Source organism: Brachyhypopomus gauderio, chromosome 8, assembly GCF_052324685.1.
Source record: "Brachyhypopomus gauderio isolate BG-103 chromosome 8, BGAUD_0.2, whole genome shotgun sequence".
Lineage (NCBI taxonomy): Eukaryota > Metazoa > Chordata > Actinopteri > Gymnotiformes > Hypopomidae > Brachyhypopomus > Brachyhypopomus gauderio.
The window spans coordinates 10,097,936-10,149,015 of record NC_135218.1 but is presented as its reverse complement, the minus strand read 5'-3'; the positions used below and the strand labels follow the sequence as shown (position 1 = coordinate 10,149,015).

At 44.4% G+C, this 51,080-nt stretch overlaps 2 protein-coding genes and 1 long non-coding RNA gene across 3 annotated transcripts; 2 read left to right on the top strand and 1 right to left on the bottom strand.

Moving 5' to 3' along the window:
• Positions 1-19,394: 19,394 nt before the first annotated feature.
• Positions 19,395-21,808, top strand: nxph4 (neurexophilin 4). Its single transcript, XM_077014305.1, has one exon. It carries the CDS (start codon positions 19,457-19,459, stop codon positions 20,210-20,212), a length of 756 nt encoding a protein of 251 aa, XP_076870420.1. The 5' UTR covers positions 19,395-19,456; the 3' UTR covers positions 20,213-21,808.
• A 2,217-nt stretch (positions 21,809-24,025) lies between these two features.
• shmt2 (serine hydroxymethyltransferase 2 (mitochondrial)) lies at positions 24,026-46,643 on the top strand. Its single transcript, XM_077014304.1, has 12 exons — positions 24,026-24,182; positions 31,229-31,420; positions 35,129-35,208; positions 35,429-35,629; positions 36,741-36,822; positions 37,976-38,098; positions 40,126-40,265; positions 40,642-40,804; positions 41,750-41,849; positions 42,142-42,297; positions 42,402-42,509; positions 45,161-46,643. Exons 1-12 carry the CDS (start codon positions 24,147-24,149, stop codon positions 45,286-45,288), a joined length of 1,509 nt encoding a protein of 502 aa, XP_076870419.1. The 5' UTR covers positions 24,026-24,146; the 3' UTR covers positions 45,289-46,643.
• On the bottom strand, positions 24,949-28,019 carry LOC143521439 (uncharacterized). Its single transcript, XR_013132751.1, has 2 exons — positions 26,266-28,019; positions 24,949-25,261 (listed from the first exon to the last, which is right to left on the bottom strand). It is a non-coding gene; the product is annotated as an uncharacterized LOC143521439 (long non-coding RNA).
• Positions 46,644-51,080: the final 4,437 nt, after the last annotated feature.

Below are 51,080 nucleotides of genomic sequence, written 5' to 3'. Positions count from 1 at the left end.
AGAGAGAGTCAGTGAGTGTGGCGTGTGGTTTGTCTTGTGTTGTCTCCAGTAGGGAGGGAGAGAGTGGTGGTCAGCAGTATGCCAGATGGTGTGTGCGTTCTTTACTCAGTGAGGGGTCCGCAGGCTTCGTCCTTGAAGACGCTTCACATCCACAATTCAGCAACTTAAGTTACTGCTGGAATCAAGGAGTAAGGAATGTTCTAGAAAACAAAACTCCATCATGAGTATTCTATGAGTGTTAAAGTAGCTGGAAAAAGTGTGACATATTTGATTAATGGTTTTCAAAAGTGTATTGATTTTGGGCTAAAAAGAAACTGTTTTTCCTGCATTTTTTTACCCATGTGAGCGATGGGAGGAGTTTGGAGCGATGGGAGGAGTTTGGATTTTGTTGGACGTTGCAACTCTTGGCCATTGTTTTGCCCTTAATGCAGTCAATCCCCCGCTATCCAAACACACAGACACACATGCCGCGCACACACACACACACACACACACACACACACACACACACATGCACCGATAGTCTTTTATGAGTACAACTTGTCACTCGGGCAATTAGTTTAGCATAATATTGGTATAGTGTGGTGGTTAACAGTGTTCCCCTGGGGAACCATGATATACCAGTATGAATCCTCAGTGCTCCTAACACTACACTCACCTACATCTGTACATGATTGCAAACACTAAATGTAAGTGTCTAAATGTAGTCCAGCATATTACATGAGTTAAACACACATCAGTATTTAAACTTTGTAATGATTTCAAAGTTTTACCATCAATAGTCCAGACTACATCAAACCACACCATGCAACAAACAAAACCAAAAACATTGAGCCAGAATTCAGAAAACAGTAAAAAAAAGAAAGAAACATGACAATAAAGGATAAAAGAAAAAAGAAAGCTGTGATGGTAGAGGGTGTGTGTGTGTGTGTGTGTGTGGGGGGGGGGGGGGGGGGGGGGGGGGGGTGTTGAAACATTGAAGGCAGCATAGGAGAAAGCAGTAGACAGAGACTGTGGGAGGAGCCTGGGCTGCATGGCTGTGTGTCCCAGTCCATCACTCCACACCTTCACCCACAGATGAGCCACGGCCCTCCCTCTGGCCTCCACACCCAGGCACTGTCACATCCTACACACGTGACCCACGCTGCCTCCACACCCAGGCACTGTCACACCCTACACACGTGACCCACGCTGCCTCCACACCCAGGCACTGTCACACCCTACACACGTGACCCTCGCTGCCTCCACACCCTGGCACTGTCACACTCTACACACGTGACCCACGCTGCCTCCACACCCAGGCACTGTCACACCCTACACACGTGACCCACGCTGCCTCCACACCCAGGCACTGTCACACCCTACACACGTGACCCACGCTGCCTCCACAACCCTGGCACTGTCACACTCTACACACGTGACCCACGCTGCCTCCACACCCAGGCACTGTCACACCCTACACACGTGACCCACGCTGCCTCCACACCCTGGCACTGTCACACCCTACACACGTGACCCACGCTGCCTCCACACCCAGGCACTGTCACACCCTACACACGTGACCCACGCTGCCTCCACACCAGGCACTGTCACACCCTACACACACGTGACCCACGCTGCCTCCACACCCCAGGCACTGTCACACCCTACACACGTGACCCACGCTGCCTCCACACCCAGGCACTGTCACACCCTACACACGTGACCCACGCTGCCTCCACACCCAGGCACTGTCACACCCTACACACGTGACCCACGCTGCCTCCACACCCTGGCACTGTCACACCCTACACACGTGACCCACGCTGCCTCACACCCTGGCACTGTCACACCCTACACACGTGACCCACGCTGCCTCCACACCCAGGCACTGTCACACCCTACACACGTGACCCACGCTGCCTCCACACCCAGGCACTGTCACACCCTACACACGTGACCCACGCTGCCTCCACACCCAGGCACTGTCACACCCTACACACGTGACCCACGCTGCCTCCACACCCTGGCACTGTCACACTCTACACACGTGACCCACGCTGCCTCCACACCCAGGCACTGTCACACCCTACACACGTGACCCACGCTGCCTCCACACCCAGGCACTGTCACACACACACGTGACCCACGCTGCCTCCACACCCTGGCACTGTCACACCCCTACACACGTGACCCACGCTGCCTCCACACCCAGGCACTGTCACACCCTACACACGTGACCCACGCTGCCTCCACACCCAGGCACTGTCACACCCTACACACGTGACCCACGCTGCCTCCACACCCAGGCACTATCACACCCTACACACGTGACCCACGCTGCCTCCACACCCAGGCACTGTCACACCCTACACACGTGACCCACGCTGCCCTCCACACCCAGGCACTGTCACACACCTACACACGTGACCCTCGCTGCCTCCACACCCAGGCACTGTCACACCCTACACACGTGACCCACGCTGCCTCCACACCCAGGCACTGTCACACCCTACACACGTGACCCACGCTGCCTCCACACCCAGGCACTGTCACACCCTACACACGTGACCCACGCTGCCTCCACACCCAGGCACTGTCACACCCTACACACGTGACCCACACTGCCTTCACACCCACGCAGCCCTCACTGTCACCCCCTACACACGTGACCCACGCCGCCCCACACGTGACCCCTCTCACTCCTTCCCCCCACCCCTGTGGCCCTCTCTGTTCCTTATTGTCATTCCTCCGTCCCCCTGATCCTTTGCCACTCCTGCTTCCTACCTCACATGTTCTGACACTCCTCTAGACATTTGTCTTTCTTTTCTTCACTTAGCCAGGCCTTTATCACTCTCTCTGTCTTGTTACAGTCTTCCTGTCTGCCATCTCTCTCTGCCTCTCTCTCACCACCTTATCTTCAGTTGTTCTTTATTGTTCCCTTGGTAATATTTGCCCCTCCCTCTTTTACCATGTATTTTCATTATATAAATGGGTCTCTCTCTCTCTTTCTCTGCATCCCCATCCTGTTCTCCCATCTCTGTTTACTTTATTCTTTATTTATTGCTGGTATTTTTCTGTTGATTTCTCTCAGCAAGGGAGTGAACAGGGCATCAATCACTGTCACTTAGTGTCACTCATCCTAAAGCTGTGTGTTCCATCCCCTCTACATCCTCTTTCCCTCTACATCCCTCTCTCCCCCCTTCCTCGCTTTGCAACTTGAGCACTCTGCATTTTAAACTCTCTCAATACATAAATCTGCAAAGAGATCTTTGCTCACTGCGTCTTCAATCTGACTCAAATATATGTTTACAAGTTTCCAAATGAGACTAGCGCTGGAATGCCGTCACTCCTTATTCCTGCTGGCGGGGCGCTGTGCTGGGCCCAGGCTGGTTCGGGCTGGCCCCAGTCACACGAATGCAACTCTTATTTAGATGAATGATTAAAGTTAAGGCCCAGCCACGCGTCCCAGCCCTGCACTCTTGTTTAAAGAAGAATGGGGAACCTGTCATCTTTTGATGCATTGCCTGCCATCCCGCATGCAAAGAGGACACACACACACACACACAAACACACACACACACCCTGCCACCCACCCAACTGCTACAAACAGCCTTTTCTCTTCCTCTTTCTCCCTTTGCTATCTTCTCTCTGTCTCCCTCTCCCTCTCTCTTTATCACTCCTCCTCTCTCTCTTTATCACTCCTCCTCTCTCTCTCAATCACTCCCCCTCTCTCTCTCTCTCTAAATGATTGATCTGTATGGGTTGTATTAGTGGATGATGAGTTGCACCCCCTCTTGTCGTAAGGCCCTTGAGAGATCAGAGTGGGAGCGGGTGATCTATGGCCATCGGAGTTAAGTCCAAAGTCCTGGCGGTCGAGTGTATCCTCTGGGGGGGGGGGGGGGGCCAAAACGTGCCACAACTGCTCAATGCTCCGAGAGCCCCTGGTCTCTGAGCCAGCACTGTACGAACTACAAAAAAACAGTTGTTGAAATCCATGGGTTAAAATACAGAGTTCTGAGTTTGAGAACTGAGAATGAGATCAAGTTGAGAGTAACTTGATTAAATCTGAGCGAGATGCTTTGTCTGTCTGCACTGCTATCGGGCTGATCTAGAAGCTTGCTTGTGTCTTAATACACTCCCATTAGGAATCCGTGTACTTTGGCATTTTCTGGCTTTGGCATTTTCTCGTAATGGTTTCAGAACACTCAAGTACTATTTCTCTTGCCTTACTAAGACATTGCTCTTGATAAGAAGGGGAAATAATGGAATCATACTGTAACAGATCTCTTTATGGACACATGATCACTTCATGCACAGGAAATGAAGATGATCCTGGATTACTTTAATCCAGAATCGATTATCTTACTCTACCACTTTACTGATTAGATTTAAGCACCTGTTCAGTGATCTAATTGCAGTTTAGCTGGGAAATCTTGACTGTAAAGGTGTTTCTGGATCTGGACGTGAAATATGTGCGTGCGTGTGTGCGTGTGTGTGTGTGTGTGTGTGGCGTGTGTGTGTGTGTGTGTCAGAGAGAGGGAGAGAGCTCAATTCTAGAATTAGAATAATTTTAATAAAAAAAATTGTGCTAAGTTGTAGAAAATGTAACACAATTACACTATATGGCACAATGTTACCAAAGAAAACACCAGTTACTGCTAACATGTTTTAGTAGAGTATGTTTGCAAATAATATATGTGTAAAATAATAAAATTACAACCCATGAAATAGAGATCTCTATATGTTATATTCATTCATAACATTTTAGCTTTCATTCCGATGCACATCCTGGACACAAAACCATCTTCCTTCACACCCTCTAATGATTTCTTCTCTTCCATGACCTCTTGGTGATGTGTGTGTCATGTTTCAGTGTTTAGCATTTGGACAGTCTCTCTTGATTACTGGGGAGGTCGAGGATCGCTCTGCTCTTCCTAAAACCTTTACCGTTATTGGCTGCCAGTCGATGTGCTTTGATATTTCCATCCTACACCACAGTACTGTGCCTTAATGAGGAGCTGTTGGATTTCCACTATGTATACCCCCCCCCCCCCCCACCCCACCCCTCCCAAAAAAAAGAAAATCCTTGCTATTCAGAATATTGATAGAGTTTTCAATAACGCATCAGACTGTAGGAAGAGAACTGCGGTTTTTTCTGGTTAAGTACTGCCCGTGAAGGGTTTTATGGTAAACAACTGACACATCTGCCGATGCACAAATATGAATTCTACTACCAGAAAACTCACTTTATTATTAATTATTATTTAACTGATATCTAATGCTATGAGAAATTTAAGACAATGCTTGATCACATTAGCAAAGCCCAAGAGGACAATACTGTGATTTTAGTTTGACTTTTGTGAAAATTAGAAATGTATACAGTTGGATAGGTTTTTATGAGGCCAATTTACCAGAGGAGATATTCCTTATAAGAACCAGGAAACAAAACTGGAGATGCATTTTACCGCAAATTAGTGACTTAATAATTACATGGACCTTAATGCCTAAAATCTCTCCAACCTTGATAAAGTTCATGAGGAACATTTTATGCAATTACTTTAATAGAACCAACATCTTCAGCCCTAACCCTCATCATAACTACTATCTGATCCAACACTACAATATGTAGTCTACAAAAAAGTATGTATTTCTAAGTAATATCATATCCCAATATCCCTTGCCTGGTCATCAGCATTCTTACTTGTTTTTGTATCTCTGTTGGATACCTGAGTCAGGCATTCAACTTTCTTTGTTTGCCATCACATGTATCTGGGAAGATTATAATGATATATATTATATTTATTTATAATGCACCTTTCATTTAAGTGAAAATCTCAAGGTGTTACAAAGATAAATTCAACATTATATAAGAGAAAAAGGCAAACAATTAAGGTGTCACGCATGGCCCCAACCTCCACCTGTCAGTCATGTCTTTGTTTTCGTGTTCCATGTGCTTGTGATGTCATTTCAGTTGTCACACCTGTTCATCCATATCTCGGCCCGTCGTTAGTGATGTCACGCGTGTCTGGTTTAGTCCCCTCGTTATCTTGTGTATTTATACCTTGTGTTTCGTCTTTCGTTGCAGTTCGTTGAACCTAATGTAGAGTCATATTTTTGGTAGTTTTCATTTTCGTATTTGTCCATGTATGTCCTTGTTGTTTTGCCATGTCCGCTCGGTTTTACGTGTTGGTTGTGTCTCTGTTTTTGATTACTCTGGTAAACTGACCCTGGGTTGACCATTTTAATGACTCTGCTAATGGATTTGCCTATAATAAATCTTGCTCTTCTCAGCGAATGCATCCACTTCCTGATCACTCCATGTTACAGAACAAATAACCTAACCAGGACACAGTGAGAGAGTGAGACTCTGGTGAGTTCTTTGCTAGGACGAAACTCGGGTTGCTTCAGTGCTGTTTCAGCCTTCGGTGTCTCAGTGATTCCAAACCAGAGACAGCAAATCCCCTGGTGCTGCAGGTACGAGGGAGTCTCGTTGTTCGTGGAGTATAGCGCAGTTACTTTCAGTTTTGGCTGGTTTTTGCAATGAGACGCCAGCTAAGCACCACGAGTCTGCCTGTCTTGATCAGTGCTGCAGGGAGGAGCGACCTGTAGCACAAGACATGGTAAGAAGGAACGAACAAACAGTTAACCGATGACTGAACACTCTGTGTTCTCAAGTGCCAGTGCGACCTCATCATACCTCGTGTGAGGGGGGGCAGGTGTGGTGGGAGCCAGAGAGAGGGTATTGTGTCTGTTTGTTCCTCCAGGGTCTCCCAGACTCCCGTTGAGGTGACTCTCCCGCCAGCCACTCTGTCTGCTCCTGTTCCCGGTGTGGGAGAAGCCACGTCTCTGGCTCCTGTTCCCCCACACGGGAGACACCACCCCATCTGCTTTCAGTCTTTGCGGCAGTGGTGTTGCCGAGACATGAGCAGCCGTGATGGCATCGATCTGGGCTCTGCGTCTGCAGATAACTGCCCCATCACCTCTGAAGCCCCTGGACCCACCGCTGCTGGTCACCACCGCTGCACCTCCGGTCTTCCTGGACACGCTTCCGCCGGACGCTACGGAGCCTCTGGGAGACTCGTTGCCGCCTCTAATGCCTCTAATGCCCCCCACACCCTGGACCCTCTCGTCCTTCTTTGTTCCTGCCCTTGTTTCTTCTTTGGTTCGCTCTTCACTGCATGGTGTTCCTCATGGGTCTTCTGTGCCCGTTCCTGTGTGTGTGCCTGTTGTTGTGCCTGTGCCATTCTCTGTTCTTGGTTTTTGTGTTCCTCGTCCTCCTGCTGTGTCTGCCTGTGGACCTCAATGTCTTTTGTTACTGCTCCTCGATCCTCCAGTCGTCCCGTTCGTCATCCTCTGTCTTGTGTTTGGTGTCAGGTTCTGTTGGCTACGTTCCCCCGTCCATGTCCGCGTCAGTGTCTGCCACTGTGTCTTCGGTTCGTGATTCCATTTCTTCTGTTATTCTTGGTCTCGTATCTTCTGTGTCTTCCCCCTTTGCCCTGTTTCTGTATTTCCTGGTTATGTTTCTTTGTCTGCTCCAGTGTCTCCTGCTGGTCCATCACCTCTGGTTTCTCTGGTCTTTGCCCCTCGTGTTCTGGCTCCTGGTTCTGTTTCTCCTGTCTGTGTTTAGGTTGGTTTCTGGTTTGTTTTGGATTTGTTTGTATTTTTGTTTTTTTTTTTGTTTTGTCTTAGGGGGAAGGGGGGTATTATCATGCCTGTCACGCTATTACATTATATTCTAAATAAAAGCGTCTTTAAGCCAGTTTCAAAGAAGTCACTGACCCTCAGGCAATCAGGAGGGGGATTCCAAAGGGGCAAATGCACAAAATGCACATCCCCTATCACATGAAGTTTAGTGCTGGGAAGTCAAGGAAAATGATTAGTATTAGACCTGAGGTTGTGACAGGGTACAATAAGTTCCTTAAGATAATGCTTTGCATTTCCATGAACACATTAAAACATTAGGAGGAGAAATTTATAGTAAATTCTGTAGGAATCAGGAACTCGATGTAAAGGATGTAGTATTGGTGTAATGTGTTCATATGTACATACTTTCATGAGTATCTTGGTTGCACAATTTTGAATATATCAGAGCGTCTGGATACATTTGGCTGATACTCCAGTCAAAAGTACATTACAGGAATCAAGCCTCAATGAAACAATGACATGAACAAGCCTCCCAACATCAGATGTTAGATTCAAAGTTGGAAATAAATTTCAGATGATAAAATTTCACTTTGAGTGTTTCTCACAGTAAAACCCTTAATGTTCTCACCAGTCAGATAAATTATAATGCAAACCACATTATTTTTCTTTTACTGTACATCACTTCTCGCCCTGTACCTGAAATGCTCTGATAGAGTGCATGTGTCTTTAAGCTCCACCTCCTGATGAACCCAGTCTACTCTGATTGGTTACCTTGCCCAGTCAGTTCAGTTTCACACTTATACATTCCCCTTGCCTCGCAGTCTGCAGACTTAGGCTCGAAAAACTTTGTTCGATTTAACAGTGATAATTATTTGAAGTTTAAGATTAAAGAATGTTTAGACTGAAAATTGGAATGATTGTCTCATGTACGAATGTGTTTATTTTTACGTGCAATTTATTTTCAAGCTATATTTTGCCTTAGAACTTAGGGTTGCAGTGGTAACCGGTTTCATGGTATACCACGGTATTAAAATGCACGGTTATGATACCGTGTGCATTTGCTTATTACCGGTAAGAGGCAAGCCAGCGGAGAAACTGACCAGTGTATGCGCGACACACCGCTCCAGTTCAGCTACTCAGCACACAGCGGTGAGAATGGCAGAAAGTGCATCAGACTTAACACATTTTTTAACCAAAGAAAAGGCTAAACTAAAATCAGCGGCAAAAATGGCGTAATCGCAGTGGCTCCGCCCGTGCGTGAGGGCCTCGTGTGCTGTCGATTCGCGAGGTCGTGCACCTCTCGAATTTTGTAACTTAGCGTGCGCCGCGCCACAGCGCAATGAACAAAGTCGTGTTTGCAGGGTTCATACACCTTACAAGGTGGAATTAAAGCACTTGTACATCACTTTCAAGGTCCATTTCAATATTTCCCAGCACGATAAACTTAATTAAGTTAAATATTTATACATATACTCAATGATTCGAAATAATTAGCTTTTTTTATCACATTATTTAATGGTTTATTTTCAAAACGCCCAATCTTAACGTCTTCACGTTCTCTCATTTTTCGTCCTGGAATTACAAGAGGCTCGTATTTGTTAACGTAATACAAGAGAACTGTGCGGAGTCACTCGCGAAAGTATAAACCTAGCTTTTTAAGGTTCTTGCTTTCACTGGATGTGAAAGACGCCATTAATTTACATGCGTTCATTTTCAAATTCTAACGTGCCCCTTTTTTCATATGTTAAAACCAGACTCGATGTGAAAGCCTTAAAATAGAAATCTCTATTGTGAGGATCATATCAGAAATAAATCCTCTCTTTCTGCAGTATCTGGTTATATTCCAACTTGGCAGTACAACGGACGTTTACAACAGTTGTTGATCAGACACTGACCCAGGCTCAGTTTATCAGATATTAAATAATTTAAACTTAAATAATTGTACTGAAATCCATGATTTAGGTTTCTCTAATTTTGCAGTATTTATATAAACACGTGTACATCTTATTTTTTTAAAGGAGACATTTTGTATACAATAGTTCCAGGTTTCTACAATAAATAGTTCATTGAACAAAAAAAAACTTTTGTTGTAATTTCTTTAAGGGTCATTATATATTTTAATAATATACAAACTAACTGTGATACCGTGATAACCGTGATACCGCGGTATTTTCTGAGACGGGTATCATACCGTGAAAATCTCATACCATTGCAACCCTACTTAGAACTCATTACAAAGAACTCTGTGGTTTCCAAGATGTTCCTGGTCCCGCAACAGTGGAATGAATCAGTAATGTTAAAGCTTGTAATCATTAATAAAACTTCCACACTTGAACATTATTCGACATCTAGTGATCTAAAAAAATAAATAAACCCAAAAACATTGCCAGATTGCCACACACTTTTAGGTAAAAGTGTCTCTGCAGCTGATTAGCAAAACCAAAATAACACTTTAAAATTAGTTGTCTAGTCAGCCTCGTTAGCCGAGAAGCCTACAGCTGAGCACTGAGTCTAAACTAGAGCTGACAGCTCCACAGTTGCACACCGTTAGCAGTTACCTCGTTTGCTTTAGACATCACATACTAACACATTGTTACAGATTGTGAGCCTGAAACTTCTGTTGGGCCATGCAAAGTTTAGAACTGCACTGTCCTTCAGGAGTAAGAAAAGCAAAAGTCCAGCATCAAGCTGTGCATCGTTTCTGAAGCAATCCTCCACGAAGTGCCAGGTGCTCAGTAAGATAATTGGAACAGTGAGAAAAATGAATTTCAACCGCTGATGTCTTTGTGATTCTTCCTTTGGCAAAGTGTACAAATGATATTTCCCCTCAAAATGCAGAACACAGCATCTTCTACACATTCTTACAAAACTGAGCAAACTCTTCCCAGCCCCTAGTACCCGCTATGCATGCTGGGAGGTGGGCGATATTCAAAGTGTTATGAGATTGCATTATCTTCAACAAACAAAATGTTTGAAATTCCTATGAGGTTTTTCAGGGAGTTAAGAACAGTAGTTCTTTTACATGCACAACAACCAGTAAAACACACCTAAACAAACCAGTTAAGCAGTGTAGGTCCCATTGACATGTTCCAATTCATCTGATTAGACAAAAATTTGGTAAATAACTGGATATTTGAGGAGACATATGACCCTATGCATATCATGCCAGTTTGGGGTTAGTAAACTGAACATATTGCAGTAACTATACTTAATACTAATTCTAATAATAATACTAAGTCTAGTGATCATCATATAAAATGTCCAATGATGTCCTATGTCCATATGTTTGTCTTGAATAATCAAGGGTTTTCCTTGTACTCCAAAATAGTCACTCCAAACAGCACAATGAAAGCTTGCTAATGGTTACACCAGGTTACAACTCAACAGCTGTAACACAAAAGGCTTTACAGTACATTAAATGCCATCACATCATTGGAGTTTTATGGTAGCACCACGTTAGCCACCCAGGATCTCTGTGCTTGGCCGTGTCTGTAAGTAGTGGACCTTGGCCAGAGAGGTGAAAGTCACAGCATGTAGAGATGCCAAACTCTCTGGCCACCTGCAATGCATTCTTTCTCTCTCTCTCTCTCTCTCTCTCTCTCTCTCTCTCTCTCTCTCTCTCTCTCTCTCTCTCTCTCTCTCTCTCTCACACACACACACACACACAGACCGTGATCTCTGGCATCGTGTCTGCTGTGATGGAGTGAGCAGGGTCAGATGTGGACAGGTGGAACAGGTGTAGGTCAGATAGGGTGGAGAGAGGATTGGTGGTCGTACGGCAAAGACTTTTCTCCGTGTATGCCACACTCCCAACATAGGCCACCAGGCTATTCCATACAATAAATTCCATACAATAATTATAATTATATACAATATATATTATATAATTTCAAATCAACCAGAAACCTTGTAGGCTTGTGTCTGTATGTGATAGGTTGAGTATACTCTTGTGTCATTACCAATTTCACCAACGTCAAAGAGAATTAGTGTATTTAATATTATTAAGGACCAGTGATCTACTGTACTGTAATGACTGTAAGTTGACTTTCTTTAATTATTAGATGGTGATGTGCTCTAGAACTGCTGAGCATCACTATACAGAAATTATTTGAACAATTACATTGTGTGGTGGGACTTGCAGAACTTTGTGTAAAAGGTTGTTAAAGGATCCGGAAACATTTAAATGAACTCATTCCGCACGTATAAAGCAGCACTGAAGAAATGTGGATTTAGTTCTGAACGTGGTGAGCGGGCCTCTGCTTGACTGCTGGCGTCATTAGAGCGTTTGGGCCTGTTTGCCTCTTTAGCCTTGTGTTATGACAAGAGCCACAACAACGGGCTTATTTTAATGAGACTCTTTCCTTTCAGAACCAATCATGAAAAATGGCAGCGCACATTTTTTTATCCCTTCAGTGCGACCCTCATTTACCGAATGCTCTTTGCCTCTCTCTTTTGTACTGGAAAAAAAAGCCGGCACGACAGCAACAATGAAGGAACTGGGCTTCTCCTGGTGCCATGCTCAAGACGCTCCTTCACTCTGCATATTATTTATTTATTCATTTATTTACATTTTTTTGGTTCTATAGTCCCCCCCCCCTTTTTTTTGTGTCGCATATATGCATCTATCCTATAGGTCTCGCTCTTTACCTCCTTCTCTCTCTCTCTCTTTCTCTCCCCCATTCTGTCCCTTGCTCTCTCCCTTTCTCTCCCTCTCTCTCCCACTTTCTATCCCTCTCTCTTCTCTCCCTCCTCTCCCTCTCCTCTCCCCCCTCTCCCCCCCCCTCTCTCTCCTCTCCCTCCTCTATCTCTCTTCTCACTACTCTCTCCCTCTTTCTCTCCCTCTCCCTCCGCTCTCTCTCTTCCTCCTCCTCTCTCTCTCCTCTCCATACTCTCTCCCTCTTTCTCTCCCTCCCTCTCTCTCTCCCTCCGCTCTCTCTCTTCCTCCTCTCTCTCTCTCTCCATACTCCCTCCCTCCCTCTCTTTCTCCCTAGTCTTTCTTTCACAGTGTTATCAGCCTCAGCTCCATTTCTCTGTTCTCTGATACTTCCTGACTTTGTCGCTTCCATTTTCATGATAATCCAGCAACACCACTGGACTGCAAAACCATCACTTTCTCTCTCTCTTCTCTCTCTCCATCTCTCTCTCCTCTCTATCCCTCTCTATCTCTCTTTCCCTCTTCTCTTTCTCTACCCCAGTGCTTTATCTCTTTTCCTTTGGGCTGTATTTTGCTTCTCATAATTAAATGTCAGTTCCAGACACTTGGTTTCATTTGAAAGAAAAGAAAAAAGTTTCAGCATTTTGTTCTCAATCCTGCTGCCTGCATTTTGTTCTCAATCCCAAATTAATATGAATTAATTTCACCTCTCTCTCTCCCTCTCTCTACTCTTGTCGTTTCATTCTCCATAGTAATCCTGACAACCAATATTAGGTCAGTTGAAGGCATTTTGGTCTGAACTGGTCTGTCGCTGTAGAAAGTCAGAGCTCCTGTCAGGGTAGACTGCAGTCGTGTAAAAGCCCAGTGTTGGTTCCTGTGTTCAGTCCCATTGTGTTCAGACCTGCATTCTAAAGCCAGCAAAAGGATGACAAGAAGTAAGAAACCGTATATCCCAAGATGAGATTATTGGAAAACTATGCCCATTCAAAGACAAACATATTTAAGTGCATGTTCAGTCGTACAGGTTGTAGAGGTTCCACTGTTTCGACTGCAGTTTCAGACGTGTGCTGCCCCTGCTGCTGTATCCATACTGTGGCGTCTGGTCTCAGTGGTGGGCGGTGTGTACATTCACAAGCGCCCTGTGTGGGGTGTCACTGACGGAGGATCAATGTGTCTGAGGCCCAGTTGAAATGAATTGATTGTAGAAAATAAATCTCCAATTAGAGGAAAGAACAGGCAGTCAGTGAGAGAGAGAGATAGAGAGAAAGAGAGATAGAGGGAAAGAGAGAGAGGTACTTATGTTCTCATCAGTCCTTTGGGAAGAGCAACATGTCAGTGTAGGCACATTGGAAACTCACAATTGGAGTTTGAGCGTGGAAGGAAAGATAGAGACAGAAACAGAGACGGGGAAAGAGTGTATGTGAGAAATAAGAAAACACATTTTTCTCATTCTGTGCACCTGCATTTACCAAATGCCCTGTTAAATCCAAATTTTTATTGCACCGAAAAATAGACGGCGGCATGATGGCACTAATTAAAGAGCTTCACTTCTCCTCAAACTCGTGTCATTTCTTTCCGTTTCTCTTCCGCTCTCGTGCTCTCCTTCCTCACAGTCAGCCGCTGTCTTTTCTGTGCTTTGTGAAAGCGAGTGCAACAAAATAACCGGATCAACCTAACGTGGTGGCCATCGGTCCTGAGCGTTCTGACAGAGCGGTGGTGCCGTAATGGCGTCTGCGTTCCGCAGCGGCGGTGAACACTCGGGGGTCTCAGTCTAATCCGTGGGGCTGTCGTCACGCTTCGCTGCCTCGGCCGACGTCCCCGCTACACATATTTTATGCTTCCTCTCTTGCTAAGATGCTTTTTTGCTCATATGACACTCAGATGAAGTTTGCGATTATTAATGGCCCTCATGCTCAGGAACAGGCACCCTCTCTACTCTCTCCTCCTCTCTCATCCCCAATAATGGCATTTTCCTCCTACAAACCCTCTCAAACGCACTGTAATCAAATCGTCTTTATATTAAATTCCTCGGGACCTACATATGTACACACAGCCCGGCTTCACGGGTTACTCCATCTTGTGCTCGAATCACTAGGTTATTATCCCTGCATAGAGAGGGATAGAAAGAGAGAGGTGATGATGATGATGATGATGATGTATAAGACGGAAGGACACTATCGTAAATCAGGGTGCTTTTTATATTGCTGTTGTAAAAGATACTAGATTTCCATTTAATACTTAATATTGCTTTCTTCTGAGCTGTAAATACATGTAGGGGCAGTGCAGCTAACGACCAGGCTGAACTTGGTTCAACCTCGCTCACAGATTTATTGCTGTGGTCTCATCCTTAGAGAGGCTACTCACCTGAATAATCTTGCAAAGCAGTATTTGCAATACTCCAAAAACACTCAGAAAAACACTCAAAGACATTCAGAAAGTCTTTGACAGTGTACTTGTGCTCAGCGCTCATTGCTTTTGTTAACCTCTCTTCACTGATGTTAGATGTGCGTTTGCTGCGTATCGGGTGAGTGCAGGATAGTCCATGTCTGCAAAAATCATGTCTCTCTCTTCCTGAAGAACTTTTTATTGTCTGCTCCAGTCCTGAGTCAACACTCTGAGGTAGTTTCCAAATGCTTTGTTAGCATGGGGCAATGTTAGCCAGCAACACTGCTGACTAGAGAGGGGAGACCGTCGTCCTCTCTTACTGAAACGGCTCCTCCTCACCTCCTCACCTCCTCTCCTCCTCTCCTCCTCCTTCAAACCAGTGCAGAGCAGAGGAGACCTCAAACTGGGTTGGCAGGCGTGACCTCAAACACTTCATAATGGCATGACGGCACTCAGGCAGAAAGAGGAACAGATGTGCAGCGTTTGTTCTGTGTGTGTGTGTGTGTGTGTGTGTGTGTGTGTGTGTGTGTGTGTGTGTGTGTGTGTGTCTGTGTGTGTGTTTCTCCCAGGGAGGGTGAACCATGCTGAATAGGCATGAAGGCCTGGATCACCCTCAATATTACTGTGTTGCTCTCCTTTGTTTGTAGAGAGAGAGAATGAGAACAATGTAATTTTGTAGAATGAGAACTCTAAATGAAGGGAAAACAGTAATTATATGATTAATTGTTACCATGACTTACGTACTCTATCTTTACCCTTCTACAATTACATTAGATCACTAAAGAGTTTTAGGTTACTCCTGTTTCCCACCCAGTACATGAGGTATCACAACATTTGACCAGAATGTTAAATGTTATATGGTGTTTATTCAGGTTGTATAGCTCTCCTTTGCCTGACCTGTAAATGCTTAAATAAAACTCCATAATTAATCTTGCGCATCATGAGTTGCTTTTTGTCGGACACTGGCCAAATTGATATGTGGTGTTGTGCAATCATAACTGATCCACAGGTAGTGGAATGTTAGCCTGTTAACTGCCATTTACAAAGGTAAGTGCTGAGACAGTGATGAGTGAGTTATTGCACAGCAGTGAAGGCTGTGTGTGTGTGTGTGTGTGTGTGTGTGTGTGTGTGTGTGTGTGTGTGTGTGTGTGTGTGTGTGTGTGTGTGTGTGAGATCGTTTGGTTTTTTGTCTGTCAGTGGGGGTTAAAGGTGAGGGGTCAGAGGGCATGATAGGTGCCTGTTGTCATGGTGATCTGGAGCTGAGCTGGGCAGGGGTTGATATAACAGATGGCACATCAGAAGATGGCTCTTTTCGGCTGTGCTGATTTGGCAGGGTGTCGGGTCAAGAAGACGCCGAGGTGCCTGAGCAATGCCTGTGTTGCTTTATAGTCCGAAATGATGTGTGAAATCATCTTTTATATGAGAACACACAGCAGTTCTAAAGTTAAAGTAAAGCATATTGCTTGCGTGCCTACACCATTTTTATAAACCCAATCTCCCCTTGAGACTTGATCGTAACTTAATATCTATTTTATGACATACTTGTTTAATGTTACATTATTTTTTACATTAATTAATATGTACCATTTTATGCATATTCAATTTGACTCGTGTCTGAGTCACGGCTGAATGGTTAGTATCAAGTTCTCTTCTTTCTGTGTTCAGTGGCAACCGGCAGTTTAAAATCCACTTGGAGTCATTATCCAGTCAATAGTCATTCATCACCATCTCTTTTTTTAATCTATGGGGCCAGTGATCGATAATCCTCCACTTATTCCACTCTGATCAATTCCCCTGATGTGGGCAGACTGAAGGACGGGTAGGGGAAGAGGCCGTGAGTTAAATTAATTGAATGGTCATGGGCATCACCAGCAGCATTGACGAATGTTGCTACAAATGGCGACATGAATTTGGTGTCAGCTTACATTGACTGATGAGCGTGCACACGGTGGTGTGTGTCTCAAAATGGCAGAGCTTTATTAGAGTAAGATGGGGTCTGGCTCTGGTGGTGAACTCCGAGAGGAAGGACACGGAGGCTTCATGGCATGGCCTGGTCGGTTTGTTTATCCGTTAGTGGAGTTGTTCAGTGATAGGCTGTGGTCAGCCCCAGTGGCAGGGCTGTGGGTGCTACTCTGACCCTAAATGAGGGCTTTTCCTCTGAATTGGCACCTTTCACTATATTCCGGACACTGTCAGAAAGTCTGAAGGGTCAGTTTGAGAGAAAAAATGCTGTTTATGTTTGTTCCTTTCCTGTGTGTGTGTGTCTGAGTGTGTGTGTGTGTGTGTGGGGGGGGGGGGGGGGGGGTGGCTGTGGGAGAGGACTAAACAACACAGGCACATTCTTCACTTTCATATTATTTTGTGGACCTTGTCTTCATTTGCATAATTATTCTATTTTTACATTACTGTTTATTTTATAATGCAGGTTTGCTAATTGCTCTTATTTTATTTGCTCTTAAGTTTTTCCGTTTTCAAACTATGCTGACAACGCACTCTATTGCAGAGTCACTCACATATATTTTTGTGGGCTTTGTCTTCGTTTGCATAATTATTCAATTTCAATATCTCAATGTTTATTTTTTTCATTATGTTTACTAAATATTAATTTTGTTTATTTGCTTTTAAGTTTAGTTTTAGTGCTTCTTTACATTTAAATTTCTGTGTAAAATCTATGTCTGTCTGTCTATTCATCCATCTGACTGTCTCTCTGTTTGTCTATCTATTCATCCATCTGACTATCTGTATGTGTGTCTGTCTGTCCATCTAATCACTCAGCTCAGGAGCCATTAATGCACTCACTGGATTTACTAACCAGTGACTGAACAAAAGGTGGCTGCCCTTCTATGTGCGTGTAAGCACAACTATGACAGCAGTATTATATGCATGGTAAGAGTAGAAACACAACGAGGAGGACTGGATCAGTGTGTGTGGTCTAAGCCATCAGGTGCACTCCCTGTGAAATGAGATGTTGTAGCAGTAGCTGTTGTAGTGGAGCTTGCACAGACGTAGCAGAACTAGAGACTTTAACCCTTTGATGCGCAACATGGGTCAAAAGTGACCCGGCTGAGTTTTTATTTTCTATATCTTTGCAATAAATTAATTTAATCATTCAGCCTTCAAGGTATTCCTCAATTAACTTGTTTTTGATCATCATATATCCTTAATTTATTTTTTCATTTCTTACTTTTTGAATAAAAACCCTTTTTGTATCACTACCCCTCTAATGCACAACATGGGTCTAAAATGACCCGCATTCATTTTCTATGAATATACTTTTTTCATACTCCTCACCTTATCTCTAAGGGAGACCCGAACACCCAGCAGAGGAAACTCATTTCAGCCGCTTGTAGTCGCAGTCTCATTCTTTGTCTCATTGTATTCATGATCTCATACTAGCCAAAGCTTACAGTATGACCATAGGTGAGACTTGGAATGTAGACCAGTAAAAACCCTTCACCACAACGGTCCGTTACAGCATTCACTACACTGCAGAGGCTGCACCGATCTGCCTGTCACCCACCTGTTTTCTGCTCACTGTCCTCACCTGAGCGTCTTTTCACCTGTCCCTCGTCCCCTTGACTGTGTTTGTATTCAAGTCCAGTTTTCTGTTCAGCCTTTTTTGCATCATTAGTCTTCCACACTAAGTGTTGCAGTATTTATCTTATAGTCATCATAGTCAGAGTCATAATCTTAAGGTCTTGTTGTCCTGTCCTGCTTTCCCTATTTGTCTTGTTCCTCCATGTTCTGTTTTTGGATCTTGCCTATACCCTTTATTGGTTATTTTGAAGATGCTTCATTTAAATTTCCTCTTCCTTTGATGTCTGCATTTGGGTGGTCACTTTGAAAACCTGACATTGTGTGTGTGTGATAAAATGAAAAATATGTGGCAAAAATCAAATGAATGTTTGACCCCACTCACTACTAAAGTAACAACTTAAAACTAGTTATTATTGGATTATGTTAGATTATGGATTATGTTAGATTCAAAAGACAGGAACACAGAAAAACCCCACCAGCATTATATGACACTGGATATGAATGCGGGTCATTTTTGACCCATGTTGTGCATTAGAGGGGGTATGCATATGTTGCGCATCAAAGGGTTAAAAAACTCTAGAGTTCTCGGCTCGTAGGAACTCTTTTGGTGTTGAGATTTGGGGAAGATTAAATGGCTTGATCTTGATTTTCTACACTGGATATGTGAAACTCATCTGAGCACTAAATCTGGACCATCTAAACTGTACAATATGACTACAGTATGAAGCACTGTGCTTTCTGTGCACAAACACTCTTCATTGATTTTCCACTGATTGGAATTACAGCATCTACTCAAAGGCTTGCAGTGGTAAATGTACCTTGTATTGTGTTTTCTCAAAACACATGTAGATTGGAAATCATTCCCCCTCTCTGCCAAGCTGTATGGAAAGTGCTTGTTCACTGTGTTCTGCGTTTGAATAGGATAATACACATTCAGCAAGCAACAGGGCGTCTTAAATGAATTATTCAATATCGCTCTTTTCAGTAATACATGTGAATTATTAAAAGATAAATGAAGGTGAATTGAGGCATATGTGAATTACAAACCCATTCTTTTATTATTTCAATTTTTTTTTTTTTTTTGCATTGTGTGAAAGTTTTTATCCCACACTTTTTTTTGGTCACTTGTAGTAAATAAACTCGTTTTGAGTGATGGTTAATCTTTACTCTCTGTGTGTCTTCTCTTAGGTGCATGGCCTAGAAAAACAGGTTGGCAAATCTTTGGATTACCTGGAACTAGGCGCAGCAGGCACTATGCTGAAAACCATTCCATATGGTGTAGGTGGTGGAGGGGGCATTGGTGCACCAGGAGGGGTTAAACCCCCCTTACAAAACACCAGGATATTCTCCCCTATGGACCACACCCCCATGAAGTCCAAACCTCCCACCTTCAGCTACCAGAACCCTTATGACTGGGCCAAGAACCAGTCCATGCTCTTGGATCAGACAGGCTACCGGTCCAAACGCAAGCCTCCCCTCAAAACTGCCATGAAGACCAAAAAGATCTTTGGCTGGGGAGACTTCTTCTTCAATGTCAAGACCCTCAAGTTCAACCTCTTGGTGACGGGGAAAATTGTGGATCACGTCAACGGCACCTTCACCGTGTACTTCCGTCACAATTCCTCCAGCCTCGGCAACGTGTCCGTCAGCATCGTCCCTCCCTCGAAGGTGGTAGAGTTTGAGGTGCTTCAGCAGCAGGGTACCATTCACCACCCCGAGATCCAGTTCCACCAGCCGCACCAGTCCACCATTGACCCCAAGGACATCAAAACCTTTAACTGTCGGGTGGAGTATGAGAAAACCAACCGTTCTAAGAAGTCCAAGCCCTGCCTATACGACCCATCTCAGACCTGCTTCACCGAGCACACCCAGTCCCACGCCGCCTGGCTCTGTGCCAAGCCCTTCAAAGTCATCTGTATTTTTATCTCCTTCTTCAGCATTGATTACAAGCTGGTGCAGAAGGTCTGTCCAGACTACAATTTTCAGAGCGAACAACCTTATTTTGGATGAGTAGTGGAAAACTGAATGAAGGAGAGTTTGACCGATGAATAGGATACGTTATCTGTCTCTTCTACATTCTTAAGGTTAAAAGAATGTGGATCACATAAAATTGTTCGACATGATGGACACTAAGCTTTTACATATGGGAGAGGATTTTGTTTGGATTTTTCTCTGTATATACTGTAAACAAAACCAACTAACTCAGTTAAACTATTAATATTTATTTATTGTTTTTTTGTTAACCTTTGTCTGTTTGACTGTTAGAAATAATTTTTGAAGAACGAATGGGAATATGTGACTTTTGTATTGTTCCTTTATATGACCCTGCACAATTTGAAATGTCTTACTGTGAGTGAAAGTGATCATGGCACTGATTGTAACGGCATCAGAACTGAAACTGCATCTGTTCTAGCAGATTGTTGTGGTTCATAGTCAAACTTGTGCAGCATATGCATCAAGTAAAGTATAAATAGAGTAGCTCACTGCATATGGGCCCATCACATTAGCATACAAGCCACAGATTGAGTTTTCCCACTATATCACTTTTGCCAAATAAAATATCTCGCAGGTGCCGCGTATCGTTCCACTCCTGAACAACTATACACGTGATGAGAAACAGAAGAAACTTGGGTCTGATTGCACTAAATGCTGCTCGTTTTCACAAATGCTTGTGCATCATATTCTAGCAAGCTCATCTTACCATGTAGAGAAGACTGTGGGCATTTAACCCCTTAAAAACGAACATATTCGGTCATCATTAGTACGCTTAGCAAATATTCAGGTTTCTGCTATATCTTTATATAACTATTACTATAACTATAACTAAATTGAGAATTCACTACGAATACCCCTAAAATTAAAAGCTGCTTCCCAAATGTGATTGAAGGATTCTAGCAGATCTGGGGAGGAGATGGCATTTTTCATCCCCATTGCTTTAACAAGATGACGCAGTGCAGAGCTGCAGGTAGAAGGTTTAAAAAATCACTTCTTATATTGGATCTATTCTATTATCTAAATAGTTCAGCATGCTCTTGGATTACATCCCTTGGCTTGAATGATATCTTAGATGCTTCAGAAGCTTGCATCTATGAAAAGAAGGAATCAGACTAATTAAAGCTGCTAAACTAAATATTTGGAGACAAATATGCATTACAACTGGCTTTGTGCTCATAGGCTAACAGTGAATGAGTGAATGTGCCAGTGTATGAGTGATGTGTGTAATGAAAGAAACTACCTTTAACATGAATTACCTCTATGTATTATTTTGTGAAGGAACCAGTTAAATTCAATTTAAACATTAAAGTAAATATTGCCTAGTTAATGTACTCTGGCTTAAGCTTAAAAGGATGCAAAAATATATCGATGTCAGTGAGTGGCTGATGCAAGGAGAGAGAGATATAGTCACATCTCACCTTATTCCTGTTCATTTTATTCAGTTTTGTTTGCGAGGTAAAGCACCAAAAATGGAACTCTTCATTTCTGGACAACCGATTAGTCTGTGAAACAAAGAGGCTATCTGAAGAACTGGAATGGCAGGTCTGTATTGCTTGATAATGTGTATATTTGACATTGACAAAAACTATTGTGTGTAAATAATGTATCACAAATAAAATATTAAATCTGGTATGGCTGGTCTCATGAAATTTGTGGATGTTCATGGCGAAATTAATAATGAACTGAAATACATTACCATCAGCTGTTTCTGGATGCTACACTTGTTCTACATGAAGACATTTCATATGTTCAAATGCTGACAGTGCTGACAATGCTATTATACAATACCTGATAGATAACCTAGTAGCTCCAATATTGGTAGCATGGATGGCTGGCTGTGTAATTAAATGACACCCATGCGCTTTTATTAAATGACTCCCACTCTGTGTAAAGACCTCAGCCCATTTGAAACGTCCATGGCTACCATGTTATTTTGATTTGGATATAGAACATGATAAAGCCCCTTTCAGCCCTCATTATCATGGCCTAAGAACCACTGAACCAATCCCCAATGTCTCCAATGCAAAACCAATAACAATGGATAACTTAAAATGCTTAATAGTCTAATTTTCCGATGACACTGTCCTTTTTCTCGTTGGTTCTTTCATTCTATTTCTGGTGTATTAAGGTTCTTAAAATATAGTGAGATATAAGGCTGTCAGCTGGAATGCATGTGTCCTCATTGCTGGATAACAGCACCTCAGGAACTTTATCTTTAGACAGTCCTATCAAGGGAATTGTTTCATGTATTATCAAGTTATGACACTTTTAAAGAGTTATCTCTGTGCTCTGATATGATAACAAATTATTTTTGGGTCACAAAATTCATTGGCTGAATTCTATGAGCTGGCAGTAAACTCTCCAGGCTAGACAATTTCACTTTAATTCAATGTTATATTGCATTTTAAAATAGGCATTTTACAAAGGGGTCTAGATGTTTGCACTTCTTCTCTAACTTATATCACCATTTGCAACATGTTCAGAAGTTATACCCCTTGATCTTTGTTTAGGAAATAGGAACAGGCAATGCAATTGATATTTGGAATAATTTCCTGGATTGGTCTCACAAAAATCATTGCTTGTTTGTAAACACTACCCTGTAATGGTAATGGTTTTCACCTGTTCTTTTTTCAGCTTTATGTAAATACAGCTTTATGTTGAAGATCATTTGTTTGCTTGCAGAAGTAATTAGTTTCACAAATCTTTATTTGAAATAACCATATCATTTACCGATCATTTTTGTGTTACTAAATTCACTTCAGACTAACTATTGAATACATTTTGCTTTTCCATTTCTTCATATGAAGTACATGTGTGATGGGAGAGGGAGTGTGAAAAAAGAAGGAAGGGATCATGCCAGTCTCAGAGAAAATGGAAGATTTAATGAATAAAGTGCAACAATGCAAAACCCGTGATATAATCCAGTCGAAGGATACAATAACCAGCAGTCAACTGGTACAAACACAAGACATATAGACAGACAAACAACCCTCAGGTGGTGGGTTCCCTAATCAGACACGCCCACACAACGTCACAACAACAAGACAACAGGTTACTGCCACTGCTGACCGTGGCAACCGTCAGGGGGCCTCTGTTCTGTGACATGTTTAAGGAGGATGTTCTCATATGTTTGTTTAAAATGGAGAGTAAATGTATATAGAGAGGAACAAACATCCTAATACCAAAAAATTGCAGTATTTCTGGCAAAGAAAAAAAAGAATAAAGTTAACCTGTTTGTTAAACACTCTTACAGTATATTATTATTATTATTATTAGTAGTAATAGTGATAGTTCTAGCAATGTAGCACTGTAAAAAAAATAGAAACAAAAGCTTTATTTACAAAAATAAAATGTTTCCAAAATGTTTCCTGAATGAAACACATGCAAACAAGGATGTTTGTTCTTGTAATATTACCATATTCAATATCAAATACAGTAAAATACTAAATATAAAAATATACATAAGCAGGAACACAGGCTACAATATATTACTGTAAAGCAGGGTTGCATCTTAAAACAGAGGGAGAGTATTGATGTACTATTGCAAAAAGTGTACACTCTACATGCTATGATGTCTAAGGTCTTGTTTCTAGTGATCAATTTTAAGTCCTATTCATCATCAGAATCAACAAAAAGACCATCACCTCTTTTTTTCAACTCCTATAATGGAGTTTTAAGGTTGCTGTGAGGTTCTTCCACTTTTGATCAGTGACAAAAATAGTGTCCTTTCCAATATAAGTGTATATAGGCCATGTGTTATGCAATCGTGATCATGTTCCAGGCGACGATGTTCGTTAAGGCCGTCAAATAGAAGAAACTACAATTCCCATGAATATAAAACTACAACTCCCATGAACACGACGCGCAGGTCGTTCTCGACTACTGCTGGCTTTCGGGACCAATGTGTGCAAAAGAGGCTTAGTGCTTTGCGCTTTCACGCCACGTTACCATGATGTTGACACTGACATTAAGGCATTTTTTCAGGGTGAGTACAAAATGATGTTTATTTAAACGCTATTAAACAGGCACACACGCATCTCTCTCTCAATAGGTATGAAGTGTTACTGCTTTAGTATCATTATCTAAGCTCGCGAGGTTGTGGTGTGGCGCGTGCACGCTTGACTCTGCAGTAGCTATTGCTGTCTTCCTGGAACGGTGCGCTGAATAAGAGCCGTTGCTATGATACGGTAGCTGCTAGCTAGCTAGCTAACGATATTAAACACACAGGCGGGATTATATAAACATAAGCAAATGTGTCGTTGTGCATGAAAAACAACAACGTTACAAACCCCACCTGCGTTTATTAGCTCTGGGGGTGAAGTAAGCTAGCAAGAGAGCTAGAAGCTTAAGTCTCTAAATTGAAAAACGAATTTTGAGTCTCGTTTTAAGAGTTTACAAATGTAAATGTTCCTAAATGAATATGTTGTGAGTTCAGCTCCATGGGGACTAACTCACTGTAGTCCTGTGGAAATGAAGCAGCGTGGTGCTTTAATCTACGTGGTTTGTGAAACATAATGGTTGTTCTAGTAGTTTACTGTGTTACACCCAACTCGTGGTTAGGCCATTGATCCATGATGCAACAGTCTAGGCCCCCTTTCATCATAACGGGACTAACTTAACTAACACCAAAACAACTAACTAATTCACACAAACAACTAACTAATTCACACAAACAACTAACTAATTCACACAAACAACTAACTAGAGGACCAGACATAGTTTTCATTAGCTCATCAATAAAGAGACTTGGAGAAAATTGAAAATATTTATTTTGGATCAGACGGGTGTGTTTATTTATATTTGTATGCCCTGATGAACAGATATGTTTGTTTTTGGCCCACCTCCACCCCCTATCTTTGGAGGACAACTTTGTTTTTATGAAAACAAATGAAAACAATTCAGTATAATACAGTACAATAGTGATACAATAATTGGGGTTACGTGGACCATAAGAAGATAGGAGAAGATAGAAAAGAGGGGGAGAGAAAGTAAAAAGGGAAAATACAGAAGGGCATAAAGAACTCCGCACAAATGATCACTGCAATGGTTCACCAACTGCTGCTCCTGTAAGAAGAACAGAAAGTGTACCTGAGACATACAGCACTTGGAAAAACTACACAAATGACTGTGATGTATGTGTATGTGTGAGTGTGTGTGTTTATGTAAGTGCAACAGAGGATACATTTGTCATGGAATGCACAAAATATTTAATTTGGATCAGACGGGTGTATTTATTTGTATTTGTATGTTCTGATGAACAGATAGATACTTAATTATTTAGTTTCCCAGTTATGTTTTGTGTTGGAAACAAAGTAGGTCTCCTGATACTTAAAAACCTATAAGATCAAAGTGCAGAAATGCAGTGTCAGCAATAGTCTATGAACTTACGCGTACCATTTTTGCACTTAGTTAATGATATTTTTTGGTTAAAACAAAGTGAACATCACATGTATACAGTACTGCGCAGTACAAACACATCATTTGAAGGCAACTGAATAATACACAATGCTTATTGTGATATAGGCCTACTAAGGTTTGTTAGAAGGTTGGAGCAAACTGCACCAGAAAAATATTTGTCAAATTTTAAAAGAAAATTCTAAATGTCCATTTATAAACATTAACTAGGCCTGTCAAAAAGGAACAAGAAAAATTTGCAACTGAGGCAAAAACAGTCAAGGATAATGACATAATGGGTTAACATTCAGCTTTTTAATAATGGGGCATATTTTCATGGTGCCCACCTATCCTTTCAGATCACTTAGTACGGCTTTATTAGAAAGTCCAGTGCTTGGATGATTTTATCAATAGTCTAGACCTAAATAAATTCCCTGTGCCTCTAATGTAATGTGAAAACGCATGTCGTTTCAGCTTTTTCTGACCAGCTCTTCATCTTTTGTTAAGGTTCCATTTAGTTACGGGTATGAGGTTTGAAGTACAGGTTGTATCTTTCTTCTTCCAGCAAGAACCACACACACTAGTCTAGGTATCTGTAGATTTGCTAGATCAGCAGATTTGACATAAACACAGTTTTTTTTGTTTGTTTTTGTTTTTTTTTGCTGAGATCTTACCCATCTAGTGACCTGCAAGAATTGGAGTGGAAAGATGGGGCCAGTTCGTCTGAGCGAATGTAGGGTGGTTGTCACCGTGCTAGTCTCAGGATGGTTTTGGCCAAGTTAAAGCTGTGCTCCTCAACCACGCCGAACAGATCCGGTGCCAGATCGACTCCAGCCGAACGGCTGAGGAGAGCCACGCTCGTCTGAAGCCGCTTTTATTTCTCTCCCGCCAGCCTGGCCATGTAACGGTGAAACGGGTTCTTTCAGAGTGAGCAGTGGAGCGTCGTGTGTCTGCCTGTCTCGCTGGCCCCGCCACTTGGCAGCCCACGCTGCCTTATCTCTTTCCTTTCATACGCTGCACTGCTAACCAGACGACTCAATAATTAACTTCTTCTTGTTGTGTTTGCATAATAATATATTCAAAAGAGCCAAAGCTCAACTCTTTTCCTCAGCCAATGAAATCGTTACTTTGAAAGCACACCCTTCCGATCCCATATGCCCATGTGATTTTGGATGAGACAGGTTTGAATGTCCCAAAGAGCAGTAATACTTAACCTGGCTACGATACCTGCAGACATATTGATAATTACAGGCAGTGGTAATCAGGGTGCACACCCAGCTGTCCCACTGCGGGGAGGGGGTTGAGAGAAGCCTTCTGCTTCCTTTTAATTTGTGCAGGTTCATTATTCCTCATCTGTACCATATATCTTATTTTTCCAGTTGTGTATAAAGAGAGAGAAGAAACTGTTACATTTGGATTGTCAACTCCAGATTGAAAAGCTACTTAAAAATTCATTAGAATCATATATTTAAATGGTTTCATCTCTATTTTTAGCCCTGCTCTGCTAAAGTCCCAGTTTTGCAAAAGCTGGTAGGCAGGGAGGGAGGGAGGGGCGGGGCTGGGTTGTGGGGCTGGGTCCCGCTGCTTGTGATGGCATTGGCAGGACTCTCCTGTCACATCCCGCAGCCAAGCGAACTGATTGAGCAGCCACTCAAAAATGCACAGTTAGTCTAGATGCATATTAAATAAGATCTCTTCAGCCCCCCCCTCCTCACGTTCCTGTCCCCCGAAACGACCGACGAGACGCTCGCGAGCCTTTCCTCTTTCACCTCGGCGAGCCCAGCTGTGTCCCATCATGCACCGGTAAACACGGGCCGACTGCTGCAGACGCGTTCCAGGATCGCTGGTCGCGCCCGACTCCATCTCCAGGATTACGGCCATAATGTTCCCGCTCTCTGCGGGAAATTGGCTTTCCACGCTCCTGATTGTTCCGTGTCACTCCCCTCCGGGGCAGCGAGGAGCCGGACGTTAGGGAGGGAGAGGCGTCCCCCCCTCTCCCCTCGGTCCGCCCGCTCCGCCCGCTCCCCCTGCCCTCACGCCTACCTCGGCCAAATCGCTGGGTAATTTGTAACGGCCGCTCCCCTATTAGTCACTGACAGTGAGAGGAGAGATCGCCTGTCAGTGCTCCGGCCCGTCGACGCCCCTCCGCTCTCCCCGTCCCTCGTCCGGCGCTCGCCCTCCGTCACCCGTGTTACAAGGCTGATTGTCATCCGGTGAGACCTTGTTGGACAGCAGTCATCTGTAAAATTGACTCCTTCCTTGGAAACAAGAAATAACCAAAAAAAAAAAGGAAATAAAGAAAAAAAATCATAAGTAAAACGAAATGACTTTTCCCCTCCGTTTCAGGCCGCTTTCTTATGCGAGTCAGAAAGGTCAGATGTGAAGTGGTACGCGCAGAACATGACAAACGTGGTGACGTTCTGGCCAAGCCGAGGGGCCGCGTGAGAGAGCCGCGCTGCCCGTATTCCACTTTATCTACATCTCCATGCAACAAAGTTCCCACTTCAAAGTTCACCTTCAGAGCGCGTCACATCTCTGTACTTCCTAAAATAGTTCCATGACAGATCTGGTCCGTGTGCCTTATCAGCTGGAATTCTCATCTTTTTTTTCCATCTTCAGAATATTTTTAATTATTATCAGCAGTAAGTGGTGATAGTGCTCCAAAGTAATTGTGTGTGTGTGTGTGTGTGTGTGTGTGTGTGTGTGTGTGTGTGTGCCACACTACAGAGACTCATTACAGTGACTTGCACTGAGACAGCCATATATATGCATGTGTGTGTGTGTGTGTGTATATATATGTGTGTATACATATATATAATATATATACACACACACACACACACAATCCTTAGACATCACTCTGCTCCCTTCTCTATTGCTCTGGTCCTTGTGTCCCTGCTGAAAGAGCAGACAGCAAAGGACGAGTCCCTTCAGAGAGTAATGACCCGTGTGATATATTTGTGTGTGCGTGTGCGCCTGCACACGTGCGTGAGCTGCAGTGCGAGGCGGCCCCCAGGAGACAGGTGGGCGTGCACGTGACGTCCCGCCATCGGTGCTCTGGCAGGACGGAAGGTCAGTCCCGCCGTGCGTCCTCGCCCCTGCTCTGAGAGCCCTCGCACGGGCACCTCCCGACCTGACCCGTGTGTGTGTGTGTGTGTGTGTGTGTGTGTGTGTGTGTGTGTGTGTGTGAAAGGGTGTTCATCTTCAGATTGAGCTCTTGTCTTATTTCCTCTGATCAACGAGCAAGTTACGGTTGCCATGTGTATTTCGTCATTGGCTATATTCATATCTATAATATAACACGGTTAAGTCTATTGGTAATGAACTCTATTCAGTGTATGTTATTAGTTATCTCACAGCCAAGCCTAACCAGTAATGGCTGTAACCTATATCAGTTTTGCCCTGTGTGTGTGTGTGTGTGTGTGTGTGTGTGTGTGTGTGTGTGTGTGTGTGTGTGTGTGTGTGTGTGTGTGTGTGTGTGTGTGTGTGTGTGTGTGTGTGTGTGTGTGTGTGTGCGCACTAAAGCAATGAATGCCTTATTCATTTAGTAAAATCCCCTAAAGGCTATCGCAGCACTCATTAGTGTTATTTATTTACTCATAAGGTTTACAGTTATTACCCGTTACATCGATGAAGCGCCCTGCGTTCCCACCTTAGCCGTGCGGTGGGGTGATGAAGTGACCGAGACCACTCCAGCCATCGTGCCTCTCATGCTAGGCTACGCCAGTCTATCATACATCCTCTCCAAATTCTCCCACATCACTGACTTAATTGTTTTTTAATAACAGTTTTTAAATGAAGCAGTCCATCACACCATTGGCCTCCCATGGAGCAAGAAGCATCGGTGGATTGGACAATGGTTCTGGCAGGGGGTCCATTACCTTTATTACTGTAGATTATGAAGTTCTTGCCTCAGGGCATTTATTAACTATAAACATTGGCATGGTAATTTTGTTTGTGGAACCCAAAGTTTTCACGAAAAGAGGGAACGGCCGCGACGTGGCGTACGCTGGTCCCGCCGAGCTCTTTTTGTCCGAACCCTCGGCGTTCCTCTGCCTTTGAAAGCTCGAGGAACGAGGACGGAGTGGATTTAGGACTCCGCAGAAGTTGTCGGCCGATGCTGCACTCCAGCACGAGAGAAGAGAAAAGAAAAGCCAGACGGTGAAAAGATGACGAGGGCTTCGACGTAGAATCAAGAGAGCCACGTGGAGGGGACGCAGCCCAGCTCTGGCGGGGGAGGGGCGTGTGCTTCAGGGCGGTGAAACGTGTGCGTGGTCAGATAAGAGCCGAGCGGGTCGGTCCGCCCCTCCACGCCACAGTGCGACGGTAACGTCTCATCAGGAGGGCTGACCGCAGCGCGACCACGCCTCTTCCCTGGTAGTCCCAGCCCGGCAGGCGTGAGCGGACCGTGACTCCACCACCACCACCCGCCTCAACACTCCTGGTGCTCATTCTGAACCTGGAGGAGTCAAGAATAATCTCTCACTTTACGGTCATGTGTTGGTCTGCTCTCATTTCTAGTTCAGACTCCGAAAGTCTTAGATGTCAAAATGATGACACTTTCTTTTATTTATTTATCTTTTTTTCTGCCCATGAGTTAACGTGTTCCATTTTTGTAATACACAAATGTTGCCAAGTTCTTTGTCCCACAAAGTTATGAATGTAGCCTCTTCATAATATGAAGACAATAATCAATTAATAATAAATAATAGTGATCAAAAGATAAAAGGTCTCCCTCTCAGCACTACCTTATTGGGGCGTCTTGGGCCGTTTGCTCCTGGGTTTCTCTGCTCTGGCTGTACTGCCTCGATATTTAATAGGATTCGGTCTAAATGATCACCTTAGCAGAAATAATAGCAGAAATACTGTGACGCTCTAGACTGTTACGCATAAAAAGCAGTTAACGTGGAACAGTGCCATCGCATGCGTTATCGTGGCAGGTCTGGTCGCAACCCCGTCTGGCCCCGTCTGCCAGCGAGGTGGGGGGGCCGGGGGGGTCCACTCAGACGGCTGAGGAGGCCGTGTCAATACAGCTGAAGTGTGAAATCTTCATTTGCATTATTCTGCCTCTACCTTCCAGCCTCTTGTGTTCTGTTTACCATCCAGCTCCAGGCTACAATGCAGACGATTCCACTGTGAGCTCCACTTGAAAAATGGGCTGGCCCAGGCTGGCTGTGAGATGAAAGCGACTGTTTAATATTCGTTTACAAGACCCTACAGTTAGTTCAGATTTATTCCAGGCACCCGGCTCGATAAAAGTTAACGTTTCATCAGACTACATTGTATGTGTTGCATTTTAATTACTACACATTTTTTATTTAGTATATTTTTTATTTAGTTTGTATTAAGCCTTTATCTCATTTGGGCTTCTCTGCATAAATGAAGATTTTGATGGAGTTTAGTCAGGGCATGGCGCTAAAGCAATACATGTATATTAAAGCAGGGTGTTACAGCCCGTACGAAAAAGCAGATCCAAAATGTAGCAGAAGAGTCCTTTGTTTGAGAGAGGAGGTACTTCTCGGGTGCTGGTAATCCTCTGAGCCTTCACTGGGACGTACCTGAAAACGTGACTTGTGTGCCGGCTTTGTTTTGAAATCCGTCTCTTCGACGACTGTGGTTCTGTGTGTGTGTCCCCAGCCCCTGTGTCGGCGTGGCCTGCCTGGCGTGAGCGCCGGCCCCAGGGGGCAGCACTCGGCCGCGGCCCGCGACACCCACCGCGAGCCCTGGAGCGGGCAGGACGGCCTGGCCCAGGACGACCCCGAGATGTGGGAGCTGCTGCAGAAGGAGAAGGACAGACAGTGTCGCGGCCTGGAGCTCATCGCCTCTGAGGTAATCTGAGACGCTGCGAAGTATGGCGGCCATCTTGTGTGGTGGGGGCTTCTGGCCTCTCCCTCCGTCTGTAATTTGACTAATGAAGTTTATTGCAGAGACACAGCTCATTGAAAACCTTGGAGCTCGTAGGCACACGATTAACTAATTGGACTCCTGAAACTACATGAGGCATAATGTGCGCGAGCTGAGCGCTCGTTTGTATTTTAAGCAGTTTGTAATTACATTACGCTACGTTAGGTTATGTTAAATGTATGGTGCGTTCACTGGTGGCGATTATGCGTTTTCTGTCCTGCGGTTCTCAAGTGCAACCCAGTCGGTGAGATTTTTGATTCCAGTGTTTGCGAACTGAATGGTTAGAGTTGTGCTCTTCGTCACTGCCGTCCTGTTCTTGCGTTCAGAATTAGGGCAGCACGCTTCTTTTCACCTGATGAACCAGACTGATTGAGATTTCTTCCTATTGTATCCGCACAATGCAGACGAACGCTGTGTTGTGGTGTTTATCTGTAGTTCTTTGTTATCAGCCGTCGGGTCAGAATGTTGCGAGGGGAAGAAGCCTGCCTCTTCCTAGCACTGCACAAGTTATCAAACCGTTGAGTGCGCTTAACATCGTGTGTGAGGTCACAAATGTGCCCTGGTCTCCAGACCCGCCCTCACGCTGCTGCTGCGCCTCTCGCGTTCCACTATGCAAATGCAGGCCACGCCCACATCGTGCGTGTGGGGCGTGTCCTGTGCGCAGCCATATCCCAGGCTGATTGCTACCCTGTGCAAACCTAACTTGCCATTTTAACACATCTGTCTTTGTCACAACTCAGACGTGAGATACACACGCCAGATGCGGCGAACGATCACGCGGGAACATGGAGCTGTGGAACGAACCATTTCTTCATACCTCATTTGGACTCTAAACGAAGGGACGGCATTCCTAAATTCTAGATATTCAGTGCGTCCGTCTAGTTTACCAGTACACCAAAAAGTAAAACCAGTCATTACTCAACCAGTACATTGAGTCATTTAATGGCCATGAATGTTCCTGAGCTGTACTGGTTATTCTGTGACACGGCGGCGTTTCAGCTTTCAACCTGCATAACTTGCGTCTTGATTAATGGTTGTATGCCATCGCAGTTCGATTAATGGTGATCCTTCACTTTTGCTACATAGTGGAAGCTATTAAAGTGGCAGCCAGCTCCTCGGGCTGAGAGGCAGCGGCGGTACCACCCGGCTGGAGTTCTGGTCTCCTCCTGGACCTGGACCGTCTCCGTGGAGGGCACCGGAGGGGCGCACGGCCTCCCTTCAACCATCTGGGAGGTTGAGCTGTTGCCACGCCTGACTCATACTGCTGCACGCGCGTGTGTGTGTGTGTGTGTGTGTGTGTGTGTGTGTGTGTGTGTGTGTGTGTGTGTGTGTGTGTGTGTGTGTGTGTGTGTGTGTGTGTGTGTATGTGTGTGTGTGTGTGTGTGTGTGTGTGTGTATGTGTATGTGTGTGCGCTCCCAGTTCCACACCTACAGACCCGAGAGTGTGTTTGTTTACTGAGACATGCCCTGATAGGTTTTCTTATATTGTTACCACCAAGTACCATGGAAGACTGAATGAACAAGACGTGGTAATGCTCCAGAGAACCCGACATGTCGTTTCATTCTGAAACAGAATTATTGTTAGGATTCTGCAGCACATGGGCCTGTGGTTTGATAACTCTCTGTAAAGGTGAAGCTGTAATGTAGTTTTATCATGAGAAAAACTTCTGGTTTGTGGAACATTTCTGCTAGAGATGATCTGATGGTGTCGGTATCAGGCACACGCCAGCAGAAACATGAGAGATCAGATCTAATAGGGGAAAAGAAGAAACCCCAGTCATATTCTGTAACAGATTTGTCCCGAAATGTCACAGGATTGCATGGTTATAAAAAAAAGCGTTGGGTTTCTGTGTGATGTCGACTGTGTATGTCTTGCTGTAGAAGAATGCAATGCGTTTGTGTCAGCTGGTACAGAAGAGTTCGATTCCGTCATCTCTCGTTTTTATTGTTACTGTATTTTGTTCTTCAGCGAGTTTCCAAGGTAAGACACATTGTTCACAAAGCAAACGCAGGCTATCGATGTATATGCATTATGCTCTTTGGAGCTCTTTAGGTGTTAATGCAACATGGGTGACTCAGTTGTGTTGGGGGAAGCCTGACAGGGGAAACAACTAGAGGTTTTGTTCCTCTGCTTTATGTAAGTAACACTAGAGTTTTCAGGTGTGAAAAAGTAATTGCCCATCTGTTGATTGCAACCTAGTTAATGAAGGTCAGCTATGAGCTGTCCACTACAAATTGGCTTTTAGTAACAAAGTTTACATCGCGTTTCTTTTGGAAGTTCAAAATTGTATAACTCAAAGAAATGCCCAAGTCCTCCACAAACAGCTCTGAAATGTTTGCCTGCCTGCGAAGTCGGTGCGTGGTCGTTAACGTAGTGCTACAAAACTACACCTCATCTAAATGTAGAACTTTACTGAGATAGTAGTTCATCTTCAGATGAGTGTCGGCGTCTCCCTCATTGAAGAGAAGGTCACCGTAAAGGTGGAGCCCTTGGTGTAGCGGCAGCCCTGCTGTTTGTTAAAGAGCAGAAGATGAAAACACCGTTGTGGAGCTCAGTCTTCGGTTGAATGAAGCGTCTGTGTTTAATGACACGGGCTGGATAACTGGATAAAACCAGCGCTGAAAATGGCGGGTAAAGTGTGGCGTCGGCGCTCGGGCGTGGTGCTGCTCGCTGGTTACTCGGCGGTTGTTCTCCTCGGCTCAGCGAACACCCTGAATACTCCATACAGGCTCGGACCGGGAGAACGGAACGTAGCGGTGCATGTGTCGGCAGAAGTAGACACGTGGCCCGGCGTTTCCGCCGCTCGTCTCCCCGGGAGCTTCTGCGTTGCTGACCCGCAGCCCCAGCGGTACCAGACTGCTTAGCGCTGTGGTCCTGAGCTCGTTATCCGCTGTGAACTACACAGAGACGGGAGCTGTTCCTCCACCGTGCTGTGAACCTCTCCAGCTGCTCTCTGCACCTTCTTACCTGTTTCTCCGTGTTTTACACTCCTGTTTGTGGACGTGTGTGAGGCAGCTGGCACGTTGTAAACTCAGCGTAGGGCAGGAAACTAGTGTGAGAACAGCCTCACACACTCTTCCTCTCCAACACCTTCTTCCTCCTCTCTTTCTCTGCCCCTCGCTCCCTTCCACCTCCTCCCATTCCATCCCTCTCTCCCTCTTTCCTTCATATCTCTCTCTCTCTCTCTCTCCTACCTGTGGTGCAAGCGTGCTTGTGCAACAAGAGTGCAGAAGTCCTCAATTGCGTTTCCAATTTGTGTGTTGGGTCTCTTCCCAGCGTGATGGTGGCGTGCCGTTGAGAGCTGCTGGCTGCACTGTGCTGTGTGATGATCTGAGGCCAAACATTAGCCTTGTGCGTGTGTGCGTGTGAAGGGCAGTAAGAGGAATAGTGGTGGTGGGGGGGGGGGGGGGGGGGGTCGTGCTGGGATATTATGAGTAGAGGTTTGTCAGGCTGTCACCCTGTACAGACTACTTTCTTTCTCACTCCTCAGGGGCGATAGCCCAAGGTTTAGGATAAACACCACAAACAAATATTTACTCTGCACTGTTTGTGTGTGTGTGTGTGTGTGTGTGTGTGTGTGTGTGTGTGTGTGTGTGTGTGTGTGTGTGTGTGTGTGTGTGTCCGTGTCCCAGAATTTCTGCAGTAGAGCAGCTCTTGAGGCCCTGGGCTCCTGTCTCAATAATAAGTACTCGGAGGGCTACCCAGGAAAGAGGTTAGTGTGCGTCAACACATCTGCACCTTCAGTGATGGTTTGCTTGCTGTTAACACTTTCTTTAAGCAGAAAACGAATTATGAAATGCACCATACTGTAAATCCGGTCCTTGTACTGGTGTTATGTACGCTTTATTACCATAGTATTTTTAGAACATCATCTCTTACTGCCTGCGTATGTGCGCGCGTTTGTGTGTGTGTGTGTGCGTGGGCGTGTGTAGGTATTACGGTGGCGCCGAGGTAGTGGACCAGATCGAGCTGCTGTGCCAGAAGCGGGCCCTGGAGGTGTTTGATCTGGACCCGCAGCGTTGGGGCGTCAACGTGCAGCCCTACTCCGGGTCTCCCGCCAACCTGGCCGCCTACACGGCCGTGCTGAAGCCCCACGACCGCCTGATGGGCCTGGACCTGCCCGACGGAGGACAGTGGGTGGCCCCCGCACGCACACATACACACACACACACACACACACATACACACACACACGCACCATTTAAACGTTTCTCCTGGAAAACGTTTATTAATGGATCGCTCTGTGTCTGGAGAGTTGTTTGAAACATTCAAATTGACTTAAAGTGCATAATCAATAAATAAAATGGAAGGAAATAAAAATCAATAAAACATGTCGTTTTCTGACTCAAAACAACTTTTTGTTTTGAGTTTCAGATGTATTAGGACTACAGATTCTGATATCTCGGCACTGCTCAGTAAGAGGAGCTGTCAACATGAGTGAATTGTAGGAGGTGACTAATTACACGACTGTTTCTGAGGGGTTTTTTTTTAAACATTGATTCAAATTGCATATTGCCCTTCATCACTTCCTCAAGGTCATCCTCAGTTTGACAGCCAGTCAGTGAAAGAATGGGAGCACTGGAGAAGAAACAGTCAGACACCATGTTGCAATGTCCAGCACGCCTTTCAGGTTTTCTGAGGGAAAAGAAGGTGATTTATTGGTGGGATTAGTGGGCGGAGATCAAGAACGCCCCACCCACTGCCATATATGGTAGTGGAAATGCCTGAGTTCACGTGTCCTTCTGAGGAACGGCCACCAGACTCTCTCAGGCTGCTGTTTCAGACCTGGTCTCCTGCGTTTGTTCATCTGTCTCCCGATACCCCGCACACTTTACTTCCTCTCCGTTTTAGTGAGACCAGCATTCGTCCCCTCTGCCTGAGGTTCAGCCGAGTGCCCTCATCCCTCGTTCCCTCAGCGACGCTCCCTAACACGCACGCGCACTCCTCCACTCTCCTGCCTAATGGACGTGTGTGTGTGTGTAAGACCAGTGCATTTATGCTCTGCGCTCGCATATGTACCGACACCCTCTACCACTTCAGTGCAGCAGACAGTGGATATGTTACAGGAGCTAATGAGGTAATGTATAGGCCTGTGCAGCTCTTTATTCTGATACTTATGTGTTTGCTCTCTCCCCCTCTCTCTCTCTCTCTCTCTCTCTCTCTCTCTCTCTCTCTCTCTCTCTCTCCCCCTCTCCTCCCCCCCCCCCCCCCTCTCTCTCTCTCTCTCTCTCTCCCCCTCTCTAGCCTCACCCACGGATACATGTCTGATGTGAAGCGCATCTCGGCCACGTCCATCTACTTTGAGTCCATGCCGTACAAGCTCGACGTACGTCCGGTCTTCCTCCCCTCACTTTATTAGTCAACGCTGATCGCTTTGTCAATACTTGACCCCCCCACTTCAAGACTGCATTAAACGAATCAGTCTGTCTCCGAGTGGCCGCAGTAGGCCTGATTGAAGTGTGGGCTTTTGAGAAGTCCATCACATGTCTGGATGGATCTCCCACCCCTCCTCTTGTTTTTGTTGTTGTTTTTGTTTTTTTTTTGTAATATCTACTTGTTTTTTATTCATTTATTTACTCCTTACTGTGTAAATGGCTCTCAGCTGTGTGCGTGTGCTGATAACCAGGCTAACATCTGCTGGCCCGTCTCCAGGAGTGTCGAGGCCTCATTGATCAGGGCCTGCGTCTGTACGTGTGTGTGTGTGTGTGTGTGTGTGTGTGTGTGTGCAGCCCATCGGAGCGGCAGAGTTTTGGGGTGATCAATGTGTTGGGGTGTCCGCTGTCTCCCTGCTCTTGCTCCTGATGGATGAGAGGGCAGTTCCCTCTCTACGGGAGAGATAATAGGAAATCGACAGGCGGGCCGTGGCCTCGCTCTCCTCTTCACACACACACACACACACACACACACACACACTCGCATGCACACAGACCCGCTCAGAGCCCGCGCCAGTGATGGAGTGAGTAGATGGCTGGCCGGGGCTGGGAGAGAGGTGTAGACGGACGGAGGGAGACTGCCACCTGTGTGGGGGGAGGAGCAGAAATGAGTTGTAAATGGAATGTTAAGCTCGGTGTTGCCGTGGTAGGCTATACAGCCCTCCGCTATAGGGACAGCCCAGACTGATGTATTTCCAATGGCAGCGGCCCATGCTAATGTCATCTTTCCCCCACGTTAACCCCAGACATTAACAGAAAGGGGATCTCGGATCAGGCCAGACACGCACCACGCAGACGGCACTGCGCTGTCTGCGTGATTATCAGTCAAATCTTTAAATGGATGCGTTATCATCTCGAGGAAGCTGAAAGAGCCATTGCTGCTTTCGTCCGGCAGCGTAACATGGATTTGTTATAGAATCACAACAGGATGAAACGCGTGGAATTCACACCAGTGCCGCAGAAAGGAGAATAAATCTTCCTGGCAATGACGTGACTCACGTGACGCACGTGGAGAAGTCACTCTTCTTCCTCTTCTTCCTCCTCTAGCCCAAAACGGGTCTAATAGACTACGACCAGATGGAGATGACGGCCAGGCTCTTCCGGCCCAGGCTGATGATAGCCGGCACCAGCGCCTACGCCCGCCTCATCGACTACGCCCGCATGAAGAAGGTACCACACACCTTTTCCTCGCCCTTGCGTTTTCTCGCTCCTGTCTCGCTCCTGTCTCGCTCCTGGCGTCACACCATGTCTCATCTCGCCCCGCCGATTCTCCCTCACCCGTCTGTCTGCTTTCCTTTGTTCCTTTCATTCCGTTCCTTTTCTTTCCTTCTCCTCCCTCACGGTCTGCCCTTTTGGCTGTAGGTTCTCCCTAACATGCTGCCGCCAACACGCCTCCTCCTCTTCTTCCTCTTCCTCTTTGCTCTCTCGCACTGTATCTTCTTCTTCTACACTAAAGACATTTTTAAATTGTTCATTCTTGACACTCCTGGATTTCTTCACTTTTTTTTCCCCCCTCCGTTTCCTCTCACTTTGTTTGTCACACAGATGCTCTCTGTCACTTTTCTCTCCAACACTATCGCACTTTTGTTACACACACACACACACACCGTTCTTTCTCATTCCGCTTCATACGCGTACTCTGTTGGTCCTGTTTGCTCTACATCACTAGGATGTTTTTAGCGCTGTGGCATGTGGTGTGTTTCCACATCTGAAGAGGTGTGTGAGCTGTGCTTCTCTCATCTTTGTCACACACACACACACACACACACACACACACGCGCGCGCCTGTGGTTTTTTTTTGTTTGTTTTTTTCCCCATAAAATTGATGCCAACATTAATCACAAGATAATAAACTTTGTTTTTGCTTCATGAGGAAACCTTAACCTTCAAGGCTACTACAATTAGGTTACTCTTTACTTTGAGGTTGTTGTGTTACAAAATGTTTCCGTTAAAATGAATGCCATTTTACATTTTACATTTTTTTTCATTTTTTGTCATTCTTTCATGTGTTCTTTTCTAAAATCATTAAACTAATCTGCTTTGCATTGTTGTATCTCACCATCTAACTTGCATGTTGAGAGCAATTAGATCTTTCAGGTTGTTGTCCCATGTGGAGGAAGTGTGGTGGTCACACAGTTACCTTCTCAGGGTTCAGCTCCTCCACGTCCAGATCTGTGTTCCTGTCAACCTCTCATCACTTTCATACAGTGAAGTACCTCACGTGTGGTAGTGTTAGGACTCCTCAGAATTTGTGTGAGAGAGAATGTGTGTATGTGTACAGGTAGTGTGTGTGTGTGTGTGTGTGTGTGTGTGTGTGTGCTAGTACAGGAAGGACGTTTATGTACCTGTGTAGCTACGTGTGTGTGTTGTGGCTACCTGCTAGCTTCTTCAAAGCAGCCCGTGTCCAATGATAAAGGCCTTACATGTGATTAGCATCACTGCGTGTGGCTGGCATCCCCTCTCCTCCACCTGACAGCGCTGGGATAACTGGGGCACTGGGTACCGCTCTAGCAGGCTAATCTCACTCACACCGCTGCCTTGGCTAGCACACTTGGCTAGATATGCACTGAGCTCTCAGGTTAGGGCCTGTGCGCAAGATATAGGGCTTTCCAAAAAGAAATAAATAAGGCTTGTTAGAATAGTACTTAAGTGTTTGAGGAGTGTTTAAGTGTTTACTTAGCCGTACGTAAAGCCTTCTCTTAACTGCTCTTCCAAAGAGTTTTTTTTTGGGGGGGGGGGGGGGTGTGTTTGAAAGCTGGGACCCGGGCCAAGCTTCCTCGGGGCCACGCCTCTTTCTCTCTCACATACTCTCTTCCTCCGTTCCTTTCATCCTCTTCTCTCTGTCTCTCCATCTCCGTTATCCTCTTTATTCCCGCAGGACCAGATCGTGTGTTTCCTGTTTGTTCCCGCGACTCGGCGTGGCCTGATTTTACTGCTCGATAAACATCAGATCAGCAACATTTCATACACAAATGCACAGATTATGCATATTAAGTAGGCTCTTGCATGAAATTATCAGTTGATCAGTTGGAAAGGGGGCGTTTCTGTGTTTATTTATTTCCAATAAGGCAACACTTTACACTGTACAAACAGCATATTTTACCTGGAAATTGCAGTGTTTACTTTGGTACTGTGTAGTCTTTGAAAGAGAGTTTTAGTTAATCTCTCTCTCTCTTTCTCTCTCTTTCTCTCTCTAGCTGTGTACGGAGTTAAATGCGTATCTCTTGGCAGACATGGCTCACATTAGTGGCCTGGTGGCAGCTAAAGCCGTTCCCTCTCCATTTGATCATGCTGACCTTGTCACCACGACCACACACAAATCCCTCAGAGGAGCCAGGTAGTGTGTGTGTGTGTGTGTGTGTGTGTGTGTGTGTGTGTGTGTGTGTGTGTGTGTGTGTGTGTGTGTGTGTGTGTGTGTGTGTGTGTGTGTGTGTGTGTGTGTGTGTGTGTGTGTGTGTGTGTGTGTGTGTGTGTGTGTGTGTGTGTGTGTGTGTGCGTGTGTGCGCGCGCGCGCGCGCGCGTACTACTGTGTGATGAATGAATGAGCACACGGGACCGCTAAGATTTCTTTCCCTCTAGGTAATTAAATCAGCTAATTAATACAATAGTTTTAACACATTAGGTGATGAGACTTGTTTTTAAGTGGGAGATCATGAAGAAGCTGGTTCTTCATTTATCAGCTCGCATGCCAAATTTCACTGCTCTCCTCTCAGAGCTGGGCTGATATTCTACCGGAAGGGTGTGCGCTCCGTGGATAAGAAAGGTGGCAAAGTCCTGTACGACCTTGAGGACAAGGTCAACTTCTCCGTCTTCCCCTCGCTGCAGGGTGGACCCCACAATCACGCCATTGCCGGGGTGGCGGTGGCCCTCCGTCAGGTGTGCTACACCCAGACATCTCCTCGTTCTGTTGTTTCTCTCACACAGGGCTTTGCATACATAATTGAACTGACACGTAATTTAACTATGACGTTATCTTTACTCACATGGGATTGAAAAGCCGGGTTTTTCAGTAATTATTGCTGTCGCTGCAGCTATTCCCAGTTGCTAGTGCTTATGTTGATGATAATCTTGGTATCACTATAAATATCATAGAGTATAGGAATAATGCTTGAGCAGATTGCAGTAATTTTGTGTGAATGTGACCTCTGTCATTTTCACTGCTGTGTGGTGCTTCCTCGTTCCTGTGTGTGTGTGTGTGTGTGTGTGTGTGTGTGTAGCTCTATAACAGTTACATTGCACTCATCAGACTTCTGCAGGGACACATTCAAACCCAGCAAATTACTCCAAGATAATAGTTGCCTGCTCTGTTTTGGCCAAACTGCGTCTCTCTTCAAGGCTACTGGCACTATTGTGCACAGGTCTTAGGCCAATGAAGAAAGGATATAATAATGTTCGTTTGCATGAAAAATACACTAATGCTAATCGAATACAAATATAATAAAACATCAAAAAAAGTTTGTTTTTGTGTCTGGTTTCCAAACTTTTATGAGATATTGTCATATGGCTGGGACAGCATAGGTTTGGTTTTAAAACCTCTCCTTTATATCCAGTTTGCAGAAAATCTTAAAGCATCAAACACACTGAAACCCAATTAGGCCCCACAGATGGAGCCCGTCCAGAGCCCCAGTGAAACTGAAGCACGCCGCAGCTCTTGGGCAGCACAAAGAGTGCAAAGCAGTCAAAGTCAAACGAAGCTTTGCACCATGGGCACTTTCTGTAGTACACTTGCCTCCCTAATGAACAGCTGTAAGCAGACTTCTCTGTAGCGGACCTGTCCATGTGTGTTTCCATAGGCATTTCTGTCTGTCCTTGTTTTCCTAGGCCAACGGTCCGATGTTCAGAGAGTACATAGAACAGGTGATGAAGAATGCAAAAGCCATGGCCAAAGCGTTGCTAGAGAAAGGATACACTCTTGTATCAGGCAAGCAAACGCACATACACACACACACACACACACGTGTGTACATACACACACACACACACACACACAAGTTTGCCCTTCCTCAGGATAACCTCTGCAGTTGTTGCTCTTTGTGTGTTTTTATTTTTTTTGTCTTGACTCTTTGGATTGACAGTAAATTTAATATCGGATGCTTCAAGAGATCCTTGGCTAGGTTTGACTGAAGATTATGTGACTGAGTACCGTTGTTTCTGAATTGTCTCTCTTTCTGTATCTATCTGTCTATCCATCTCTCTGTCCACGCCGCCTGCAGGCGGAACAGATAATCACCTGGTGCTGGTGGATTTGAGGCCACAGGGAATGGACGGGGCACGTGCAGAAAGGGTTCTGGAGTTGGTCTCCATCACGGCCAACAAGAACACCTGCCCAGGGGACAAGAGTGCCCTCACACCTGGAGGCCTCCGCTTGGGTCTGTATCTCACACACGCACGACTATTCCACCTTCTATTAGCTGCAGTGCTGGAGCTCCGAGGGTTGAGGTGTGTGATTCAGCTGTGGCTTGTGATGCTACAGGTGCCCCCGCGCTGACCTCTCGTCAGTTCAAAGAAGCAGAGTTCCAGCAAGTCGTGGAATTCCTGGACGAAGGTTTCAAAATCGCCCTGGACGTCAAGAAAAAGACCAGTGAGTTGACGAGACAAGTGGACGACCATTCGTTGAAATGATTTAAACTTTAGCCCTCTTTGGTAAACACAGAATATACATTGTAATTCAGGGGAATAAGTACGGGATCGCTCTGCCTTCCTGTCTGCATGTGTGTGTGCGTGCGTGTGTGTGGGGAACACACACACACACAGCAGCCAGTTTTTTATCTCCACCTTGTTAGTTGACATGGAGCTCCTTTTGCCTTCAAAACCGCCTTAATTGTCCATGGCGTAGATTCAACTAGGTGCAGAAATCATGTGGTCCGTTTGGACGTGTTCACACCACACAGTTGCTGAAGATTTGCCAGCTGCACATCCATGATGCAAATCCATTCCACCACATCTCAAAGGTGCTCTACTGGATGGAGATCTGGGGCCTCTGGAGGCCATTTGTGTACGGTGAACACAAATGTTCAAGGAACCAGTCTGAGATTTGAGCTTTGTGACATGTTGTGTCACAAACATCCTGCTGGAAATAGCCGTCAGGAGATGGTCATAGCCGTCAGGAGATGGTCATAGCCGTCAGGAGATGGTCCATTGTGGTCATAAAGGGATGGGAATGGGTCAGTATTAGTACTGAGAGGCTGTGACCACTGTTGATCAATGGATCCATGCTTTCTTGTTGTTTATACCAAATTCTGACCTACCATCCAAATGTTACAGCAGAAACTGAGACTCGTCAGACCAGACAACATTTCTCCAAACTTCTGTTGGACAGTTGTAAATGATGTGGGCCCATGTAAATGATGACTTCAGAGACCTAATCATAGCTGATTGAAGTGGTACCCGGTGTGGTTTTCTGCTGCTGTAGCCCATCTGACTCGAGGTTCGATGTGTTGTGCATTCAGAGATTCTCTTCTGCACACCTCGGTTGTAACAAGTGGTCATTTGATTGCCTTCCTATCAGATTGAACCAGTCTGGTCATTCTCCTCTGACCACTGCCATCAATAAGGCACCATTTTCTGTAAACCCTAGAGATGGTTGTGCATGAAAATCACATCAGATCTTCAGTTTCTGAAATGTTCTAGCAACAACAACCATGCCCATGTTCACAAGCACTGAAGTCACCTGTTCATCATCAGTGTTAACTTCAGCAGGTTGTCTTAAACGCGTCTGTATGTCTAGATTGACTGGTGTCACGTTAAATGGCTCTTAAAAGCAGTTGAATAGGTGTACCTAATAAAGTTGTGCATGTGCGTGTGAAATAGCAATATATACATAAACACAAATACACAAACACATAAATACACACATACACGCACATTCAAAAGTCTGGCCACTTGTTGCACCCTTTATTGTGTTGTGGATTAAATGTTTAATTGATGTTTCCATGGTTACCCATCAACCAGCGGTCCACCTGTTGCAAATTGAATTGAATTGAATTGGACATAGTTTAGACATGTCTGGATATGGATGCACTGACGTCATCAGCCATAATATAATATTTTGCTACATGAAAGTAATTTTGTTGTCTGCACTGTCTAGAAAATTATTGAAACAATTGTCGTTACCTTGACAATACTGTATGCAATTTTATGGAGGGAACTCCAGAAGATCAAAATTAAAAGTCATATAGTTCAAGGAACTGCGTGAGTTCCAGAAGCCCAGAAGAACATAAGAGCTCTTGTGAAGATAGAGTACCTACAGTATGGATGACCATCTGTGTGACACTCCATAATTCAGGCTTTTATGGCAGAGTGGCAAGACACAATCCACTCTTCAGTAAGTGACACATGTTAAAGATTCTGGTAATATATGGAAAGAGATTCTCTGGTCTGATAAGATGAAAATTTGGGCTGAAGAGCCAGAACATCCTGCTATTGGTGTGCCTCTCTGTAGCAGGGAGAGGGAGACTGGCATCAATGAAGAGACAGATAAAAGCAGCAAAATTCTGGAACGTTCTTAAAAGAAAGTCTCCAGAGCACAGACCAACTCTGAGGTTGAACCTGAGGTGACAGATTCAACAGGACAATTCCCCGTAACATACAGCCACAACAGTGTTGGAGTGGCTTCAGGGCAAGTCTCTGAATGTCCCTGAGTGGCGCGGCCAAAGCCAAGACTTAAACCCCATATATCTGGAGAATATCTGGAGAGCCCTGAAGATTGCAGTTCACAGACGATCACCAACCAATCTGACAGGGCTTGAAAGGATCTGTAGTGAAGAATGGGATAAACTTCCCAAATGCAGGTGTGCAAAGGTTGTAGACACGTCCAAGAAGACCTGCAGTGAAAACTATAGAGTAAATAATATAGAGTAATAGAGTATATAGAGTAAATAATATAGAGTATATAGAGTATATAATATAGAATATAGAGAATAGAGCACAGGAATTCATCATATCCCTCCTGGACCAGTCCTCAAAGTTTCCCCACCCTCCGTTTTAAAGGAGGTTGATGAAAGTGAAAGTGTCCAGTCAGTCAGTTGCTTTGATTACTAACAGTTCAATGAACCACCAGTCATTACATCATCCAGCATGGAAGGGAAGACTCTGCTCTAGTCTCATCATGTGATTTTTAAAGAACTTCTACCCTTGGGTAGTTTTAAAGACAGCAGAGGTTCCTAACGTCTACCTGTCTCTGTCCCTCTTCTCTCCTGTACACCTCTCGTCCCTCTGAATGACGGCATGCAGAAAAGCTGGCGGACTTCAAGAGCTTCCTGCTGGAGGACCCAGAGACGGTGGCGCGTCTCGCTGACCTACGCCTCCGGGTGGAGGCTTTTGCCCGACCCTTCCCCATGCCGGGTTTCCCCGACCACTAACCCCACCCAGCAAAGATCACCAGGGACAAGGGCGAGTCTGCACACACATCAGCCAGTGTGGCTCTAAGGGGATCAGTATTCAGATCTTTTATTTTTTATTTTCATTTTTTTCTTCCCAAGCCTTTGATCATTAGGCCCTTTGTTGGTAAATACAGCGAGTGAAATATCGGCTGTGAAATAAAATGGTGTCGTGAGAACATGATGAATGAAGAAGAACAGCATTCATCACTTCACTGAATGATGATGAATCAAAGAACAAGTGGCACATCTCTTAAAGTCTTAAAGAGAGCAGCAGTGCAAATAGACTGTTGGTGTGCTGGGAGTTGTAGTCCTTTAGCACGCAGCTGTAGGAGAATCTGCTCTACTCCTCAAATTCATCATGATTATAAGCACAAAATGTCTTGGGTACTATGGGATAGATCGAGAGGCCCCTGTGTGTTAGTGTGGTTATCCAGATTACATTTTGCAGTGTCAAGGGCCCAAAAATATTGGTTCTAAAATGATAAATTAGAAGCTTAATCATATTAAAATAGATTTAACTGGAAGCAAATGTCAGTCAAAAAAGTTGTTCGTGGACAGAATCTAGCCTGTGGAAGATGGTACTAGGTGCTATGATATTAATCCTGGCTGAGAGGCCAGTTATTCTAACAATTATAGAATAGAATGTGTTACAATTTTTAACCATTATAGTACAGGAACTATGCCAATAAACGAAACGGTTCCTGAAATCTCATTGCACTACACTGGCAATTCAATGTTTACAAATAATTTTTCAGTTCTTATGTCTTAATCTTGAACTGCTGAACAAAAAATGCTATTCTTTTAATGACTGCTGCTTTCAAAATGTGGAAAAGATCATTCCTATTTATTAAAAAGACTAAAACCACATTTTTGTGTCAATTGTCTAATAAGAGAAAAACCTCATGATGGAGGAATAGATTTACCATAAGGTGTCTAGAATGGTAGACGTGTGGGGGCGTCTGGTAGTGCCAAATATTTTTACTGTGACCTGCACATTAGAACTTGCGTTGCTAACCCATGTTATTCATGTTTAACCCTTTACTAACTGGAATGGTTTAAAGGGAAAGGAATCATATAGATATGTGACCATCCGTATACAGTCCAATTGTGATGAAGATGAGATGTGCTGTTTGCCACGTTTACTCCAGCGGTATGATGTGGGTCACCAGTCAGGTCTGGAGTACCCTCTGATCTGGTTTAGCTTTCATTCTCCAGAATACTGCCTAAGAGACCTTTTTATCTGTAAAGTTTTTTTTTTTATATAAATGAGCCTTTACAGTGTAATTTTATATGGAAAAAAAGTCTAATCTCAATAAACATGTGCAGTAATGACACTAGTCCTGTTTTCGTTTCATTGATTTAAGTGCCTTTGTTTCAGTCATTTGTATGTGTCCTTAAAAAAAAAGAAATAAACACGACAGCATTGGAATGAGGGTGTGGAGGGGGGATTGGTCCTGATCTGGTGATTTAGTAACACCCTGATCATTACCACAAAAACGATTCCCCAAGCATGTACGTGTAAGTGTAATTTGTGTGCGTGTGTGGGCAGCTCGTGCTTTAATGACAGCAGTGGAGATTCTGACTGGACCTGTATGAGAGGAACACGCAGCCTTCCTACCTGTTCTGAGTCACCTGCAGCTCCCACTTCAGCTCTCGTCTTTACCTCATCGTTACCCTGTCACTGTTGGCATTGCAGCACCGCAGTCATTACATCTCTCTCTCTCTCTCTCTCTCTCTCTCTCTCTCTCTCTCTCTCTCTCTGCCTGCTTAGACTGGCAGGCACTAATTTGACAATAAATCACCAATGCTCAACGAGGGACGGGTAAGCGACAGCGCCTGCAATTAATTGGACTCGTTTATTTGAAGTGGCGTACCGTCGTCCGAACGCTTGTCATAATTAAAAACGCATAGCAACATGACGTGCCATTACGGGCAAACGGCTGCTAGACTAGAGTGGTGCTTTAGAGTTAAGCTCCGAACTGTCCTAATGCACCATAATTATCTCATAATAAAGTGTAAGTGTCGCTTATAGTGCAATAATGCTCCCCCATCGAAAGCGAGTGTGTGTGGTGTGTGTGTGTGTGTGTGTGTGTGAAGGATGGATGGATCACAAGGGAGAAGAGGAAGTGTTCCACTCATCAATTAACAGCTTGACAGTTCCACGGAGAAAAGCTGAAGGGTAGTCCACCCATCCTCCTAACGTATGTGCCAGCTCCTTCCCGCTCACTTTCCTTCTCCCCCTGACACGCACCACTGTTCCGCGATGTGATAAACCCTCGGCTCCGAGACGTCTGGGCCCAGTCCGCCTCGAGGACAGGGTGGTGTTGGTAAGCAAGTTTGAGCACTGAAGCTGGGATGAGCTCACCGTCTAGTCCAGCTGGGGGAGCTTGAACTAGTGGCAGTGTGAGCAACTTTGTTCTGGTGTTACATTGCGAGTATGTTCACCTTGTTTCTCACAAGCCACACCACCACACATCCAGTCTCGGCCAGTATGTCTCTTCTATATGCTTCACTGGTGGTAATGTGGTGGTACCATGTGTTCTCCATCTCTCTTACTCTCACATGTATGGCCTCTTTCTACCACTCGGATACCCTCATGCTATCTGTCCCAGACCTCGTGCTCATGCAACATTTGTACATATGTGTACTACAAACTGAGAGGTGGGTGAGATTCTGTGTTTGACACACAGGCTGCAGAGCTGGAGGTTGTAACATTTTCACTCGAGCATCTCTTGCTTGTGATTTGGGTTTGGTGAACAGTTGTGAAAAAAGGTGAACAAACCGAAAAGGTCAGAATAAATGATCTAGATTTCTATGTGAATGGCTCATAAAATGTGACTTAACCATCAGCAACTCGTTCTTGAACAGATTCTTTAATTAAACAATCGGTATCATTTGCTGAATAAGACAATTAGAATCAGGTTTTTCAATTAAATCAGACGATCACCTACCTGTCAAAATTTTTTAAGCAGATATTAAACAGGAAAGTGCCATCTAAAAGGCTTTCTAAAGAAATGGTCAGACATATGGTTGAGAATTTGAAGAAAACAAACCAGGTCCTAGGGTCTAGGACTTTTGGAGGTCATTGTGAGGGCTCGCTCTAAACTCCTCACACACTCAGGGCACCACCAGGGATGAGGAGGCAGCTCCTTCACTTGGTAACATCTGTGTTCATGAGTCTGCCACAAGATGAAATGGATGACTGGTATCAAGTAGCAGCTTCCTTTGGAACTCACCACTTGCCAACAATACATTATACATTCACTGAAATGCTTTTGAATAGAGGCAGGGGACAAAATACCTCTTAAATCCTGCACAGGACTGGTTAAAATTTACAGAAACCATTTAGCTGTGGGTTTTGCTAATAAAGGTGATTTTTTTAATGCGATATAAGGGTTCACAATTGTTTTGTACTAATGAACTTGATCGTTTAAACCATTTACACTGTAAGACGCTATGCTGTTTGTTAAAACAACATGAATTATTACAATCTAGATGAAGATCAGATCACTGTAGGAGCCAATTATGCAGAAATGGAGATATTGCCGACCGGTTCGTAAAATGATCACAATCGTAAATATGACCCATGTCTAGTCATTATAAAACCAGAGAATCCTCTAATGGACTGTTAAACCCTTACTAAGAGACAACCCGTAGTATGCAGCACTAGACAATTAAACACCTACTCCACTGCTGGGGAGGTTTCCCCACCCAGGCAATTTGGACAGGTTTTCACAGTATACAAACACATATACACCAAGCCACCCAAATGTACATTATTATGTGCTCCTGACTTGCCAGTGAGCCCAGGGTGCCCTGGCCTGAGTAGCTGTCACAGTGCCCCCTGCTTAATGTGCACTTCTTATATTCCCTCTGCCTCTCAGTGTTGTCCGGTGTACTGCTGTTATGTGATGCACCACAGGACAAAAGAACGTCAATGTAAATAAAGCCAGACTTGTGTATATATATATATGTATATGTATATGTTTATATTTCAGATATATATATATATATATATATATATATATATATATATATATATATAATTCTGATTAGCAGGCCAAAGTATTTCATCATAGGCAAGCAATACTTCACTCACTACATATGCATTCACTGTAAGATCTTACATCTGTTAGTAGCTCTTACAAAACCTAAGATTTTTTTTCTAAGAAGTTAGTATTTCATTAATGGAACAAGTTTAAAATGTAAAAAAAATCAAAACAATAACAACAACAAAAACCAGCATTTATTGTGCATGGCAATAACTGAAGGTTGCATGTTAGTCAAATGGGCATATATATCTTTCCAACACTGAACTGATACGAGCGTAACCTATTTCTAATCAGTACAGTGTTGGCACACCTTATCGCTTAACAGGGACGTGTCATCGTATGCACATGTACATACGTCCTGATCTGTAGTTGTTTTGTAATACAGTATAATCCAGGCACAGAAAAGAAAAGTGCATGCATTAGTGCATTAGAGGTTTCAGTTACTGTGAACATGGACGAGAAAATGAACGCAAGTGACTGCAAATTTGCGTGGTCCTCATAAACCTCGTAAACATGTCAGCATCTTTCTGCTGAAAGAGATGTTGAAAGAGCTGGGTCCATCAACCACAGAAATCACATCATGTCTGTGTGTTCTGTGGCCTGCTTGACTGGACTGCTTGATTTGTCATCATTATAGACGCAGTCATGTTTAAATATGCAATATAACTTAATGATTGTCAGCATCAGATAATTGAAGCAGGCGTCTGCGTCGACTTATCTGGCATGGTTATTTAATTGCCCCAGAGAAGAAAAAAGTTGACCCTCTCCACGATGGTATAATTTTCACACTGAGCACATCCACTAATTAACAGTAATATGGTCGCTGTCAATGGCAATACAGTTGTACAGAAATAAACATGTGAAATAAACACAATGTTACGGCAGATAGTATTGGGCTTGGTGTATTTAGAGCTGCAGCAAGATGCGTAAGTTTGGGAATCCACACCTCTCTGATGGAGATACAGTCTCAATAACGTCTCATGACTGCTCGTGTGAGCCGGGAGACTTCAGTAATTCAGTCGAATTGGTGAATGTCTTCGGATAAGTTAATTGTTTGATACAATTATTATAGCTTCCCAAGTATTAGTCAAGTGTCATGAAAATAAACACTTTATTGTGTGACTGTTACATTTCGCAAACGACAGATTCCGTTCAACAGCTGACTGTGTGAAGGATAAAGTGCTGGAACGGTTTGCTGTGCTTCAAAACGTAAAATACAACAAAGTCAAACACCAAAAGGCCCAACACGACCAACTCCGCTTTATTCTTGAATGAATTTAGATGGAGTTATCGCAGTCGAATATCTGACGCAAAAGCTGTGATTTTGGTAATGGTGTTTTAAGCTTGATACGGTGACTCCCCTCAAAATGTCTGACTGTATTTCTCCTCTATGGACTGGGTAATGTAACTTTGGGCACACTTGAACAAAAAAGCTTTGCAGGCTCCTCCGCCCACCCATTTTAGTGCTGCTGGTATTCCACAGGTCGCCACTACTGACAGAGTCAGAGCCACTTGTCTCCTGGGCTCCCGGTTGGCTAACCTCTCTTTACAGGAGCTCCTGGCTCTGTGAGCAGCACTGGGTTTAGAGAGTGCTGTCCAGATGAGTGTGCGTGTATAGGTATGGATATGGTTATATCTCTGCTTTTTATCTGTCCTGTCAGCAGCAGGAAAGTGATACACTATAAGCTGCATTGGTGAAAGTTCTTCAGCTTGTGCTGA

Coding starts and splice junctions, on each gene's coding strand:
- shmt2 (XM_077014304.1), top strand. CDS start 24,147: ATGATGTTGACACTGACATTAAGGCATTTTTTCAGG. Junction 40,266..40,641: donor AAATCCCTCAGAGGAGCCAG/GTAGTGTGTGTG, acceptor CTCTCCTCTCAG/AGCTGGGCTGATATTCTACC. Junction 42,298..42,401: donor ACCTGGAGGCCTCCGCTTGG/GTCTGTATCTCA, acceptor GTGATGCTACAG/GTGCCCCCGCGCTGACCTCT.
- nxph4 (XM_077014305.1), top strand. CDS start 19,457: ATGCTGAAAACCATTCCATATGGTGTAGGTGGTGGAGGGGGCATTGGT.